The following is a 72089-nucleotide window of genomic DNA, read 5'->3' on the forward strand; positions in this document are numbered from 1 at the left end:
AATATAGATATCAATCAAAATAAAAACTGATTTTTGGGAAAAATCATGCAATTCTGTTATTAAGAAATGAAAAATCTAAACTACATGTAAGAGAAATACTAAGTAAACATATAAAATTTTAGTCATATAGATTACAGTTTTGTCTTAAAACACTGCTATTAATCCATTTATTTTTAATTAATCAGTTTAGACACAGCAAAATAAAGGAAAATTCAGGCCAATATTCTTGACGAACATAGATGCAAAAATCCTTCGTAAAATACTAGCAAACTGAATCCAGCAGCACATCAAAAAGCTCATCCACCACAACCAAACAGACTTTCTCGATGGGATGCGAGGTTGATTCAATATATGCAAATCAACAAATGTGACTCATCACTTAAACAGAACTAAAAACAAAAGCCACATGATCACCTCAATGGGTACAGAAAAGACTTGATAAAATTCAACATCACTTCATGTTGAAAACTCTCAGCAAACTAGGCATTGTAGAGACATACTTCAAGATAATAAAAGCCATCTATGAAAAACCCATGTCCAACATCATACTGAATGGGCAAAAGCTGGAAGCATTCCCCTTGAAAACCAGCATGAGATAAGGATGCGGTATCTCACCAATCCTATTCAACAGAGTTCTGGAAGTCCTAGCTAGAGCAATCAGACAAGAGAAAGGTATAAAGGGCATCCACTTTGGAAAGGAAGAAGTCAAATTATCCTTGTTTGCAGATGACACAATCTTACATATGGGAAAACTTAGACTCCCCCAGAAAACTATTAGAACTGAGAAACAAATTCAGTAAAGTTGCAGATATAAAATCAACATACGAAAATCAGCAGCATTTCTATATGCCAACAGTTAACAATGTGAAAAACAACTCAAAAACATAATCTCATTTATAATAGCTATAAATAAAACTAAATGTCTAGGAATTAACATAGCCAAAGAAGTAAAAGGTCTATACAGTGAAAACCTGAAGCACTGATGAAAGAAATTGAGGGGTATACCAAAAAATGGAAAGATATTCCATGTTCATGGATTGGAAGAATCAATGTTATTAAAATGTCCATACTACCCAAAGCAATCTACAGATGCAATGCATTCCCTATCAAAATACCCATGACATTCTTCACAGAAATACAAAAAACGATCTTGAAATTTATATGAAACCACAAAAAAATGAGGATCGCCAAAACTATCCAGAGGGAAAAAAGAACAAAACTGGAAGAATCACATTACCTGACTTCAAATTATACTACAGAGCTATACTAACCAAAGCATGGTACTGGCATAAGAACAGACATACAGACCAAAGGAACAGAATAGAGAACCCAGAAACAAATCTATGCACCTACACTGTAATGCAGAACTCATTTTCAACAGAGGTGCCAGCAACACACATTGGAGAAATGATGGTTTCTTCAATAAATGATCCTGGGAAAACTGGATATCCAAATTCAGAGGAATGAAACTTGATGGCTATCTCTCATCATATACAAAACTCAAATCAAAATGGATTAAAGACTTAAATCTAAGACCTCAGACTATGCAACTACTACAAGAAAAAGTCAGGGATACCCTCCAGAATGCCGGTCTGGGCAAAAATGTCTTCAGTAATATCCACAAGCACAAGCAACCAAAGCAAAAATGGACAAGTGGGATCACATCAAGTTAAAAAGCTTGTGCACAGTGAAGGAAACAATCAACAAAGTGAAGAGACAACCCACAAAATGGAAGAAAATATTTGCAAATTACCCATCTGACAACAGATTAATAACGAGAATATATAAAGAGCTCCAACAACTTTACAGGAAAAAATCTAATAATCCAAATTAAACATGGGCAAAAGATTTGAATAGACATTTCTCAAAAGAAGACACACGAATGGCAAACAGGGATATAAAAAGGTGCTTAGCATCACTGATGATTATCAGAGAAAAGCAAATAAAAACTACAAAGACACACAATCTCACCCCAACTAAAATGGTTTTTATTCAAAAGACAGGCAATAAATGCTAGCGAGGTTATGGAGAAAACAGAACCCTTGCACACTGTTGGTGAGAATGTAAATTAGTACAACCACTATACAGAACAGATTAGGGGTTCCTCAAAAAACTAAAAATAGGGCTACCAATATGATTCAGCAATCCCACTGCTAGGTATATACCCAAAAGAAAGGAAATTGGTATATCAAAGAGATATCTGCACCCCCAAGTTTGTTGCAGCACTGTTCAGAATAGCCAAAATTTGCAAGCAATCTCAATGTCCACCAACAGATGACTGGATAAAGAAAATGTGGTACATATACACAATGGAGTACTATTCAGCCATAAAGAATGAGATCCAGTCATTTGCAATAATATGGATGGAACTGGAGATCATTATGTTAAGTGAAATAAGTCAAGCACAGAAAGACAAACTTCACATGTTCTCACTTATTTGTGGTTGCTAAAACTCAAAACAATTGAACTCATGCAGATAGAGAGTAGAAGGATGGTTACCAGAGGCTGGGAAGGGTAGCTGGGGGAAGAGGGAGGAGTGGAGATAGTTAATCAGTACCAAAAAATATATAGTTAGAAAGAATGAATAAGATCTAGTATTTGATAGCACAACAGGGTGACTACAGTCAGTAATAATTTAATCATCCATCTTAAAATAATGAAAAGAGTATAATTGTATTGTTTGTAACACAAAGGATAAATGCTTGAGGGGATGGATACCCCATTTTGCACTATGCTATTATTACTTATTGCTTATCTCTATCAAAGTATCTCATGTACCCTAAAAATATATATACCTAATATGTACCCACAAAAATTTTTTAAACAATTTTTTTAAAAAATCCAAATTTACAAAAAGGTTAAAAAAACCCAGAAATTATAAATATAAAATACTTTTTTCTCTTGATTATTTAAAAAGAAAATTGATTCCTTAAAGCAAAAAAAAGAAACATTTTAATTGGAGAGTTACAATGTACTTAAAAGCAAATACATGATAACATTAACTAAAGGATGAAATTAACTTTCAATCCTAAAGTTAAATTATATATAACTTTCTCATGTTTATTTGAAGTATTACAAAAGTATCTCTAAGTAGAAAGGAGTAAGTTAAGCATGCATATTTTAAACCCTAGTGTAATCACTAAATAAACAAATGCAAGAAGTTTTAGCTAAAATGTCAACAGAGGAGATAGGATGGGATACTAAAACACCTATTTCGTTAGGCCCTAAAAGTCCCCCTAAAAATGAAAGGAAGAACAGAACAACAAAAACATGAGAAAAATATAAAAAAAAGCAAGCTTTTAGACTTAAACACAACCATGTCAATAATTATATAAAATGAAAATGAAGCACACTTCAATTAAAAGGTAGAGATTGTTAGATTGGATTTAAAAAATGAGACTCAACATAGGCTCTCTACAACTGCTTAGTTTTACACATAAAGATACAGATAGCTTGAACGTAGCAGGATGAAGGAAGGTTATAACATGCAAACAACAAGTATAAGAATGATAGTGTAGCTACAGTACTTAGTATTGCAATAAAGAAGAGGGAAACATAATGATAATGGAGTCAATCAAGAAAACAACAATCTTAATTGTTCATGTACCTAATAAAAGAGCTTCAAAAGAAATAATGTAAAAACAAACACAACTAAAGGAATAATTAGATAAACCCACAATTATATTTAGACATTTTCACCCCCACTTATTGATTTATAGGACACCCATTAATGATTTATAGGACAAGTTGACAAAAAAATCAGTAAAGATATAGAAGTTGTTAACAATACTATCAATCTCCTTTATCTAATTGATGTGTATAGAATATCACACTTAACAGAGAAGAACAGTCTTCTCAAGAATGTATGTAACATTTACCAAGATAAAAAATGCTGCCCCATTAAAATATAATGTTCAATAAATTTCAAATAATTGAAATCTTGAAAATCAAATCAGAAATCAATATAAATTAGATTCCTACTGAATCCCCGAAGATTTGGAAATCAAACAATACATTTCTAGCTAACCCATAAGCCAAAAAAGAAATCACAAGACAAATTAGAAAATATTTCAAACTAAAAAGCAGTGAAAATACAATACATAAAAATGTGTGTTATGCAGCCAACGGTTAGAGGGAAATTTACAGCTTTTAAATGTTTATATTAGAAAATAAGAAAGGTTTTTAAGTAATGATCTAAGTTCCCACATTTAGAAGCTAGGTAAAGCAGAGCACATTAAGTAGAAAAAAGGAAATAGTAAAGATATTGATGAAATAGAAAACAAATGATAGAGAAAATCAATAAAACCAACCTATTCCAAAATTGACCACACAGTTGGAAGTAAAGCTCTCCTCAGCAAATGTAAAAGAACAGAAATTATAACAAACTGTCTCTCAGACCACAGTGCAATCAAACTAGAACTCAGGATTAAGACACTCACTCAAAACGACTCAACTACATGGAAACTGAACAACCTGCTCCTGAATGACTACTGCGTACATAATAAAATTAAGGCAGAAATAAAGATGTTCTTTGAAACCAACAAGAAAAAAGACACAACATACCAGAATCTCTGGGACACATTCAAAGCAGTGTGTAGAGGGAAATTTATAGCACTAAATGCCCACAAGAGAAAGCAGGAAAGATCCAAAATTGACACCCTAACATCACAATGAAAAGAACTAGAAAAGCAAGAGCAAACACATTCAAAAGCTAGCAGAATGCAAGAAATAACTAAAATCAGAGCAGAACTGAGGGAAATAGAGACACAAAAAACCCTTCAAAAATCAATGAATCCAGGAGCTGGTTTTTTGAAAGGATCAACAAAATGGATAGACCACTAGCAAGACTAATAAAGAAGAAAAGAGAGAAGAATCAAATAGACGCAATAAAAAATGATAAAGGGGATGTCACCACCGATCCCACAGAAATACAAACTACCATCAGAGAATACTACAAACACCTCTATGCAAAAAAACTAGAAAATCTAGAAGAAATGGATAAATTCCTGCACACATACACTCTCCCAAGACTAAACCAGGAAGAAGTTGAATCTCTGAAGAGACCAATAACAGGAGCTGAAATTGTGGCAATAATCAATAGCTTACCAACCAAAAAGAGTCCAGGACCAGATGGATTCACAGCCGAATTCTACCAGAGGTACAAGGAGGAACTGCTACCATTCCTTCTGAAACTATTCCAATCAATAGAAAAAGAGGGAATCCTCCCTAACTCATTTTATGAGGCCAGCATCACCCTGAAACCAAAGCCAGGCAGAGACACAACCAAAAAAGAGAATTTTAGATCAATATCTTTGATGAACATTGATGCAAAAATCCTCAATAAAATACTGCCAAACCCAATCCAGCAGCACATCAAAAAGCTTATCCACCATGATCAAGTGGGCTTCATCCCTGGGATGCAAGGCTGGTTCAATATATGCAAATCAATAAATGTAATCCAGCATATAAACAGAACCAAAGACAAAAACCACATGATTATCTCAATAGATGCAGAAAAGGCCTTTGACAAAATTCAACAACGCTTCATGCTAAAAACTCTTAATAAATTAGGTATTGATGGGACGTATCTCAAAATAATAAGAGCTATCTATGACAAACCCACAGCCAATATCATACTGAATGGGCAAAAACTGGAAGCATTCCCTTTGAAAACTGGCACAAGACAGGGATGCCCTCTCTCACCGCTCCTATTCAACATAGTGTTAGAAATTCTGGCCAGGGCAATTAGGCAGGAGAAGGAAATAAAGGGTATTCAATTAGGAAAAGAGGAAGTCAAATTGTCCCTGTTTGCAGACAACATGATTGTATATCTAGAAAACCCCATTGTCTCAGCCCAAAATCTCCTTAAGCTGATAAGCAACTTCAGAAAAGTCTCAGGATACAAAATCAATGTGTAAAAATCACAAGCATTCTTATACAACAATAACAGACAAACAGAGAGCCAAATCATGAGTGAACTCCCATTCACAATTGCTTCAAAGAGAATAAAATACTTAGGAATCCAACTTACAAGGGACATGAAGGACCTCTTCAAGGAGAACTACAAACCACTGCTCAATGAAATAAAAGAGGATACAAACAAATGGAAGAACATTCCATGCTCATGGGTAGGAAGAATCAATATCGTGAAAATGGCCATACTGCCCAAGGTAATTTATAGATTCAATGCCATCCCCATCAAGCTACCAATGACTTTCTTCACAGATTTGGAAAAAACTACTTTAAAGTTCATATGGAACCAAAAAAGAGCTCGCATCACCAAGTCAATCCTAAGCCAAAAGAACAAAGCTGGAGGCATCACGCTACCTGACTTCAAACTATACTACAAGGCTACAGTAACCAAAACAGCATGGTACTGGTACCAAAACAGAGATATAGATCAATGGAACAGAACAGAGCCCTCAGAAATAATGCCGCATATCTACAACTATCTGATCTTTGACAAACCTGAGAAAAACAAGCAATGGGGAAAGGATTCCCTATTTAATAAATGGTGCTGGGAAAACTAGCTAGCCATATGTAGAAAGCTGAAACTGGATCCCTTCTTTACACCTTATACAAAAATTAATTCAAGATGGATTAAAGACTTAAACGTTAGACCTCAAACCGTAAAAACCCTAGAAGAAAACCTAGACATTACCATTCAGGACATAGGCATGGGCAAGGACTTCATGTCTAAAACACCAAAAGCAATGGCAACAAAAGCCAAAATTGACAAATGGGATCTAATTAAACTAAAGAGCTTCTGCACAGCAAAAGAAACTACCATCAGAGTGAACAGGCAACCTACAAAATGGGAGAAAATTTTTGCAACCTGCTCATCTGATAAAGGGCTACTATCCAGAATCTACAATGAACTCAAACAAATTTACAAGAAAAAAACAAACAACCCCATCAAAAAGTGGGCAAAGGATATGAACAGACACTTCTCAAAAGAAGACATTTATGCAGCCAAAAGACACATGAAAAAATGCTCATCATCACTGGCCGTCAGAGAAGTGCAAATCAAAACCACAATGAGATACCATCTCACACCAGTTAGAATGGCAATCATTAAAAAGTCAGGAAACAACAGGTGCTGGAGAGGATGTGGAGAAATAGGAACACTTTTACACTGTTGGTGGGACTGTAAACTAGTTCAACCATTGTGGAAGTCAGTGTGGCGATTCCTCAGGGATCTAAAACTAGAAATACCATTTGACCCAGCCATCCCATTACCGGGTATATACCCAAAGGACTATAAATCATGCTGCTATAAAGACACATGCACACGTATGTTTATTGTGGCACTATTCACAATAGCAAAGACTTGGAACCAACCCAAATGTCCAACAATGATAGACTGGATTAAGAAAATGTGGCACATATACACCATGGAATACTAAGCAGTCATAAAAAATGATGAGTTCATGTCCTTTGTAGGGACATGGATGAAATTGGAAATCATCATTCTCAGTAAACTATCGCAAGGACAAAAAACCAAACACCACACGTTCTGACTCACAGATGGGAATTGAACAATGAGAACACATGGACACAGGAAGGGGAACATCACACTCTGGGGACTGTTGTGGGGTGTGGGGAGTGGGGAGGGATAGCATTAGGAGATATACCTAATGCTAAATGACAAGTTAATGGGTGCAGCACACCAGCATGGCACATGTATACATATGTAACTAACCTGCACATTGTGCACATGTACCCTAAAACTTAAAGTATAATAATAATAATAATAATAATAATAATAATAAAACCAACAGTTGGTTCTTCAAAGCTATTAATCAAACTGACAAACATCTAGCAAGACTGATCAAGGTGAAAGAAAAAAGCACGCCTTTCCAATATCAGAAATGAAAGAGAATGTATCACTACAGATCCTGCACATAATAAAAAGTATAATAAATAGATGTTAAAAACAACCCTGTGGAATAAGTTGGATGACTTAGATGAAACCGATAAGTTCCTTGAAAACAACTTAACCAAGCAGACAAAAGAAGAAATAGAAAATCTGAATAGCTGTATACCTATTAAAAAAATTGAACTTGTCACCAAAATTTTTTTTACAATGAAGGTAATTATTAGAATTTAAGTGGTAACAGAACTCCACAAGGTTATTGCAGACAAGTTGAGTGGATGAATTTTGGAAACTGAGCAGGATTAAAATGAGTGGTCCCTGGCAAGGTGAGTGTATTGAGTATCTGTCATTTGCCCTTTCTTTCTCCAACTTGTTCTCTGCCCCATAAGATTTTATTCATCACTTTGGGAGGCCGAGGCGGGCAGATCATGAGGTCAGGAGTTCGAGACCAGCCTGGCCAACATGGTGAAACCCCATCTCTATTAAAAATACAAAAATTAGCTGGGCATGGTGGCAGGTGCCTGTAATCCCAGCTACTTGAGAGGCTGAGGCAGGAGAATTGTTCGAACCCGGGAGGTGGAGGTTGCAGTGAGTCGAGATTGCACCACTGAACTCCAGCCTGGGCAAAAAGGCGAGACTCCATCCCAAAAAATAATAAAATGTAATCATAGGTTATGTCAACAGCACTATTGCCCTCTTGCTTTTCATCACTGTCAGACCATGGGAAGTAGTGACAGAAGTCTGAAGAGGAGAGTAAATTAGGGTATTTATTCCAGTGGTTCCTTCCCTGCAGGGCCAAGCCTGGCTGGCTGATCCCTCGAATCTGAGAACACAATTCCTGTCAGCTGGCCCTCTCCACACAGTACTCTCTGCCTCAGGTCCTAGTAACCTTTGCCTTGCCTCACCCCTTGAGGCCTGGAGATAGTAGCAGTACTACCATTTGCTTAACTTTCTGAACTATTCTTTGTCATTTTTTGACATGCTACCCATACCTTTGTAAATAACTCCCTTTATCAAATTCTCTTTGTATTGCCTATTTTTACTATCCTGTACGTTTCTTGACAGAATCCTAATTGATAGAGTTGATAAGAGATTAAGGCTTAATCCAAAGCCATGAATAATTTCCAAAATAATATTTTGGGGTTGCTCTCATGAAGAAAAATAATAAACAATTATAATAATCCACTTTCAAATCACAGGAAGCAAATCAGAAGGGTGAGAGCAGAAGGAGAAAGGCAGGCTTAGCGTATAAGACAGCATGTTGCAGAGGGAGAGTTCCCAAATGTGATCCTTTCAATATCCCTCCTGTTCCAATGCGAAAGGTGTTTGGGGTGCAAAAGACATTGGTATTTGTTGTACCCATAAATGATTAATGTTTCCTGCTGAACCAGCCTGGCCAACTTAGTGAGATCCTGTCTCTACAAGAAAAAATTAAAAATCAGCTGGGAATGGTGGCATGCACCTGCAGTCTCAGCTATTCAGGAGGCTGATGTGGGAGAATTGCTTGAGCCTAGGAATTCGAGGTTATGGAGAACTATGATGGTGCCACTGCATTTCAGCCCGGGTGACAGAGTGAGATCCTGTCTCAAAAAAAAAAAAAAAAAAAAAAAAAAAAAACTTAAAAACTGATGTTATAAAAATAAACTATTTATCATGCTACATAGGATTCCCTAGGTATTTTTGTTTTTTCTCATAGGTCTGGAGATCAATCTTGGATACTGCCAAGAGATAGGAAAAACCAAACTGTTTTTCCCACTCTCACACTCACGTTTCCAATATCAGAAAGCACACCTTTCAACATAGAACACTTCTAACAACAGGTGTCATACTAGGAGAGCAGGGAGTTTCCCCACACACCAAGCAACTCTCCAGCTGGACTCCAGCTGGGTGTCCTACAATTTAACTCAACTCTGATGCTTTTTACCTGGCATTAGATTCCACAGGTGATATGGTTTGGCTGTGTCCCCACCCAAATCTCATCTTGAATGTAGTTCCCATAATCCCGAAGTGTCATGGGAGGCACTGGGTAGGAATGAGAAAATAGGAATAAATAGTTTACCCCCTTGCTGCTGTTCTCATGATAGTGAGTGAGTTCTCCTGAGATCTGACTGTTTTATAAGGGGCTTTCTCCCCTTTTGCTCAGCACTTCTCCTTGCTGCCTCCATGTAAGGAAGGACATGTTTGCTTCCCCTTCTGCAATGACTGTAACCTTCCTGAGGCTTCCCCAGCCATGCTGAACTGTGAGTCAGTGAAACCTCTTTCACTTATAAATTACCCAGTCTCAGGTATGTCTTTATCAGCAGCATGAGAACAGACTCACAAGTCTCACAGTCCCACAAGTGGGCTCAGATTTGTGGGCTCAGTCCCACAAGTCTCACAAAACTGCTCCCACCTCAGAGGCCAACAGCCAGCCCCAGGTTGTGACCTGTGCTTCTGGTCAGCCAACTATAATTCAGGGTTCCCACGACCCACTCCTTGGGTTTTATAATTTGCTAGGGTGGCTCACCAGAACTCAAGGAAAAACATTTCTACTTTTATTATAAAGGATATTGCAAAGGATACAGATGAACAGTCAGATGGAAGAGATACACAGGGCAAGGTATGGGAGAAGGGGCATGGAGCTTCCATGCCTGCTCCAGGACACACCATTTGCCCAGCACCTCCTTGTGTTCAGCAACCTGGGAGTTTGCCAAACCCTGTAGTTCAGAGATTTCTGTGGCAGCTTCATTACGTAGGCATGATCAATTATTAATTCAACCTCCAGCCTCTCTCCCCTTCATGGAGGATGGTGGGTGGGGGTGAAACTTCTGGTCATGGCTTGGTCTTTCTGGTGACCAGCTCTCACCCCAAAGACCACCAAAAATTGCCTCACTGAAACAAGAGACACTCCTATCACCCAGGAAATTCCAAGGGATTAGGAGCTCTATGTCAGGAACCAGGGTCAAAGATCAAATATTAGAACCAAAGATGCACCTAGCACCCCTATCACTCAGGAAATTATAAGAGTTTTAAGAATACTGTGCCAGATACTAGGGGCAGAGACCAAATATATATTTCTTATTATATCACAATATCACAGATACTAATTATATGTAGAAAACTTCATATTAACTCTAGAAGTTAGAAACGTAACAACAGTAAGATCTCAAGAAAAATGAAAGAGACAATAAAGACAAAACCAGAAATTAAGGAATGAGAAAATAGGAACAAAGAGAGTGGAAAAATAAATTCAGGACATGAATAATAAATACGAGTTTGCTCAAGAAAAAAATCAAATAATTACACAAAAGTAAAATTGTGAAAGACAGCATAATCAAAGACACAGAGGATATATAAGGAATTACTCTACTCACATAAATTGAAGATATGGGTGAAATAATTTTTAAAATTTAATTTATCAAGAAAGACTATAGAAGATGTAGAAAACCTGAAAATACCACAATTCTCCGTTGATAAATTTCAGGAAGAGAACAGTGGAGAAGGTGGTAAGAAAAATATAATTATAAGCTATTATTTAATCAGACAAAGGAAAGGCAATTAGAAACTCTAGGAGGAAGAAAAAAAGAAGCTGCACTTCAAGGTTACACAAATAAAATGAACAAAAAGAGAATTTTTAGAAGTTGAGGCTTGTAACATTCTCATTTGTGTGGCATAGGTTTACAACATGGTATTACGTTCCCAAATCTTCAGGTTTAATTAGCTCATTTTGAACAATAGTTTGAAATTAAAACATTACAACTTCTATTTATTGGCTTTCAATTTTCAAGATCCGTGTAAGGGAAAGCACAGAACCCTTAGGTACAAAAAGGACTTTGAGAGAATAAAAGTGTTGCTAGATTGATGAATTTAGAGGGGTGCTAATTACTTCTTCCTACATATTGGGAATTAAAAGATAGTATCTAATATAAATAGCTTAAGAAATAAAAGTTAACAAAACATTGAATTACTTGATTAATAAATTAATTTTTAAAAAATTAACAATGGGAATGTGGGGAGGAAAAGAGCACATGAATGATTTAAATTCTTACTCTTCTGTAACTAGAATGGATATTAAAAATGAATAAATCAAGAAATAGAGATAAGTGCTTATTTTCTTAGAATGATGTGCCAATGATGTTTAAATGTAATAGCTTTCAGGGAGATGAACTAAAGAGGTAAAGGGAGGTAAAAATGACCTAGCCCTTTTGCCCTCCAGTCCCTTCTGCCATCCCAGGATATATGGACAGCACCATCTGTGAGGGATGGGCCTTCACCAGACACCAAACCTGCTGGTACATAGATCTTGGACTTCCTAGCCTCCAGAATTGCAAGAAATAAATTTCTTTTATTTATAAGTTCCTCAGTCTCAGATACTCTATTATAGTAGCGAAATGGACTAAGACAATGGCAAAGATTTTAAAACTGCATATTAGTTGGCAAATATCAAATTATTAATTAGCAATATACAATTATATTGGAGAGCCTACAGAAAAATAAGAATTTTCATACACCAATAATATCAATGCAAATTTTTGGAGGACAGTTTTTGTCAAACTTTAAAAAACATGTGTGACCCAACAATTCCACAATTTTAGGAATGTATATAAAGATAAGTGTGCAAGGAAGTTCACTGTGGTATTGTTTGCAAGTTGAAAGAAACCAAAAAAAAAGAAAAGAACAACAGCAACAGGGGCAAAATAAACCTACGTTGTCTCCAATAGGGGACAGGTTTAATAAATTTCAGTACATTCACCCAATGGCATATTGCCTAGCATTAAAAATAATAAAGAAAATCACTCCGCTAGTACAAACAGCCCATAAAACATTGGTAAATAAAAATGTTTCCAGGCAATTTTGTATAATATTAATCCATTTGTGTAAAAAAATTCTGGAATATTGTAAATATATAGAAAGTATATGGAGACAAAAAATATTATTCAAATTACCAGTAAATCTAACTCTAGGGAAATTGGGGAGGAGACACTTACTTTTTCTAAAGCCATTTTACTGTTATTAAGTTTGAGAAAAGCCAATTCTCAAATAAAATGAAAACACATTTATCATCATTTATGTTTTAAAGAAAGTGCGGCTCTCAAATCCAAGCTCTTATGTATTCATTTTTAAAAAATATTTTTGATCCTGTCTGGGTTCCCTTGCTCACAAACCCAGGTCAGGTACACACTTGAAATCCCTGGGAAATAGGCTCCTGATTAAATGAAAGCCCTTAGGAAATGTTTACAAAGAGGTAGTTCAGGAGACAGAACAGCACTGGAGAAAAATTGGTCCGTTTCCATTTTAGAAGTATGCAGAGATGAGAAAGAACATGTGGCCAGTAACGTGTTCAGCCTTCTCAGTATTCATTGTTTCCTTGCAGGAGGCAATTTTAATTCAGGAGATGGAAACCAGCATAATATAGATCTGTCGTGGCTTCAGCATCAGGAAACAACACACTGATCATGACATCAAACTCCAGAGGAAGCCGGCTAAGGATGTGCTTGTTTTGATGTGACATGTGCCTGCGATGATTAACTCTCATGCTCCCGCAATCTCTCCAGGGCCCCAGACTTGGTCCTTCCTCGCCTGTAAACAGGATCAGGATGCATCCTGGAGTTCAGCCAAGGGCATCTGGCCTTGGGTAAGACGGACTCGACAAAACACATACATTGTTCCTGGCAAGGGAACCACGAGGGAAGGAAAAGGAGAGAAGGAAGGCAGCATGGGACACTGACATCCATCCACGTATGACAAATCACATCAGATGCACTGTGCACATGCAACTCAGAGGGAAAAGACAGGAATAGGCCCATGGAACACATTCACCTTCTACATGATCAACAGCTTCGGGAAAGCAATACAGCCAAGTGCCAAGTGAGAAAAAGGGAAAAGCATGTAAAATGAATGAAATGTTGACTGCAATGGAAGACATTTTAGACTGTTCTTGTTACATAACAAAGAGAGGGAGGGAACGGTGCTGGGAGGAGACATTGGGAGAGACCTGCCAACAGACCTCCAAATGCATATTCAAATGGTGTTTCAAAGCACTTCTTTGGGCTTAAGTCTTTTTACCTATAAGATGGATTTTAATGTTTCCATTAAAAATGGTAACTGTATTGATTAGGTATATGTTTTTAAATTTTATTATTAACAGAAACAAGGTTTTGTTCCAATACCCAGGGTGGAGTCCAGTGGCACAATCACAGCTCACTGAAGCCTCAAACTTCTAGACTCAAGACATCATCCCGTCTCAGCCTCCTGAGTAGCTGGGACTACAGGTGTGTGCCACCATGCCAGACTAGTTTTTAAAAAAAATTCTGTAGAGATGGAGCCTTGATAACTTGTGCAGGCTGATCTCAAACTCCTGGCCTCAAGTGATCTTCCTGCTTTGCCCTCCCAAAGCACTGAGATTATAGGCCTGAGCCACCATGCCTGCTTAATTATCATTTTCCCAGTCACTGGCCAGGCCACTTTGTAAAAAAGAAAAAAAAAAAAGTAGGTCAGTATATTAACAGACATTGTAGGTCAGTCTTGCTTTAAAAAATTATACTTCTAAAAGAAGAAAATTATTGTCATCCTGGAAATTGGTTCCAGAAGAAAAGGGAGAGAAGTTATGGGGGCAAATGACAATTGCCAGAGGCAAGGTGATGTCCCATTTATGTCGGAGAATGAAATATTTGTACTGTGCAATAACAGCCAAAAATTCAATTGGAAAAGGGTAGCCTTTGACATGAGTAACTGGTTTGGCAGACTTTTTCTGAGATTGAGATGACCATGCAGGACAGTATTGGGCATCAGGTAAACACCTCCTTAGATATGTGACAATCAGTGAGATATGGCACTGGGCAGAAATAAAAGTAGCCTCAGAACTTCCTGAGTTCTGTCTATAAAAGCCTAAAAGCATTGCTTAGGTGCCAATCAATCTAATAATGTATATGCTACTTGTACCTTCTTGTACATTTAGTATCATGAGGATTAGTTACTGCTGTAAGTTTAAAAATGTGGTTGTTGGAAGAGAGATTACAGGTAAGGTCTGGCAGTAAGGGGACAGTGGGCAAGAGAGAAACCAGAACACCCACCTTATGACCCTGACCAGTGGGCTTCCTACAACATTCACTTAAGCAAATTATCAGTGATGCAAAACTGAGCCCCTCTTATATGCTACCGTTTATGCAGGGTGAACTTCTAAATCTAGGTTCTCATCTTTCTGTGCCAACAAGTACGTGTGAGTGGAAAATATTCTAAGATATTAGTTTTTATTTTTCTCTCTGAATTTCCCCTTCCCCCTTAATCAGTCTAACAGCAGGCTTTGTGTTTCAGTGCCTCAGGGAGAGATGTGACTGAGCAGAAATAAAAGTAGCCAGCAAAACTTCCTGAATTATATCTTCAAAAGCCTAAGCTCATTAAGGAAGAGAGAGTTTGGAGAAAATAGCATGGAGGTTTGAAAAAAGCAGATGAGAGAGAGGAGTTTTGCCCTTCAACTAACAGAGAGGAATCTCCTGCCAGAGGCAGGGTTGCAGGACTCAGGCCTCTTCTTGGTGTGGCATATTCCCAGAATTGATCCCCAGCTGTCTCTGGGGGATGAGTCAATGGCCACTGAGAGTTCCTGCCTTCAAGAACATTCCTGTGTGTTGAGAGTGGCAGGAGCAGTGGAGATCCCCAGGCCTGAAACGTGATGTTGATGGGGACCACAGAACAGAGTAGCCGGGAGAGTGCACAGAGCATACCCAGCACCCTGATGCCTGATGCTTGGCCGTGGGCGATTCTGCAGCATTGGCATGACATCCGTCAGAGTGGTGACAAAGACTCTCTCCTTGACCAAACTCTAGTCAGGCCCCTCTGAGCCCTCTTCTCCACTAGACCTCAACTTCAGCCTATAAAAACTACAGAAACTACAAAAACTACTCTCAATATAAATGATTTTGTCCATAGCCCCTGGTGCGCACACACACACACACACACACACACACACACACACACACTGACACGCTAGCATAGTTTCTAACAACTCAAGCTCATGTCCCTAGAATGACAGCTCTACCTCCTTTAAATTCCTGCCTGGGAAAGCTCAAGGCTGCCAAAAGAACTGACTGCTTCTCCAACACCTGAAGATGTGCTGGTGTTGTCTCCCCATCTCCCAGTCTCTGTAGGAGGTTAGGAGCCTACTTTCCATAAGTGCCAGTTAAGAAAGCCAAATGACCTAATAGCATTGACAGATTTGCCTTCCTGCTTTTTGAGAATTTCCACTTCCCTGATTCTACTCAAGTCCCCACTGTTCCCGTGTCCTACTTTCTCATTCTCCCCTTAAGAACACCACACCCAATCCCATTACTGGGTATATACCCAAAGGATTATAAATCATCCTACTATAAAGACACATGCACATGTATGTTTATTGCAGCACTGTTCACAATAGCAAAGACTTGGAACCAACCCCAATGCCCATCAATGTTAGACTGGATAAAGAAAAGATGGCACATACACACCATGGAATACTATGCAGCCATAAAAAAGAATGAGTTCAGGTCCTTTGCAGGGACATGGATGAAGCTGGAAACCATTGTTCTCAGCAAACTAACACAGGAACAGAAAACCAAATACCGCATGTTCTCACTCGTAAGTGGAGGTGAACAATGAGAACATATGGGCACAGGGAGGGGAACATCACACACTGGGGCCTGTCAGGGGGTGGGAGGCAAGGGGAGGGATAGCATTAGGAGAAATACCTAATGTAGATGATGGGTTGATACATGCAGCAAACCACCATGGCACATGTATACCTATGTAACAAACCTGCACATTCTGCACATGTACCCCATAACTTAAAGTATAATAAAAATAAAAAATAAAAAAAACTAAAAGAGTATTGTTTGTAACACAAAGAAAGAATAAATGCTTAAGGTGATGGAGACCCTTACTTACCCTGATGTGATTATTATGCATTGTATTCCTATATCAAAATAGCTTATGTATCCCATAAATATATACACCTGTGTACCCACAAAAATTAAAAATTAAAATAATTAGAAGCTAAAAAAAAAACCCCATTACCTCTACAAGAATCAAAGTTGAGCTTAGTTCACACTGGGCGCTCTTCCTTATTTTAATAGTTATTACTGATTAAAATCTGTCCTTACCGCTTCAACTAGTGCCTGGGTTTTATTACTTTTGACAGAGGTGACACCAAACATGACTGAGGTAAAGTGGATTCAATCTCCTACCAGATTCCCATCAATTTAGCCACACAAAAAGAATCAGATGTGAAATTAGGTTGATTTTTAGAAAATAAGTACCTGTGTTATTCTTTGGCACACCTGATCCTGTAGACTGAGACTCATACCCCACAACTGATATGCTAAGAACATGAGTACTAATGTTACCATTCAGGTTGTGGAAATGCAATAAGAAGACAATTGGATAGAGAGAAATTATACTATGTGAAGCAAACTGAATTCAAAGATGACTTTTATATGAGCTGTACCAGTGGTCCCCAGCATCACTGATAAATAATGGCAGCCGAAAACATCCATCAATGATAGCAGAGAAATTAATGATCCATTAAATCAGCATGTGCAGTCTACCTTTGGAGAAAACTTTCATTCTGATGAATGGGATCCATACCATTAATATGAGCCTCTTACAGGTCCTAGGATAAGAGATATTTTGCTGGTGTTTAAATATTGTATTTTGATGGTGGTCAGGTTGTCTGATAACTGTGAATTCCTTAGGGCTTTCAGGACATGTAAAAAATGCTGAAACACATATTTAAATGTATATCTTGTTATATCCTAAGATCTTGGACAATTAGGAGGGCTGCTTGGGAAACTCTTTTTAAATATTCTCAATGCTCTTCCTCTGCAGAAAGAACCCCCAGGTTCTTCAAGGACAATAAGAAAAAGAGGATTTGCTTCTGTGGCCTTTCTGCCCAACAGACAGGAGAACATTTTAGAACTTAAAGCAGACATGATTTAACAACATTATGAAATTTGATTATGGAAGGAAAAGCTGGGTTTCTACTCCATCCCTTGAAATCCAGCCTTTTCACACATGCATTCTAGCTTTCCTAAACAATTCAAAGTGAAACTTCTTTTTTTTTTTTTTTTTTTTAGTCCATTACTGGTCAGTGGAAGGACTGAATCATTCTGAGACACAGAGTCAGGTCAGTTCACTTTGTAAAAGTGAACTGTCTTTTACAAAGATGATTAAGAGATACTTATCATGTATTTGTCAAGTTTCTTTACGCTTCAGAGCCCAATTCAGCCCAAGCCTATCTTGATCAATATAGTTCTTAAAAAATAGATCCAACATTGATATGGTTTGGCTCTGTGACCCCACCCAAATCTCATGTCCAGTTGTAGTTCCCAACGTTGAGGAAGGGGCCTTGTGGGAGGTGACTAGATCATGGGAGCAGATTTCCCCCTTGCTGTTCTCATGACAGTGAGTTCATTCTTATGAAATTTGATTGCTTGAAAGTGTGTAGTACTTCCTTTACCCTTTCTCTCTGCCACTCCACTATGTGAAGAAGGTGCTTGCTTCCCCTTCGCCTTCTGCCATGTCTAAAAGTTTCCTGAGGACTCCCCAGCCATGCTTCCTGTACAGCCTGTGGAACTGTGAGTCAATTAAACCTCTTTTTTTCATAAAGTACCCAGTCTCAGGTAGTTCTTTATAGCAGTGTGAGAATGGACTAATACAAACATTTAAAATGTTTATTTTAAACATCTAGATTTATGACTTTGAAAAAAAAATCAGGAGATCCAACAAAAGGAAGTAGCAGCCCATCATTCCTAGATGGAACGCATGACTTCTAATTTACTACAGACCAGGACACTTCCTAATGCTCTCCAGCCATGACACAAAGCCACTCCCTCAAAGTCATTATTGGCTAGGCCCCTTGCACATGAGGTTTACCTGGTGTGGTAGTATCTCCCCCAAGAATAGGCCAGCACTCAGGAACTACTTCCTCCCCACAAATGGACTCTGCTTTAATCTACTTCATAGTCCCAATACAGATAATAAAAAAGGGTCTTTATAGCTGCCTTAAGAAAATGAGACACACATGAGGAGAGAGTTATTTAAAAATTGTTTTTGAGCTTTAGGTTGGCTTAGCTTTCCTGGAATGTCTAATTTAGCTCAGGAAGTGCCTCCAACATTTTTAAGAATATCAAGGACAGAAAAGCTCAACTCAGCCATTTCCAGGGCTCTACATATCCCTCAGGCTCCTTACAGGGTTAAGGGAGACTGCACTATCCCAATAGGACCCCAGGAGACCTGTCATCCTGCCATTGAGTTACCACTTGTTCCCTGGCTGATAAGAAACTGCATTGAAGTACTAGTAGAATTTTCAGAGTCCTAAAGAACTGGGAGAGTATTCCCCTCGACTCTGTAACACATCAGTGAGAGGGGTGGGTATAAATAGAGTTTGGAGTTCTAAAGACCTTGATTGAAAACTGACTCGGCACTTTTAGTTGGGTGACCTTGGGGAAGTCATTCTTTTTGAACATTGGTTTAAATTATTTTGTAGTGTGGTAGAGGAAAGGGAGAGACAAATTAAACAAATGAGTAAGATTTCTGAGCTTCAGTTTCCCCAAATCAATAAAATAATATACATATTACAGAACTCTTGTGAATTCAAATGCATCTATAAAGTGCCTAGAATACAGCCTAAATCACAACTCAGTAAATTATAGTTCTTATTTATGTTATATACTTTAATTCCTGAATGAATGTAGAAACATGAATTCTGTAACTTCTTGAAGTCTGATATGGTTAGGCTTTGTGTCCCCACCCAAATCTCATCTTGAATTATATTCCCTATAATCCCTACATGTCAAGGGAGAGACCAGGTAGAGATAGTTGGATTATGGGGGCAGTTTCCCCCATGCTGTTCTTGTGATAGTGATTGAGTTCTCACGAGATCTGATGGTTTTATAAGGGGCTCTTCCATGATTGTAAGTTTCCTGAGGCCTCCCCAGTCATGCTGAACTGTGAATCAATTAAACCTCTTTCCTTTATAAATTACCCAGTCTCAGGCAGTTCTTCATAGCAGTTTGAAAACAGACTAATACAAAGTCCCATCCAAGTTCCCGGCTTACTATCTGTCTAGGTCAGAAAACATCTGACCTTATACTTCTTTTCTTCTTCATATAAACTGAGAATCATTCATTTAATCAGTGAATTTATAGCACTCATTAAACCAAAAGCACAGTTGGGAATATAATATTGAGCATAGAAAGGATAATCAGACAGGGATCTGTAATAAATACACCTATTCCTCTATTCCTTCCTTAAAACCTTTAATTCATTACTGAAATCTTGGTAACTAATTAAAAATTCATTAAATAAAATCTTCTATTTGACAGTAAAAATAATACGGTCCATCTCAACATAATATTTCCAAATAAGTATCACAGATAGAAAAATAGATCAACTGAAGAATGTTTGAAGATTTATATAACTAATAAACAATTATTTAGAAGTAAATAAAAGAAGTTTGTGAATAAAATGTAATAGCATGTAGGTTTATTATGCTCACCAAATAACACACACATACAGAGAGAGCAAGAAGAGAAAGAATGAGAGAGATAGAGAGACTTGATGGTGAAGGAAAAGTCATTTTTGTGGAAGGCATATTTTTTCTCCTATATCATTTTCTTCTCTAGTTTTTCAATGTTTGCAAGGGCTTTTAGTCATGTTGTATCCAAAATGCCTTCAAAATAAAGTTATAGTATTAGAAAAACACAAAAGTACTTCAAAATATGTGGAAACAGTACATGTAAACAACATATCAAAATATCTTAAAAGAGGTTACCTCTTCATCCTTCTCAGTTAGTGTACACAGGCAACATAGAACATTTGGTTATGTGGTATGCAATTCAAATTTGTTCCATGTGATATTCTCTGATTAGAAATTACTGTGTTGAGTGTGTCTTTCTTAACTAATTTTATTTTATTAGTTATACTAATAAAATAATAATTATTTTTAATAAATTAAAAATAAATAAAAATAATTAGTGATACTAATAAAATTAGAAATACTAATTTTATTGTGTATTTTGTAAATTTTTGATTAATAAGTTCTTATGCCATGAAAAGAAGTTGTCTTAAAACTGGCATCATTTTCCAAGTCATTATGGCAAACAATTAACCAAATAGGTATGGGGGGAAAGTCAGTAGAGCAGCAGAAGCAATATATCATTCCAGTCTGCTTCTTAATGGCATTCTCCCCTCTCCTATGCACAGGGCAGAGAGATCCGGAGCTGCATCCCCTGGTTATACTGCCCACCAAGGCTGAGCCAGGGAAAGCAGCCCCACTGAGGCCCATGACATCTGGATTCTTCGTCTCGTCAAATGTCAACACCCTCGTAAATGTAAAACGCACTCCAATTCTTTTCATTGATTGCAGGACAAGAAAGTTCCTCTGAGATTAAGACTGAGAAAGGTCTTAAAAGCCAAGACTCCAAATGGCATCAGGAAACCCAGGCTCTTCGAAATATGCAGTGAAAAATGAAACCCTTGCAAGATGAGACATTTGATAAAGAAGAAAACATCAAATTTTCTTGAAGCTTTCCTCTCACTGTAACTCTGCCTCCTTGGATTGAAGCTACAGAGAAGAATGCAGCCTGCAGGTGCTCATGCCTGAGTATCATCTCCTCTTCTCCACCTGCTGAGCTATGTCTAAATAGACATCCTCTACCTTTGGCCCAAAACTTTCTGTTCCTGAATAGAAAGAACATTCTTGTCATATCAAGAGTTCTGGGATATTCTGGGAGCAGTTTAGAGCTTTCAATCAGTATAAAGTTTCTTTTCTCATGAAAAGATCTTGCCACAGGGGATGAGAAACAAGCTATTGAGCATCTAATATATGTGTATACCATGCTAATCAATTGTACATACTTCAGTCTATTTAATTAACAGAACCACCCTCCAAGGAAGTCTTATCCCCCTCAATTAAGTAGATTAAAAATAAACGTCTTGGAGAAGATAAGGTGATTGAGCTTGTAAGAGAGCCACGCCTTTTGCACTAAACTACACAGACCTAATCCCTGTACATATATCTGCCTTCCATTCCCAAGATCTCTTGGTAGGGTCTTCCAGAGATCTTCTAGGAATGTACTTAATAACTGGTTCTTCCATTATTTTTCCACCATTGAACTTGAAGAAGATGTGACTGGGGAATAAAGGCAAAGCCAAGCATGAGAAGGTAGATCTGAAACAGGAATGTTAGACATGGAATACAAGAGGGAGAGCAAGAGTAAGCAAGATAGATAATCCTGTAATCCTTCACATGGGAGGAAAGGTTGTAGTAACAACTCCATTCTAACAAGCACAGATAGTACACAGGTTGTTTTTCATTAAACTTGTGAGAGAAAGAGACACATCTCTAGATATATTATTGGAGTGGTCAAAAATGTCTTCATGAACACAGAACTGAAAGCCTAACACATTCATGCCTAGGCCAAAGAATGTCTAGATGAGATGGCCACTGTGAGATAAACTGCAGTCTTCCACAGTGGACTATGTTTGTCCTTTATTTAAAAAAAAAAAGAATCTAATATGGGTGGTTTTATTTTCCTGTACTTATCCTTACTGACATTTTTACAACAGGTTTTATGTGGTTATCTGCTTATTTATAATATACACATGAATAATTCACTTCCTCAATGCATCTACATTCCTTAAAAAGCCACATGTACTATTACTACATTAGTCATCGGTTTTTCATGGTTGATAAAGCCACTAACAATGATGAGTTCTGATGAGATAGAATCACCTGTGCCACAATTTCCCCAAATGTTTCTCAGTAAAGCACATTCACCATATACAGATTGTAGTAACAGACTTAGAGCAAAATAATATTGCAACTGTTACGTTTTCCAAGGAACTGAATAATTGTTTTACCTAAGTAAATGAATAACATTGCCTAGTCCTGGAGATTAAAATTTCCCAAATTCATTCTGACTCAAAACGGGCAAATATGTATATAAAAATAAATTTAAAATGTGCACATATTCATTACAGTCTTTAAAAATTGCACTGGGTAGAAGCAGGACATGAAGTGTGGCCCAGTAGTCTAGATTTCCATTTATTTAGGAGAGGGTTTGCCGTGATCTAGCATGAGAGCCACAACCTAACAAAACCAGATCTGTTAGAATGCCTTGGCACAAGCTTTGTCTAGCTATTGGTAAAGCCAAAACATCTCAATTTCAGCTTTTCCCATTCAAACATTACCTTTAATTAGGTTTGTTAAAGGCAAGAGTTAACTACATTGTTTTAAATGTAGAAGACTAAGGCTACAACCTATGTCGTGTGGACCCCCAGAGAAAGAGTTTAGGTCATTTTGTTGTTGCTGTTGTCCTTAACGACATGCCAACTGTCAGATCCCAAGGCTGTGAGATGCTCTCCAAGGGAGGGAGAGGGAGGTGAGGTGGTGGGGACTGAATAGTGGGCCAATGAAAACCAAACCAAGTGCCATGTTCGCACCTAGACTGGGGCCAATTCTATGGGTGTTGGAGGAGGGATCGATAGAAACAAGAGAAAAAATAAAACTCCACCTTCTTCAGACCACTGAAAGTTAAAAGCTTGTAACACTGTCACCCCATGGAAGTCAACGGATAGTGGACCTTCAGATGGTTTTGCTGAAAGGAGATGATGAGGAAGTAAAACTAATAGTGAAGACATAAGACACCATGCTTGTTTTTGTCTCTCTCCTGTCAGACCCAAGGAGAACAGGACCAAAGCCCTGAGGAAAGCAGTCAAACAATGCTTCCACTGAAAAGAGAGAAGGATTCTTCTCCTACAAGGTAGTCTATTTTTATTCATCATTTACATACTTAGAGTTTATTGATTTAAGTTAAAATATACAATGAATCCTTCATTTGAAGGCACACTAATTGGTCAGTATTCACTGTTTAAAATTTTTTCATCTTTTTCTAGTAATTTTTTATTGTGGTAGAATTGCATAACATTACAATGACATTGTTGCCACTTAAAAGGATGCAGTCCAGAAGAATTAAGTACATTCACGTTGTTGTATAAACATCACCACTATCTATGTCCAGAACTTTTCATCTTTCTAAACTGAAACCCTATGCCTACTGAACAATAACTTCACATTTCCCTCTGCTCCCAGCCCCTACCAACATTTATTCTACTTTCTGTTCCTATAAAATTGGACTACCCTATGTACCTCACATATGTAGAATCATACAGTATTTGTCCTTTATGTCTGTCTAATTTCACTTAGCATAATGTCTTCAACATTCATCCATGTTGTAGCATGTGTCAGAATTTCATTCCTTTATAGAGCTGAATAATAGGAGTATTCTCTTTCCTATAAAAATATATCTTTACCATTTATCTGTTCTCTGGCCTTGAATATGTCAATAAATCTATCTTAGCCTCAGTTTCTTCACCTGAAAAATGGAGAAAATAAATTACCTACCTCACTAGGCCTTTGTTAAGGATTAAATTAAGTAATTCGTGTTAATCATTAGCATAGTACTTAAAAATACATAAGGGCTCATTAAGAGGCAGCATTTATTGTTGATGTTGTTATGGTTGTTGTTACCATTGTTATTATTAGCTTAGAAGTTGTCACAAGTTTTGTTTGTTTGTTGTTTTTTATTTTATTTTATTTTATTATACTTTAAGTTTTAGGGTACACGTGCACAATGTGCAGGTTTGTTACATATGTATACATGTGCCATGTTGGTGTACTGCACCCATTAACTCATCATTTAGCATTAGGTATCTCTCCTAATGCTATCCCTCCCCCCTCCCCCCACCCCACAACAGTCTCGGGAATGTGATGTACCCCTTCCTGTGTCCATGTGTTCTCATTGTTCAATTCCCACCTATGAGTGAGAACATGCAGTATACTATGCAGCCATAAAAAATGATGAGTTCATGTCCTTTGTAGGGACATGGATGAAACTGGAAATCATCATTCTCAGCAAACTATCGCAAGGACAAAGTCACAAGTTTTTTAAAGCAAGAATATCTATAACACTGCAGAATTTTGCAAACTCTTTTAGGAAAACCATTGGCTTCCTAATGGTCAAATGTAGCTGTGCATTTGGAACACCACATAAATTGGTAGACTTTTGAGCCTAGAAATTTTCCTAAGACATGGTGACAATATTAGATGATCACGAACAAAGTTAAACGGCCTCATGGAAGTTCCATTAAACACCTATAAATATGCAAGAAAAAATAAACTTCCTGAAAGAATGAAAGAGCTACAATGAAATGTTTCCAGTTCCTGAGTAGAGGCAGGTGAATCAGGTAAGAATGAAGTTGATTGTGCATGTCTGCCTCCATCTTTGAATCATGAGGTAATTGGGTGTATTCATGATAGGAATTTTTCTTTCTCCAGCCAAAACCAAGCTGGTAATTACAAGTGCCCAAAACCACAATCTGGACACAGCCTGTGACACAATCTGGACACAGCCAGGTCTGAGATCAGACTTGGAAAGGCCCTTCCCTCCATCTGAAAAATGCCTTTGCTAGTCAGAAGAAGCTAACAGGGAGAACACCACCACATTCCCTGATCCTCCATGGGATCCTCAAGACCAGGGGCACCATGGGGGTCCTTGATTACATTGTTCAGGAAACCAATGAGGGAACGTCTTGGCTTCTTTATAGAAACTACATAATATAGAAGAAAAAAGCAAAACACAGCCAACAAACAAAAATGCTGATAAGTCCTTTTGAAGGACAATACACAAAAGCTCAGTTGAAGCTTTCACACATAGACATGCATTTTTCATTTTTCTTCTTGGAGATGAATTTCTATGTGTCTACCTTATTTGTACTTGGGCTCCAAAATCATGTATCCTTTCCTCTTGCTGTAGGCAGTTACATGGTGTCTTAGACTACTTGGGCTGTTATAACAAAAATACAATAAACTGGGTGGCTTCAACAACAAACATTTATTTCTCACAGTTATGGAGGCTAGAAAGTCCAAGATCAAGGCACAGGCAGACTCCATGTCCAGTTGAAGGCCTATTTCCTCGTTCATAGATGGCTGTCTTCTAACTGTGTCCACACTTGGCAGAAAGGTGAAGGAGCTCTCTGGGGTCTCTTTTATAAGAGCACTAATTCCAATCATGAGGGCTCTATCTTCATGGCTTCATCACTTTCCTATCAAGAGTCCCTACCTCCTGATGCCATCACCTTGAGCGTTAGGATTTTGTCATATAAATTTGGGGGCACACAAACATTTGATCCATAACAGGTGGCATACTATTTGAAAGTAGAGCTGTATTTATCTAAATATTATTTGGTGGACAGATCAGAGAGGGAGTATCATACCTAGAACCCTGGCCCACAGAAGTTTTTTCCAAAGGTTTATGTAAAAGCTCTGAAGTGAAAAATTCCAAAAATGGTTTAAACAATAGTCACTTGATTTCAGACAGTATGCAGATTTTCAACATGAATAACTTGAAGCTTCCATTCTGACATATTGGTTAAGCTATCCATCTCACTGTCTTAGGCTTAAGCAGCATCCCCTTGCCAGTTGTCATTCCTGTGACTGCTAGCTCCAAAAGGAAAAGGCAGGAGATGAGGATTCTGATCTAAGGGTGAAAGAATTATGCAAAGTTTCTTGCCTCAAAGGACACAGGAATTTTGTAATTCTTTTGAACACTTATACCAAATGTCGAATTTCCCCAAAGCTGGATGAAGAAGGAAGGGAAAAGAACTGACATTTATTTGAGCTAATACCCTGTCATGCATTATGCCAAGCAGTATGCATGGCAATTTTGTTGATAAATTAGAGGAATTGACAAATCAGAGAAATAAAGTAGCTTTCTCAAGATTACACAGTCAGTAACCCCAGGTCTGTTTCCCTTGAAATCCTCTCTATATTCCATTATACCCTAAAGCTTCATCCCTATAGCTTTTCTGAATGTCAGATATAGAAACGTCTCTATTTGTCTCAGATCTCTTAGGTAAGACATTGCCTTACTAAATATATGGCCTCATTCGGATGTGCCAGGAGGCTGCCAAGGCAGCTGGAATAGTTAGAGTGAGGGCAGCCATATTTCCTTGATCACACCGAAACCCGCTCAACCAGACATCTCAGAGTGGGAAACAACATCCTGATTTCTGAAAAATAGTCAATGGTGGCACAAGATAAAGGCAAACATTTGGGTTGGCACCAGCCATTAATATGATTCCTGATGGGCAGGGCCATCTGACTGTGGGAGGGGTTACTTTCTCAATCACTTGTAGGGTGATGGCACAATAAGAGTGAGTGACATGTAGCTCGATTATATTTGCCTCCCTTCATGCCCACGTGAATGCACTGGTCTTTTGTTTGGCATTAGTACAAATCCTCTGTCTCCCCCATAACTCCTAGGTATCAATCATGAAGTTAATAGAAGTGGGATCCTCCAAAAGACACCTTGGCTTTCCCCACAGTCATCCACCTGTTCCACCTGTTTCAACAGGTGTACTCACTGCAAGCACAGAAGACATCTAAGGACTTTAGAAGTGAGGTAGCCTCCCAGGACACCAAGACACCTCCCCCAAGAAATGACTCCATTTGTACATTTTCATATAATGTTCTTTCTACAAGAGGATCTTTGTAATTTACTAGACCCTTTTCTTTCTCAAAATACATGAGGATACCAGAGGAATTATCTTCTAACCTTCATTTTGACCCTTTCACCTACAAACTTGATTGGATCTGCCTAATCTCTGAGGAACTTGCTAAGCTCTGGTTGTCAATTTATATGGCCAGATTGACAGAAAGTATGAAAGTCCTGTGGAACTATGTTTACTTTCACACATGAGCCAGTGAGGTAAGCCAGTTCATCTGGTGATGCATTGATGGCTCTTCTTGGTCCCCAACCATGCATGCAATAATACACATGGTTTCTATTCACTTTCAACTGACTCGAGTCATCAAATTAAAACATATTCAGTGAATATAGTTCAAAGAAATGAGATAATGTTAATGAAATAAAAACATTCAGAATAACTTTTTTCTTTGTCACCACGTTGGCTTAATTAGACAGGAATTGGTCCTACTTTGATTTTGTAAATGAGGAATTTAAGAAACAGCAGTAATAATAATTACTGCAATATTTTCAACCTTTCTACGTCGTAAATTCTCAGCACTGTAGTTATTTGCATTCAGCCCTCACCTAAGGTTTTCTCAGATGCCTGTGGTTTAGATACCCCCACAGTAGGGATACCTTCCATTAAACTTAACTCACATCTAAAGCCTTTCCAACTTTAGATGAGTAGTGAAAAGCTGCCTTTAGCCTGTCATTGAAGTACCTTCTACTACCAGGGCAAGATTTTAAGTGAGGGTCTTGATAAGAGCATTCCTCTCTGAGATGATCACTCTAAGACTTGGAGTAGGAAAGGAAATGAAATCCCAAGTTGCCTTATCCACCTCCTACCCCTCCTCTTGGCTCATCATAGTAGACTTCTATCTCCCCCAATTTTTTTACACACATGAACAGGGTCTGTAAACATAAGTTGTCACCTCCTACATTCCTTTGACAATCACCATTTCCTCTAGGAAAAACTCTTCCTGCTCCACCCAGGTAGGGTTAGGTGAGCCTCCTCTATACCCTAACAGCAGCCTGCATGTATTTCTATTATGTCATTTGTTAAACTACCATGAGTTTGTTTTTTATAAATTATAAGAAGCTTTTCATTAATATCGATAAATGTGCATATATTATGGGCTTTATACCTTTGATGATACCATGTTCTTCTATTATGTGGTGGTTTAGAGATTCATAAAATTCATTCTTACCTATTTAAATTTGTCAAGAAATGTGCCCTTGGTTGACGGTGGGTAAAGAGGTTGCAAACTTGGTATCAGTAAGGCATAAAATCTGGTTTGTTCTGACCGCTGTATTATATTTCTGCTGTTGAATAACAAATTATGCAAACAATGCAAACTTGAAACGATAGCCACTTATTATTGCACAGAATTCCAGGTAAGCTTAGCTAATTCTTCACTCAGAGTCTCACACTCAAGATATCAGCCAGCTGCCATTCCCATCTGAGTCTTGGGGACTTCTTCCAAGCTCATTGGTTGTTGGCAGAATTCATTTTCTTCTTACCCTTTCCAAGTGGGTTCTCCATCTTCAAGCCAGCAATGGTAGTTTGAATTATTCTTACACTTCAAATCTCTCTGACTCCCTCGTCTGCTGCCAGCCAGAGAAAAATCTCTGCTTTTAAAAGCATGATTAGTTTTGCCTACCTGGACAATTTCCATTTCACCCTAATATGGGCATAATATCAAGTTCAGGGGCCTTGGAAGTCATCTTAAAATTATGCCTTTTACAACCATGACTCTGGCACTTTTGATCAAATATTTCTGCATTCTTCATCTTTTTGTCTATAACAAGGATATGATTTTCTACCAGGGATGTTTAGAATTGAGAAATGCAAGCTGAAGTGGTCCTGAAGTAGTCAGAGAATCACTGAACCAAATGGAATCAATCCCACAGTCTTGACTTCAGAGGAAAGTGTATGCTAACCAAATGAGCAAACCAGTCATCTCTACTGGGAAAGTAATAATAGAGGTGGCCCTGATTTCAGAAGCAGAGTGAGATGCCAATGACTCCACTAAAATATTTCATTGTCCCAATAAAGTAAGGTTGTGACCACCATCTGAGTTGCTGCTGTCAAAGCACAACTTCAGTTATACTGTGCAGACTAGAATTTCTGAGCTCAATATTATTAAGCTGATTTTCTGATTATAATGGAGTCCAATTTCAGCTATTTCTCTGTGCAGTTCCTATTTATGTTTATAAAATTATATCAATCATAATCACTGTGATAATATTGTCAGTGCTTTCTAACTTACATATTTAGCTTATAAGTTAACAAAATCTTTAACAAACCAGCCACAAAAGTTAGCTTTATGAACCAGACTTATAGAGAATATAAAGAGACATGAAACCCATAGGAAAAGGAAATTCATCTCCTAAATAGTCACGATTATTTAGGAAAGATTTATTCCTTTTCAGTAAGTCCCTTGAAAGAGGAGACTATCTGTGTCTTACCATTTTGCCCCCAACAAACTGCCTAATTTCATATCTCGAACCTAGTAGGTGCTCAAGAAATACTTGCTGAATAATGAATGAACATTTGTTAGAAAACTTTAGTAGGAAGGATTTTAATAGTAAAACCTTGAAACTAATCTAAGTGTCTAAAACTGGAGAACAATTTAATAATGTTTTAACAGCCTCCAAAATTATGTTGAGGAAGAATAAGATATATCATAACATAAAAATTGTGATACAAATTATAGATGAAAAATTTAGATTACTAACAAGAATGTATAAAATATTCCATTAATTATATATACATATATACACATATTTTACTATTTTATATATCAAAAGATATACAGCATTATACTATGTTGGTTATCTCTGGGGATCAGATTACAGGTTGTTTTTATTTGCTTCCTTGAGATTTTTTTCTGTAATATCTGAATTTTATTCCTTTCTTTCCAAATTTGGGGAAAAAATTAAGGTTTCTGAAAATTAAAAAAAATAGTTAATATATCAAGTTTGGATTGCAAACCAGAGCTTTCAGCAGAACATAGTTGAGTCTTTGCCATAGACACCACCTCATTTCCTTCCTTTCTGTGGCATTCATTCCACTATCATGCATTTTTTCCCAAATGAGATGACAAAATGGAAAGACCATTTCTACACCAAGCATTGAGCCATAGGAATGTAGAATGTCAGTCAGGGCATCTGCAGATCAGGAAATCATGTCACAGAAAACAGGACCCGTTAAGATCTAAGTTTATGCCATTTGCTGATCAGTTACCATATTTCAAAAATTATACACACTGTAATCCCCTCTCTCTGTTCTGCAGGCCCTTTGAAGAAGAAGGCATTTTTAGCAAATGTCCTTTAAATGGAGAAAAGAGGCAGATCAATTTACTCCAAACTACTTCAGATTAGATCTTAGTCAGAATGCCTCCCCAGAGTGGAAGCTCTTCTCCAGAAGTACCTTTCCTGTTGGATTCAGGTTCAGGGTTGGAACCCACAGACCCAGAATGATAGGCTATCAGCAAAGAAAAGCATGTCATTAGCATCCAGCAACCCTCAGTTTGTCCTTGTCTCCTTCATCTTCCTTCAAACTTCTATTTTTTTCTTAGATTTCCCTGAAACTCTTTTAAAAATTCCTTTTGAAACAAGTGGGTGCCTGACTCATTGCCTATTTCCTCTGTTTTCCACCCAAGTGGTAAACAATGGGCTCTATTCAAATGTGGACCGTCTGTGAGCTGGGAACCTGCGTGCAGACAAAGCTCCTTGTCCCAGGGCAGACTGCCAGACCCATGCTCTCCTCCACTCACCTCCTAGGCTGTTTAATAAGGGCCACTTGGCAAAATGCAACATATTGTCATGGTCCTGTGACCTTGTAGTTCTCTGTCTCCTTTCCCTTCAGCCCGAAAGAATGTTTCTCTAAATTCTCAAGTCAACGCATTTGAGAACAGCCTTTCAAAAGATACTTGTAGGAATAACAGAAGGTAGTTCAGGCCCCAGTCAAAAGGACTGTCTGGTTTTATTTATAATAATTTTAATGCCTCTGTCCTAACTCCTCCAAAGTTATTAATATTTTGTCTGTAGATGGTGGTTGCCAGGAAAGAGAATCTTGCAAAGTCAAGGGCATGACAAAGCTGAGAAATAGAGAAGGCTAGCCTAAGACTTTGGGAAGAAAATAGTGAAGGAAAAAAATAGTAGGAATCAGACTATGGAACAGGAAGAACGGGACAAAGTTTCAAGTTCAAAGTGAGCAGGTAAGACAAAAATAAGTGAACTTAAATGACAGAGTAGTCTTCAGGGGAAAAAGAGAGAGAGAGAAGAGACTAGAGAACACATTTGCTTCAAGTGCTTGAGGAAAGCACACCTCCAGTGTGTAGAGGAATCACAGGAGGAGATTTTGCATATGGTGTCCAAACTCCCTTCCCAAGAATTTATGTTCCCTGAAGAACACTGCCAACTTCCCCCCCTTCATCTTAAAATGGTAAGAAAGAGAGTTAAAGAGAAGGTAAGGGTAACAAATAAATAATTACGATATTCCAGTTATATTAGATATGTGTGCATTTTAAAATAACTTCAACAACCATATGAAATTGTGGCTCTTATTCCTATTTTTTTACAGATGAGAAAATTGTAGCTTATGGAGTTTAAATAATTTGCTCACAGTCACAGAATTAGCGCTAGAATTTAAAATCAAGTGGTATGACTAAAAAACCATGAGAAAATTCATTCCTTCTTTTACAAAACAAGTCACTCTCTACTGACAATCAAACCCAAGTCCTCTAGATTCTCCATAATATTATTTACATCTATCCTCTTCTATCCAGCCCTACTGTCCCTCCCTCATAGCTTACCAAGTTTTCCCCAAAAGCCTCCTGACCTCCCTTCTGTGTCCCCCCATTCTTTTCCTTTCTTCTTTCCTTTTCCTTCCTCTCTCAACATGTATCTCATCAATTCCAACCTGCTTAAAACCCTTCAGTGACTTCCCACTGACCTAAGATTAAGTCAATGCCCTCAAATATGGCACTGCTTACCCATTGGTCTGCATATTATATTCTCTCTCCATCACCTTCTATGTTCCAACCACATTGGACTTCTTTAATATCCTCAAAACTACAAGTCATATACCAGGGAAGGGCTTTTACACAGGCTGTTTATTCACTGTGGAACACTCCCTCCTCCTCTTCTCTTAGCTCAGCCATTCTCAAACTTTTGGGGCTCGGCCCCTTTGTGCTCTCAAATCTTCTGAAGAACCCCAAAGACCTTTTCATTTTAAAAAAGGTAGATTATATCATTATATCATGTTGCAAATTAGAACCAATACATTTTTAAATATTTAATTCATTTTATAACAACATAGTAAACTGATTATACCTTAACATAAATAACATTTTATGAAAACATAGCCACGTTTTCCAAAACCAAAAATACGTGAGTGAGACTAGTAGCGCTGTTATGCATTGTTTGCAAATCTTACCAATATCTGGCTTACTAAAGGATAAATGGATTCTCATGTCTGCTTCTGCATTCAATCTGTTGTGAAATCTATGTTCTGCAGCTTCTGTAAAACTCCACTGTACACTTGTAATGCAATAAGAATGAAAAGGCAAATGACTTCTTAGTATTATAGGAAAACAGTCTTAACTCCTCCCTAAAAGTGTCTTAGGCAGAGACATCCAGGAAACCCAAGGTATACATTAGGAACTCTTAATTATCCCTTATGTCTTGTCTTAAAGTTAAAATTTGCAAGGATGTCTTTCCTGACCTCAAAGAATAGGTCTGAGTCCTCTTGTTATATGTTTCTATAACATTCTTACCTCTCTGTCAAAACACTCACCGTACCTATAATTTATTCAATAATTTGCATAAAGACAGGGACCATGCCAACTTTGTTCATAGTGAGTCTCCAGTGCTCAGCACACAGCAAGGACTCAGAAAATCTTTGTGGGAGGAAGCAGGAAATAGAAGGGGGAGAGCAAGGAAGTAAGGCCTCAGACTCAATGATACAACTCCCTGACAATCGCTCCATTCCTTCAGCAGGATGTACACAGAGATATAACTTTCTACAGCAGCCACTGCAGCTCTGGGCTCCATTTCCCTTTGAAATTGGATGGGAGAAAGGGGCAGGTAACAGACTGGAGTGAGGAGACTGAGGAGAAACTGTAGAGAATAATACTTAGGAGTACATGTGCTGGATTCTCTCATTAAGGTAATCATTCAATATTTACTAAGCAGCTACAATTTGCCAGGCATTCTTCTGGGCACCTGGGACACATCAGTGAACAAAACAGAGAAAAGGTTCTGGCCTCAAGCGGTTTACAGGCAGACCTGAACTCAACCACACATCCCTCCACTTGAGTTGGCCTGGATTGTTTGTTTAATCTTCTTGTGCCTTATTTCTCTCATCAGTAAAATGTGAACAAGCCTTGAGAGTTTCCAGGTGAGAACTAAATGAAAGAATATCTTTAATGTACCCAATAGAATCAGGCACCTGGTAGGTGCCTAATAAATGGAAATCTTTCTGCTGACAACTCTTATTCCAAAATTGATTTTTTTTTCATGTACAGAAACTATTCGATAGATTAGAATCCAGTCACTCACAGGTTATCACTTGGGTAGTTGTCGGGGAGGGGGAGTGGTGTATTTAGGGTCTTCTCAGGATTCGGGGGGCTGGCTGCAGTGTCATTTTCCTATAGAGAAGCATCACCTCTGGCTTCCTCTCTTCTTCACAAGCCACCTGGATATGTTTACATTGAACTATGCAAGGTACTATTGTAGTCTTAAGCTATGCAGTATTTCAAAACAGACTTTCCTGAGGACTCTTACAAAAATAATTATGCCACGAGTGTCAGACTATTTGAAAGAAGATATTCATAGCCAACTGTTTGTAAGGGACCACCTCCTTACATGGGTTTATTGTGTATCATAGGGTTGCTGGGGTTTTCCAACTTCACCCTCTGAGTTTGGTTTGGCCTTTCTGAGAAAGCTACACTGCCTTTGAAGTAGGACTACCAGGAGAGAGGGGGAAAAAAAAAGTGTAGGGCTCTTTGACTTTTCATTTCCCTTTCCATCTACTTACTCTTTGTGCCTTCTCCAGTTAGTACCACACTAGAGAAATGTTAGGTAGAGGAAGAGGAAGAAAGAAAAAAGGACAATCTTATCAGTTGATTTTGCTATGTGTTACCAGTCTGGTAAAAACATTTGAAGTTAGAAAGTATTCAAACATGAATAAAGTTTGGGAATTACTTGTATGGATTTAATTTCCTCAGAATACCCTCATTGTTCCTTCGCAGGAAATATTCATGAGTCAACTATCCAGAATCATAGTTATTATTCAAGCGGTGTGGGTTTAAAAGGAGATTTGATGCCATGGCAAACCTCACTGACTTAGACTGTTCTTCAAGTTAAAGAGCAGGATGATATCTGAAGTGACTGAAACACATATGGCTTCAGTGTGTCAAGAAGACCTGAAAGATCCCACATGGAAGTGAAATTCATTACTGGCAAGCACGGTGGCAGGAGACCCCAGAGGGCTGAGCCGCAAAGAATTTGCAGAGCCTTATGGCTAACTCCATGGCCTAGTTTGATCTTGAAGTTATTGTCTTGGATAATCCTCTCAAATCTGTTCCTGCACTTAACAGCCACTCATCACATGACGGAGCTCCCTCTCAGGTTCCTTTACATCGCCCTGTCAGAAATGACTTTCAGGGAACAGACATCACATCAAATCATCCAACAGATGTCCCTTTCAAATAAGTTGGAGCAGAACCAACTATATGGAGAAGTCATAAACAAAGAAACAGACAACTCAGTGATTTCCAGCGGATTGACATTACTCTTTACACAGAAACCTCAGTCTCCTGGGTGGAAGAACATGAGTTCAACAGAGCGTGTGTGCACTGTACTGGCTGACTCTTGCCGTGCTCAGGCTCATGCTGCTGACAGGGGATAAAGGGGACATTTTGGAGTCCAAATCTTGCATCATTTCATTGAAGTGTTCAATGTCACGGCTCTAAGAAGTAACCCATTTTAATAACTGGCATCAAAGGATTTAGGAGAGAGAAACCCAGTATCCAGACCCATTTCCGTCAGTGACTCTCTCCTCGTATTGGGAGGATTGGCCAGAATCGTCTGATTCCTGTTTCTGATTTCCTTCCTCACTGGCATCAGAGGATTGCACTATAGGAAAACTAATATCTAACTGAGCTCCAAGTGCTAAATAACAGCATCTCATGTTCATTCCGGGCCACCAAGAGGTTCAGGGTGACCAAGTCACAAACTATAAATTTGAACATTTGATGATTTTTGCAGGAGACTGGGTGAACAAAGGAAAACCCGAGAGATATATAAAGGTGGAAACTAGGATTTCTCATTTGAATTATTTAACATGCCTCACTCTAATGGTTATAAATATAAAGGAAATGCAGGTTCTTCAAGAAGGTGAAATGAAGTTACTGAATTTAAGTTTTTTTTTTTTTAAACCTACTTTAGAATAGGAAACATGCTTACTAATATTTACAAGGCACTACAAGGCACCAGCCAAAAAGCCTGATTTATTGGCAGGATATTTTTGTTGTTGTTGTTTCTATTGTCCATATAGGCAGGCAATTAATACTTTTTAGAAAATTAAGTTGCCAACTCAACACTGCCTACTTTTGAATTTTTATTCTAGCAACAGCCCATAATTTATTGGAAATTCCTTATGTGCCGGGCACTACGCTAGACATTGGGAGTATGAAAATTAATATGGTAAAGATCCTGGCTTTAAAGAGTCTTTAACATTATTTCAGCAGTTTTATTACAGGTGTATATGTTGGAATTGACAGAACACTTAGCTCAAAGCAAGGGTTCAAGCATGACTTTGCAGAGTAGATTTCAGCTGAGCTTAAAGGATGTGAGGATAAGTATACACATTTTTTAAATTACCCAGAATGTAGTGCCTACAGAAATGCCTGAGCCTCAGTTGCTTCTAAGAGTCCAACTTCAGAACTTGTATCTTGCTAGATTGAGCTCATTGCTTAATTTCTAGCCAACATAGCCCATCTCTCTCAGCTGAATACTAAGCTCATCAACTTCTCCTTTGATCTAGGTCTTGAATAGAATGTTGAACATGACGGAGCTGAAGGCAGAAACCATAGAAACTTCTATCCAGAGTTACACTCGTCTCTTAATAGCTGCCTACTGTTGCAATCAGAATTAACTCACTTCTTGCCCAATTATGACAGTTCACTCATCTTCTACTCAAGGGAGACTTTAAGAATTGTTGAAGTTGAACTTCTCAAGTTCTTATAATTAGTGACACTGTTCATGCAATGGCTCAGTATTTCTTGATTTCTTGGAACCAGCAAAAGTCACAAACTGAATCCTCAAATTGGAATTCGTAAGTGACTAACTTGTAGCATAACTTTATTATACTAGGAAAGATGGGGCAAGGGACAGAAAAATATCTGTAGCATCCTATATGTTCAAATATAAGCACTTTATGTATATTTAGTCATTCAAACTCCAAATACACATTAAGAAGCAGTCATCAATATTCCACTCTCTAATTCTACAATTTCTAACTTTTTATATTCCACATATAAGTGAGATCATATGGTATTTGTCGCTCTGTGCCTGACTTATCTTACTTAACATAATGTCCTTAGGTTCATCCCTGTTTGAAAATGGCAGAATTGCCTGTTTTTTTTTTTTTTTAAGGCTAAATAGTATCCTATTTTGTATATTCAGCACATTTTTAAAAATCTGTTCATCAGCTGATGGACACTTAGGTTGATTCCTTATCTTGGCTCTTGTGAATAATGCTGCAATGAACACAGGAGTGCAAACATCCCTTTGAAATACTGATTTAAATATCTTTGGGTATAAACCCAGAATTGGCTGTGGGGAGTTAGACAGGGAAAATGTCCACATTGCTCTACGGATACAAAGTTTCAGTTAGGAGGAATAATTCTGGTGTTCTATTGCACAGCACAGTGTCTATAGTTAATAGTAATGTATTATATATTTCAAAATAGCTTAAAAAAAGAGAATTTTAATGTTCTTACCGCAACAAAATAATTGTTTCAGAAAATGAATAAGCTAATTAGCCTGATTTGCTCATTCCACAGTGTATACACGTATCAAAAAGTCACATTGTACCCCATAAATATACAAAATTATTTGTCAATTACAATAAAACTTTTTTTTAAAAAGTAATTATCAAGGTCTCCATTTGACTGATAAAACTTAGATTAAATCTGAGCTAGAACTCAGCGAATATTGCACCAAATGTTCTTCCCATTATGCTCCTCCCTCTTCCTCGCTAAGATTGTGCCCCTTCTCCTCCCTAACTCGCCACAAGTTCCCATCACCCTTCACTAGTTTTCAAACCAAGGAAAACATCATTCAATGAATGATAATACTTGACCAAGAACTTTTAAAGAGTTTTGAGTTAAAGAAAATGTGACTTGGGTTAAAGTCACATTTTAAACTTGTGATTTGTGTTAAAGAAAATGAAACCCCTAAATGATTTTTCTTGAATAGGCATTCAAAAAAAATTGACCTTTTAATCACTTAATCCTCACACATCTATATGCTATGGACTGAATTGTGCTCCCCAAAATTCATATTTGAAGCCCTAACCACTTCCCCACAATGTAACTGTATTTGGAGATAGGGCTTTTATTTAGAGATGGAACATTGAACCTAATTAAGGTTAAATGAGGTCATTGTCATTAGGGTGAGACCCTAATCCAATCGTGGGTTTATTAAAAGAAGAGACTGATTCTCTCTCTCTCTCTGCCTCTCTGCCTCTCTCTGTCAGGTGAGGACACAGTAAAAGGAAGTAATCTGGGAGCCAGTAAGAGGGCCCTCACTAGAATCTGATCATGCTGGAATCCTGATGTTGGACTTCCAGCCTCCAGAACAATGAGAAATAGATTTATGTCATTTAAGCTACTCAGTATTTTGTTAAGGCAACTTCAGCAGACTAATACACTATATAATCTATGGACCCCCTCCAGGAATGCCATTTGGACCATTTTACAAGAAGAGTATATGAGATTCAAAGGGGTCATTAGGACATATGATGAGGAAAGTTGGTTATTCCAGGGTTTTACTTACTAAATTCCAGTACATAGTTTGAGCCACTGTGGTACACAGTACATTTTCCCACAGGAATGCCATAGCCTGCTATTCCAACAGGATCAGGGAATCAAAAGTGGGCAAATTCAGGGGGTGCAACTGTACTATATGGGACAGATGGGCATGACTCTGCGGTTAGCGGGTGCAGCACCATCTGTTGCGGACACACAAGTGCTTCTTGCTCTCCCTGGGAAAACTCAGATGTTTCCATAACAGGTGTGTTTGCTTCCCCCATGTAGCTTTCCCAGACACGTCACACACAGCACTTTCACTGAGTTACCCTTTCTACTCAGGCAAAGTAAGTAGAGAAATGAGACCTCTGCCTTGATAATTTAATTTAGAGGGAAAAAAGTTGCGACTTGGTTGCTTCTGAGGTGCTTGAATGTACTTTTGGCAGAGAGTGGGGAAATAGAAAAAATACCAAATACTGAAGACAGCATGTTTCTTAAACCGTGAATAATTGTTGAATTCTTTATTTTTATAAATTCCAGGGTACATGTGCAGGATGTGCAAGTTTGTTACACGGGTAAACGTGTGCCATGGTGCTTTGCATCTATCAACCTCTCACCTAGGTATTAAGCTCTGCATGCATTAGCTATTTATCCCAATGTTCTCCCTCTTTCCCTCCTTTGTGTGTGGTTCTTGAGTAATAGAATCAGGACAGGATAATGTGCATTATGCTTCCTGAACAATCGATCAGTAGGCTGAGAGGCTTGAAAGGTAAGGCAATATGGTGCCAATGAGCTTATTATTATACTCAATATGTTGAGTTATTGAGCATTTAATTATTAAAAATGAATTATTAAACACACAATGAACTCAAATGTAACTACTAAATTCACAATCTTAGATTGTCTTTAACCTACTGTCCCCATGCATTCTACCAAAAATTTTTAGTATCTAACTTTTTCATGAATCCAGTGAAAAATACTGACAAAATTGAACTTTAAGGCACACCATTTTTTTCTGGTATATAACTGACCTGTGGTTAATTAGAAAATTTGGACATGTTTGTCTTTCAATCGTCGTGTATAAGAATATAATCTTCCACAAATACTGAATTTAAAATACTCTACGTGTCCAGAACTCTTTTCTAGAGAGTAGCATAGAATGGTGGAAAGTCATATGTAACCCTAAAAGGAAAGCCTCCATGTAATTACCTCTAACTATAAAATTGCATACAAAGAGAACCAGTCTACCAAGTATAATTAAAAGCAGTTCAAATTTTAATTATTTTTAACAAGTAATGACAAACACAGAGAAATATACCCTTACTGCAGTAAAAAAAGGTGTCTTGAGGTTATATTTCCAATTATTGCACTGGTATTCCACCTATGAATTTATCTATTACTCTATCATGTGACCCCAAAATCTCATCTTTCACAGATGTAGCAATTTTTCATTTATAAAATAATTTATAATAATGTTCTAAGATGAGGATTATCTGTGTAATTGTGTAATCATCTATCTAGCTGCCCAGAGAATTTTCTGTTCAAGAACATGCACCTCCTTTCTTAAATAAAACTTATTCGAAGATCCTGATACCGAAGCCTAGCAGAGACACAACCAAAAAAGAGAATTTTAGACCAATATCCTTGATGAACATTGATGCAAAAATCCTCAATAAAATACTGGCAAACCCAATCCAGCAGCACATCAAAAAGCTTATCCACCATGATCAAGTGGGCTTCATCCCTGGGATGCAAGGCTGGTTCAATATATGCAAATCAATAAATGTAATCCAGCATATAAACAGAACCAAAGACAAAAACCACATGATTATCTCAATAGATGCAGAAAAGGCCTTTGACAAAATTCAACAACCCTTCATGCTAAAAACTCTCAATAAATTAGGTATTGATGGGACGTATCTCAAAATAATAAGAGCTATCTATGACAAACCCACAGCCAATATCATACTGAATGGGCAAAAACTGGAAGCATTCCCTTTGAAAACTGGCACTAGACAGGGATGCCCTCTCTCACCACTCCTATTCAACCTAGTGCTGGAAGTTCTGGCCAGGGCAATCAGGCAGGAGAAGGAAATAAAGGGTATTCAATTAGGGAAAGAGGAAGTCAAATTGTTCCTGTTTGCAGATGACATGATTGTATATCCAGAAAACCCCATTGTCTCAGCCCAAAATCTCCTTAAGCTGATAAGCAACTTCAGCAAAGTCTCAGGATACAAAATCAACGTACAACAATCACAAGCATTCTTATACACCAATAACAGACAAACAGAGAGCCAAATCATAAGTGAACTCCCATTCACAACTGCTTCAAAGCAAATAAAATACCTAGCAATCCAACTTACAAGAGACGTAAAGGACCTCTTCAAGGAGAACTACAAACCACTGCTCAATGAAATAAAAGAGGATACAAACAAATGGAAGAACATTCCATGCTCATGGGTAGGAAGAATCAATATCGTGAAAATGGCCATACTGCCCAAGGTAATTTATACATTCAATGCCATCCCCATCAAGCTACCAATGACTTTCTTCACAGAATTGGAAAAATCTACTTTAAAGTTCATATAGAACCAAAAAACAGCCTGCATTTCCAAGTCAATCCTAAGCCAAAAGAACAAAGCTGGAGGCATCACGCTACCTGACTTCAAACTATATTACAAGGCTACAATAACCAAAACAGCCTGATACTGGTACCAAAACAGAGATATAGATCAATGGAACAGAACAGAGCCCTCAGAAATAACGCCGCATATCTACAGCTATCTGATCTTTGATAAACCTGAGAAAAACAAGCAATGGGGAAAGGATTCCCTATTTAATAAACGGTGCTGGGAAAACTGGCTAGCCATATGTAGAAAGCTGAAAATGGATCCCTTCCTTACACCTTATACAAAAATTAATTCAAGATGGATTAAAGACTTAAACGTTAGACTTAAAACCATAAAAACCCTAGAAGAAAACCTAGGCATTACCATTCAGGACATAGGCATGGACAAGGACTTCATGTCTAAAACACTAAAAGCAGTGGCAAACAAAAGCCAAAATTGACAAATGGGATCTAATTAAACTAAAGAGCTTCTGCACAGCAAAAGAAACTACCATCAGAGTGAATAGGCAACCTACAAAATGGGAGAAAATTTTCGCAACCTACTCATCTGACAAAGGGCTAATATCCAGAATCTACAATGAACTCAAACAAATTTACAAGAAAAAAACAAACAACCCCATCAAAAAGTGTGTGAAGGACATGAACAGACAATTCTCAAAAGAAGACATTTATGCACCCAAAAAACACATGAAAAAATGCTCATCATCACTGGCCATCAGAGAAATGCAAATCAAAACCACAATGAGATACCACCTCACACCAGTTAGAATGGCAATCATTAAAAAGTCAGGAAACAACAGGTGTTGGTGAGGATGTGGAGAAATAGGAACACTTTTACACTGTTGGTGGGACTGTAAACTAGTTCAACCATTGTGGAAGTCAGTGTGGCGATTCCTCAGGGATCTAGAACTAGAAATACCATTTGACCCAGCCATCCCATTATTGGGTATATACCCAAAGGATTATAAATCATGCTGCTATAAAGACACATGCCCACGTATGTTTATTGTGGCACTATTCACAATAGCAAAGACTTGGAACCAACCCAAATGTCCAACAATGATAGACTGGATTAAGAAAATGTGGCACATATACACCATGGAATACTATGCATCCATTAAAAATGATGAGTTCATGTCCTTTGTAGAGACATGGATGAAACTGGAAATCATCATTCTCAGTAAACTATCACAAGAACAAAAAACCAAACACCGCATATTCTCACTCATAGGTGGGAATTGAACAATGAGAACACATGGACACAGGAAGGGGAACATCACACTCTGGGGACTGTTGTGGGGTAGGGGGAGGGGGGAGGGATAGCATTGGGAGATATACCTAATGCTAGATGACGAGTTGGTGGGTGCAGTGCACCAGCATGGCACATGTATACATATGTAACTAACCTGCACATTGTGCACATGTACCCTAAAACTTAAAGTATAATAATAATAATAATAATAATAATAATAAAAGAAAATGTGGCACATATACACCATGGAATACTATGCAGCCATAAAAAATGATGAGTTCATGTCCTTTGTAGGGACATGGATGAAATTGGAAATCATCATTCTCAGTAAACTATCACAAGGACAAGAAACCAAACACCGCATGTTCTCACTCATAGGTGGGAATTGAACAATGAGAATACATGGACACAGGAAGGGGAACATCACACTCTGGGGACTGTTGTGGAGTGGGGTGAGGGGGGAGGGATAGCATTAGAAGATATACCTAATGCTAAATGACGAGTTAATGGGTGCAGCACACCAGTATGGCACATGTATACATATGTAACTAACCTGCACATTGTGCACATGTACCCTAAAACTTAAAGTATAATAAAATACAATAAAATAAAACAAAATAAAAAAAGATCTCTCCTCTAGATAGAATGAGTTGACATTTCCTCTTTACAAACTTGCTAAAAGTAGCACCCCAGGCACTTGTCACTTAAATGAGATAGGTATTTAACCAAGACGATAAAATATTAAAACTGAAAAATTGTATGTGTCAGCCACACATAAGATCCTGGGGGCAACCCACAGATTATTGGGTCCCCTCAGGATCTATGGCTCCTAACCTGGTGGGCCCTACTAGTTTCTGGAAGGTGGAGGAGAGCTGTCCTTAGAATTGTGGAGAACTTATCACTATCTACACCTACCTTGTTTATCTGTTTGTTCATATGTATATGGCCTGCCTCATCCACCACTAGATTGTAAACTTGAAAGTAGGGACATGCTGTCTTTTCAGCCTTGTAGTTATAGCTCCCAGAACAGTGATTGGAACAGAGTAGATATTATAAAAGTGTTTTGAATAATTAAGTGAATGAATAAATGAATCCATGCTGCTTAAAATATACCCTTCCCCTTTGTTCCACCTTCCTGTGTGGACAGGTGCAGGGATCCCTCCAATGACAAACAACTGAGCAAAGAGTTATGGAATCAGACATCAAAAACAAACATAAAAGAATGACATATCTTCCAAGGAATAGGATTCTTGAGAAACATGTCTCTCCTATCCAAAGGGTGCAATTAGGAAATTTCCATGATTATGAAAAGAAATGTACTGGCCATTCTTTAAACTCAAAATGACTAATGCCTGGTGTGTGCATGTGTGCGTGCGTGTGTGTGTGTGTTTATGGGAAGCAGTTGGGGAAAAGCATTTAAATTGGCTCTTAGAGATGCTTTTTAAGACAAGAATGTAAGATAATTATAAACCAAATTTTTCCCCATAATAAATGAGTTATAGTCAATAGTAGACAAGCAAATACCTACTGACTAGGAATTATATGCTGAATAATGAATTCATCTGCTAAGGCTATTGTTATAAAATATCACACACTGGGTAGCTTAAACAACTTAAATTTATTTTTTCACAGTTCTGGATGCTAGAAGTCCAAGATCAAGGTGCTGGAAAATTTGGCGTCTATATTGAGGCTTGCAGACACCTGCCTCCTCTCTGTGTCCTCACATGAACTTTTCTCTTTCTATGCAGAGAGAGACAGAGAGAGAGAGAAGGAGAGGAGAGAAGGGGGAGGGGAGAGAGAGAGACAGTTTACTGGTGCCCCTTCCTCTTCTTATAAAGACATCATTCCTATCATATTAAGCCCTACTCTTATAACCTCATTTAACCTTAATCACCTTCTTAAAGCTCCTGTCTGTATATACAGTCACAATGGGGGTTAGGGTCCCAAATATGAATGGGGGAGGGCACAATCCAGTTCACAATAGATGATAAAGGAGAGAATATAAATGAGACACTGATTTTCTCAAAAATGTTTCAATCTAGAGGTGGGTTGGGGAGTGGAAACCAATGCTGCCCTTGCAGAACTTTAACACCTGACCTGATAGGAGTTCCAAGAGAGATGTGAAAAACAATTGCCCTGAGACTGCCAAAGGAAAAGCTAATGAATTTGATTTAAAATTATTGAGAAAAGCTATGTAAAGGAAATATTAGAAAATCCCACAAATATGAGACTCCATAATAGCTTTCTTCTGAGGCAGATTTCAAAAATAGCAATCTGGAAGAATTTAACAATAGGGGAATGGAATGAAACCTCTGAAAGAAAACAAGATAAGATCTATGAAAAACAAAGCTTTAAAATACTAGAAAAAAATCCCTCTTTGAGAGAACTCAGTAATTGGATATATGTGAAGGTAGCTGCTTTCTGATTTATTATAAATGTCTGGTTCACAGACCGCAGCAGCAAGGTCTTATCCACAAAGAAATAAGTCTAAACAAAAATTGACAGTATGTATCTCAAAATAATAAGAGCTATTTATGACAAACCCACAGCGAATATCACACTGAATGGGCAAACCTGGAAGCATTCCCATGGAAAACCAGCACAAGACAAGGATACCCTCTCTCACCACTCCTATTCAACAGAGTGTTGGAAGTTCAGGCCAGGGCAATCAGGCAAGAGAAAGAAATAAAGGGTATACAGTTAGGAAAAGAGGAAGTCAAATTGTGCCTGTTTGCAAATGACATGATTATACATTTGCAAAACCCCATCGTCTCAGCCCAAAATCTCCTTAAGCTGATAAGCAACTTCAGCAAAGTCTCAGGATACAAAATCAATGTGCAAAAATCACAAGCATTCTTATACACCAATAACAGACAGAGAGCCAAATCACGAGTGAACTCCCACTCACAATTGCTACAAAGAGAATAAAATACCTAGGAATCCAACTTACAAGGGATGTGAAGGACCTCTTCAAGGAGAACTACAAACCACTGCTCAACGAAATAAAAGAGGACACAAACAAATGGAAGAACATTCCATGCTCATGGATAGGAATAATCAATGTCGTGAAAATGGCCATACTGCCCAAGGTAATTCATAGATTTAATGCCATCCCTATCAAGCTACCAATGACTTTCTTCACAGAATCAGAAAAAACTACTTTAAAGTTCATATGGAACCAATAAACAGTCTGCATTGCCAAGACAATCCTAAGCAAAAATAACAAAGCTGGAGGCTTCATGATACCTGACTTCAAACTATACTACAAGGCTACAGTAACCAAAACAAACAGCATGGTACTGGTACCAAAACAGATATATACACCAAAGGAACAGAACAGAGGCCTCAGAAATACCACCACACAACTACAACCATCTGATCTTTGACAAACCTCCCAAAAACAAGCAATAGGGAAAGGATTCCCTATTTAATAAATGATGCTTGGAAAACTGGCTAGCCATATGTAGAAAGCTGAAACTGGATCCCTTCCTTATACCTTATACAAAAATTAATTCAAGATGGATTAAAGACTTAAATGTTAGACCTAAAACCATAAAAACCCTAGAAGAGAACCTAGGCAATACCATTCAGGACATAGGCATGGGCAAGGACTTCATGTCTAAAACACCAAAAGCAATGGCAACAAAAGCCAAAATTGACAAATGGGATCTAATTAAACTAAAGACCTTCTGCACGGCAAAAGAAACTATCATCAGAGTGAACAGGCAACCTACAGAATGGGAGAACATTTCTGCAATCTACCCATCTGACAAAGGGCTAATATCCAGAATCTACAAAGAACTTAAACAGATTTACAACCCCATCAAAAAGTGGGCAAAGGATATGACAGACATTTCTCAAAAGAAGACATTTATGCAGCCAACAGACACATGAAAAAATGCTCATCATCACTGGCCATCAGAGAAATGCAAATCAAAACCACAATGAGATACCATCTCATGCCAGTTAGAACGGCGATCATTAGTCAGGAAACCACAGATGCTGGAGAGGATGTGGAGAAATAGGAACGCTTTTACACTGTTGGTGGGAGTGTAAATTAGTTCAACCATTGTGAAAGACAGTGTGGTGATTCCTCAAGGATCCAGAACTAGAAATACCATTTGACCCAGCCATCCCATTACTGGGTATATACCTAAAGGATTTTAAATCATGCTGCTATAAAGACACATGCACACGTATGTTTACTGCAGCACTATTCACAATAGCAAAGAAATGGAACCAACCCAAATACCCATCAATGACAGAATGGATTAAGAAAATGTGGAACATATACACCATGGAATACTATGCAGCCATAAAAAAGGATGAGTTCGTGTCCTTTGCAGGGACAAAGATGAAGCTGGAAACCATCAGTCTCAGCAAACTGTCACAAGGACAGAAAACCACACACCTCATGTTCTCACTCATTGGTGGGAATTAAAAAAATGAGAACACTTGGACACAGGGCGGGGAACATCACACACTGGGACCTGTCGGGAGTTGGGGGACTTGGGGAGGGATAGCATCAGGACAAATACCTAATGTAAATGACGAGTTGATGGGTGCAGCAAACCAACATGGCACATGTATACCTATGTAACAAACCTGAACGTTGTGCACATGTACCCTAGAATTTAAGTATATATATATATGTGTATATATAAGTATATATATATATGTGTATATATATGTATATATATACACACACACACACACCCACATATACACACATATGTGTGTATATATGTGTGTATATATATATACATATGTGTGTGTATATATATACATATATGTATGTGTATATATATACTTATATAATTGACAAAATATCTACATATCTATGTCTATACTCACATATTTACCAACATGCAAGCATTTTAGAAGTCCCTTGATTCTAATTTATTAATCTGAACAAGTGGACATTTTTTAATAGATGAATAACTTCTACTGATAAAACCACATTCATCTATGATTAAAGAACAAAAAGCCCCTTTTCCTAGTTTATGTTTTCTTATGTAGAGGGATACAAACTCCTGTTAATAATGTGCTGCTACAGAGAGCCTTCTTTCTAGGATATCTAAGACCTGGGATTTCTCTAATCATGGGTGTTCCTACCTAGGCTTGACCTGCATTTAGGGAAACAAACCGGCAGTTTTATGTTAACAAATATAATGTCAATCTGTCTGTCTTCAAATATATTTTTAGCTAATCAGCAGGACTTCCGCAGGACATATCACTTTCAAAAGAATGGCCTGCATCTGATTCCAATTTGAAATCTTGTATTTTGCAGTGAAATCACTCCAGCAGTATCCTTCAAAGCCCATTTCCTACCATGTTGCCATTCCCTGTTTGCCTGTGACCCCTCTACTAGACTGCAGCCTCTTCGATGACAGCCCTTGCCTTGTCCACTGCCATATCCCTGGCACCTCGCATAGGCAGTCTCCCCTTGAAGGTTTTCAGCCTAGGTCATGAGTGTTCCTAATAGCCATTTTCCAAAGTTATTCATGCTTTTGTTTGGAAAACTTTCCAGTCTAGCACCTGGACTGGAAACCTTCACATAAAAAGTATGTTCTTATGCAAAAAAAAAGCAAGTTGATTATAATATTTTAAATTGAATGCATCTGTTAACTAAATGGTAACAATAGACAAATAGACAACTGAATGCATCTCTTATAATTTGGTATGGCTTAGCAACTAAAGCTTCTGCCAATGAAACGTATGCAGAACAGTGAATGCAACTTCCAAGAAGTTCCTTAAAAAGAGGAGTTGCTTTACCAACCCACCTGCCTCCTTCCAGCTAGCTGGAATGTGGACCTGATGGCTGGAGTTCCTGTAGCCATTTTGGATGATGAAGTTCTTTGAGTAAGAAAGCCATGTCCAGTGAAACAACAAGATAGAAGAACCCTGGATCCCTGATGCAAAGAATCACTGACTACCTTTCCCACCTCCAATTCAGACTCCTTTCATGTGACAAAATAACTGCTCTCTTGTGTAAATGGCATTATTTTGCTTTATTTTGACAATCATGGCCAAATCTAATCCGTAATCTTAGCGTCTGAGAGAGCAGTTTATCAGTCCAGCATCTCTCAGGAGATATTAGATAATTTATAATGGTTTCATAAGGGCCTTTGGGGAGGAATTTATTTTAGTGCTAGGCAAAATGTTATTCATGGACCAGTGACAATCCACAAGCTATTTGTTGTGGGTCTGTGACAAGATAATTATGAAATTTGACAGTAAGCGTTTAGATGCTTTTATAGCAATTTCACACTTATCGCTGAAACAGCGTGAGTTGTCACCCTTTCCTAGTGAGTCACATGTAATGCAAGCTGCCTACTAGTCATGTACAATAGGATTGCATGAAGTGTGACTTTTAAGGATACTTTTGTCAGCTGTTACCCAAAAGTGTTTAAAAATCAGAAAAAGTATAAATGTATATGAGATATGTAACTTTTTGCTTACAGCAATTTTAATTTTAATCAAGTCTGTCTGAAATCTACTTTTATTGTCATTAGCTATATTAGAGAACTGAAATTCATATTATTAATGGTAATCCCAATTTACAGATAGAAAACAAGCTTCACTAAACTATTTTGTTAAGAAAAGACCGGCCTATACTGATTGTTCTTGTTAATTAAATGATAACAATAGACAAGATTCTAAAAAAATGGAAACTATGAAGCTGTACTAGTTTTACTTAGGTACTAAAAGCCCCACAAAGAACTCACTTTAGGCTGAATTCCTTACAAGCTATAAGGGTGTCCAGTCAATCCCAGCATAGCGTAGCAATGTTATCATTATCTAGTGGGGGTTCCATTTAAAGAAATGTTTCACTCACTGGAGGGATGGGGAGGTCTGGGGTGGTGGGTGGGGGTATGATTTGCATTCATTGTGGGGCTCTTAGTACCTAAGAAGTATGATCTTTCATGCACTGAATGCAGTTTTGTAGCCATATTTGGTACTTACGTGCTAAAATAACAGTGTGTTATTTGAAGAGATGCATTTACTAATGAATCAATGAAAACATTAAAACCTAAGGCATGTTGACCTCCAAATTATAAAAGTAATTCAAAACCAAAAGAATCATTTAGAAAATAAAGAGTATTGCATTAAAACGCCACCAGAAACAAATGTGCTTAGTGGGCTTCCTACAAAAGAACACTTTGAATTGCTAAATCTAAAGACCCACATACATTTGTTGAAATATTAATAAAGGACTGAATCAAAGATGCTGGATTGGAAACACTAAAAGAATGTCACGAGGCAAGGTAGCACAACTGCCATTTTCCAGTGGCACCATAGCACAATGTTATGCAGGCCAATAATAACAAGCAAATATTTTTTTAAAATACAGCTAACAATGTAATTTTCATGGCAACTAGACAGGTGTATAAGTATTGCTAAAATGTCAATCCCTTTAACATATGTGCAAACTGAACATGACAGTAACATAAAGAATTTGTTTTCTAAGTTTCATTTCCAACAACACAACCAGGTCTAAATTACATAGAACCATGATGGAATAATCAACGAATGTGACGTAGAGTTTAAATTTTGGGATTATGTTCAGATGGCATAGCTACAATAGCAGAAAAGTATTCTGGAATTGCTACACCACAATATAAACCAATGAATTGCTTCCTTATCAAGAAAGTCTTGTTACAAAACAAAAATGTTAGCAGGACTAAAAGGTGTATTTAGTGCAATTGTAAATTACCTACAAGCTAATGCACTAAATTTGATATTACTCTTTTTATTTGTAATGATATGGAAGCTGCTTATACACAACTACTGGGATATGAGTTATCAAGGAGAAAGGTTTTATCAGTAATATATGAGCTATTCAACAACCCTATTGTGTTCCAGACAAGATAAGAAACAAGCCCCAACATTCCAAAGATATGAATTAGACAGTCTGTCATGCTTATTTCTTTGGTAACGTTGATTTTTTTTAAAGATCTTAATACTTCCATGCAAATAAAGAATGTGACATGTTTTCAATGGCAGATAAGATTAAAGTGCGAAAAGCTAGAAGCCTGGACAAACAGAGTTTCTAAAGAGTGCTGAAAGTCCTGTAAGTTAATAATAAATAATAATGAAGTAGGTGATGATCTTGAAATTATATACCTGCCAGGATATTGCCCTATACCTTAGAAATTTTATAAACAGTTTTAAATTTAACTTTCCATTATAAGAATATTTTACATCTGCCAGGATATTGCCCTATATCTTAGAAATTCTGTAGAAAGTTTTAAATGTAACTTTCCATCATAAGAATATTTTACATCTGCCAGGATATTGCCCTATACCTTAGAAATTTTGTAGAAAGTTTTAAATTTAACTTTTCATCATAAGAATATTTTACAAATAGGAAATTCATAAATCCAAAATCCCTTTCTTTCATTAAAAGTAAAGTTAATTGTAACTTTAAAGGATAAATTGTTCAAATATGCTACTGGTGAAGGATCAAAGGTGAGTTTTGGAAATACTGAATCACTTGCTTCATTTCTACAAAAAGTTAAAAATGAATATCCTCAGTTTACTGAAGTTACTTTGGTATTTATTCTCTTTCATGTCAAGGTAACTCTGTGAGACTGGACTCAAGCCACTGTAAATGTTACTTAACGAAACAGAAACATCTTCCACATGAGTGGTGTCATTGCCACTCCAGCTATGCTACAAAAACCGACAAGCGAGAAGCATGCTTATACATTGCATTGGTTCAACCATTGTGGAAGACAGTGTGGTGATTCCTCAAGGATCTAGAACTAGAAATACCATTTGACCCAGCCATCCCATTACTGGGTATATACCCAAAGGATTATAAATCATACTGCTATAAAGACACATGCACACGTATGTTTATTGCAGCACTATTCACAATAGCAAAGACTTGGAACCAACCCAAATGTCCATCAGTGATAGACTGGATTAAGAAAATGTGGCACATATACACAATGGAATACTATGCAGTCATAAAAAATGATGAGTTCACGTGCTTTGTAGGAACATGGATGAAGCTGGAAACCATCATTCTCAGCAAACTATCGCAAGGACAGAAAACCAAACGCCGCATGTTCTCACTCATAGGTGGGAAATGAACAACGAGAACACCTGGACACAGGAAGGGGAACATGACACACCGGGGCCTGTCACTGGGTGAGGGGAAGGGGGAGGGATAGCATTAGGAGATATACCTAATGCCAATGACGAGTTAATGGGTACAGCACACCAACATGGCACATGTATACATAGGTAACAAACCTGCACATTGTGCACATGTACCCTAGAACTTAAAGTATAATTTTAAAAAAAAGAACCTTAAATATTGATATACATTGTGTTCATTAAAAGTATGTCTATGGGTATTTAACATGATATATTCCTATTTTACTCATAGTTTCCTTAGTTTATAATTGCAGAGAGAAAAAGGGCTATTAGTACGAAAGTGATCCTCTATAGTTACATTATATTTGTATACATCAAATGCACCATGTTTTTAAATATTTTCTTTTTCCTATGCTTATTCCGATCATGTTTGTTAAAATGAATTTTGTGTCTATAAAATCTAATAATAAAATCTGCCTTGTATCTCATATGTCTTCTATCCCTTTTATTTTTGTAGGAATTAGTGCATATTGCATTTTACAAAAGCACAGATCTGGGATGGATTGGAAAGCAACAAACAAACTGCTCCTTCTCCACAGATGATCTGAGAAGCACATACATTATTTATCTGCCTTTAGATCATTTCTAAGCTATCCTAAAATCAGGATTCTACTTTTCCCAAATTACCCCTGCCCCACCCTACCTTGACTCCTTGCCTACCTGAGGAACATCACCCATCAAATCAAGATGAAGTAAATGCAGGCTGTTCTTGTGACTCTTCAAGGTCAAAGAGCCAAATGCTCACAGAGGCTGGGCTGGGAGAGCACATGGGTGCAGGAACAAGCAGCGTGCAGGGGTACCTCTGCTTCAGATCAACTGGCCCAAGCAGGAGCATGGCCTGGGTTGCCAGATCCCTCACAGTTTTTCAAGAGAAACCAGAAACCCAGATTTTTACAGGGAACTACACTCATTTAAAAATGTGAAGAAGTAATTCAGATTTTTGCAAGCCACAAGGCCAGCTAAAGAAAATGCCTGTGTGGGCTAAAATTGGCCCAGGAATCCCACCTGGGGACTGCTGGGGCTCCACATGCTACTGATAGAAAAAGTGATATCAGCAAATGCAAAGGATTTCTTTCAAGCACAGCCTGCAGGTGGATTTTGGCAGTTTCCTATCAGCGTTTTTCCATCTATGGAAAACAGCTGCTGGTGTGAGCCAATGCTTCAGGAGCACTCCTCCTGCCTCTGTCTAGCCTGAGGCAACCCCACAATCAGTCTCAGATACCAACATGAGCATGAAACAGACTCCACAAAGGAGCTGTTCAACAAGGGGTCCCATGATTTCAGGGCCACTAGTCCAGAAAAGGATATTCAGTCACGGTGCAAAACAAGAGGGTATATGAGGACCTCTTTGAAGGGAGCTGAGAGTGAGTATCCTGATCCCACCAGCAGGAAGGAGGTGAGGTGCCACCCTTTCCTTCAATCCTAGTTGGGAGAGGGATTTCCCATGGGAAACGTTAGAGAATTTCATATATGTTTCTTCCGCTGGGGGCTGTGGAGGACTGGTGCTTTGTTCACACATGAGACAGCTGAGCTGCCTGATAGATTTGGCCATGCTGGGATTAGCCTGTACTCCCAGTTGGGCAGGGCAAGGGATGCACCAGTGTTTCCTGCCAGTGTGCCCATCATCATTCTCAGAAACAGGAGGAGACCAATGTACATTCATTGTCCAGGAGGAGCATGTGACTTTGCCACCTGAAGTTTACGAAAGAGTTTACAGTGCTGTATAACTGCTGAATGGCATTGTTCTTCCACAGGGCTTTCATGAACAAAATGAAAGATAAGAATTCCCTCTCTGCCTTCGAGGGCCCTTCCCAGCCCCTTCTTCTTTTGTCTGTCTCATCCACAAACTAAAAAGTATCTTCCCTGAGATCCTGAGATGGCCTTTCCCTTTAAGCCTCATTATTATTCACCTTCTATGGCAAGAACTCACTTTAGGCTGAATCCCCTACAAGCTATGAGAGTGTCCAGTCAAACCCAGCACAGTGTAGCATTGATATCATTATCTAGTGGTGGTTTCATTTAAAGAAATGTTTCATTCACTGGAGGGATGGGGAGGTCTGGGGTGGTGGGTGGGGGTATGATGTGCATTCACTGTGGGGCTCTTAGTACCTAAAACAAGTGGCTTGTGTTTCTGTGCTGGACTCTGCTTTTTCTCCCCACCCCACCCAGTAGCTCCCGATTCTGTATCCACAAGATCTTTAAAACCCAATGCAAGTCAAACAATAGAACCCTCAATTTAGAAACTGTAACTCTGGATTCAGGGAGCTAAGCCAACATTCAAACCCTCCCTGACTTTTCACAGCACTTACTGCTTGTGTCATGGGTTTGGCACTTGATTATATTCAATTTAGCACATAATTATATCCCTACTCTCTCGTGTTTTTCTTTCATTGCTTGTAAGTGTTCAGTTTATTTGTCCCAATCATACAGTAAGCCCCTGGACAGCAGAGACCACTTTTCACCCTTCACCAGAGATCCACATACTTAGCAGTGTTGGGCCCAGAGCAGATAGGCAATAAACACCAGCTGAGCTGAACAGAGTGGAACAAGCCACCAGCTCCACCTTCCAACCTGCCATTGATGGGGAGAAAAGGCAAAACCACCTGAGCATTCAGCTTGCCACTGCCTTTCCCTGCTGGAAAGTCATAAGCTTCTTCCCCGGGCTTCTTATGGGAAAGGCATGATCTTCTTGAGACTTCAGCGTAGGCACATCCTCGGGGAGCACTTTCTAATGGGAAGTGTGAGTCTGGGTGGATAGTGCCCATGACTCATTGTAAAGTCTATGTGGGAGCCTGGGCGGCTATAGTCTCATATGAAAAGTATTTCTGCTCCATCCTGCTCCTTCCCACGCTCAACCTTCCTGAGCCACCCTGTTGCCATAAGCATCTGTACAGTGCCGCAAGCCTCACTACTGTCATCCTTGGACCATCAGCATCACCAGAGGGCCTATTAGAAAGGCAGGATGTTGGGTGACATCTCAGACCTAATGAGTTAAGACCTTTTTAACAAGACCTCCAGGTGTGTCCTATGCATGGTAAAATTTGAGAAGCCCTTCCCTGAAGAGGACCTTGTCAGGCATCCTCCCTGAGGAGACAGGTTTTTTGAGCTGTCTCCAGAATAATCTGGAGAGCTGTCCTGGATATAAATGATGCTTTCTTCCTCAGGGGGAGGAGAAGCTCCACAAAGGAGCAACAACACAAATTGTCTCCAACCCACAGATAGGCACAGAGCTCAAAAGAAATTAAGTCAAGCCAAATGGCAAGCAGGATGCTGTTAGTATGAGTGGTAATAGATAGCTCCCTATGTCCTGTTCTGTCATTCTGTCTGTTGCTGTACATGCTCCAGGACATCCTGCCCTTAGCAAAACATGCTGGAATGGGTTTACAGTGGGTCCGAGGACATATTCTAGTGAAAGACCAAAGCCTTGCCTGTCCTCTAGGCACAGTCGTTATCTCCCTGGACAAATGTGTACAAGTCACTATAGTGGGTCCACTTTCCCGGCATGAGCTCTGAACCTCAGGTTTGGTCCAAGCTATTGCAGTCTACTACTATGCAGTTAGTTCTTCCCGTCCCTCCACCCAGGCACAGTCTGTTCAGGTTTCAAGGCCCAATTCAAATCCTGCTTCCTCCACAGCATCTTCCTGGTCATTCCAAATACACGGGGACATCCTCCAAGACACTGGTGTTTAATAATTTCATGGAGATTTTTTCAACAGGCTATAAATTCCCAGAATGGGGAGACTTGCATCTGACATTATGTTCCATACCTTGTCCACTCCCCTGATTATAGAGACATAATATTCAGTATATGAGTAAAAGTCCTTAAACACTCAGTTTGAACTGTCATGAGGATCTAGCAAATCTGCTTTCAGAAAGGACCTGGGGAAGCCCCTCAGCCTGGTGATCTTTCTCCTGCTTCCTGAAAACCCAGCACTCTTCATACCTATCCTATCCTGGCTTGGCTGTAGACTGAGTGGATGGTCTTTCCTCCAGAGGAACTTCTATGAGAGTCCAACAGACACCCAGATTCCAGAATCATATGGAGAAACCAGGTGACTGGGCTAAGAGGGGACCCTCAGTGTGACAATGGCAAGAGATGTTTATCCAGAGGACCAGGCCAAGCAATTCCATCTAGTTTTCTGTGACTCTTGGGTAGTACTGAGCTATTATATCATGATGGGAATGACAGGAAGAACAGGGAGAAAAACAATATTAATTATAGCAGGCTGAGATTATTCTACATAGCAAACCACAGTTCTGTCCTCTACTGGAAAATTAGCTGTACTTCATGGTTGCCCCAGCTGAGGTGCTGTGGCTAAAAGAAGACTGTCTGAGAAAATGATGAAAGGCACAGTCTGACCTTTGCTCCTTGGAATGTTATTATTGTCCAAATAAACAATGCACATGTTATCAGAGCATCTTTTCCACCAGGTCAGTAGATGTTCTTCCTATGCCTATGCTATTACCCCTAAAGTGGACTAAGGTGGCAATGCATGGACCAGATCTGAGAATACAATTACTGAATACCCTTAAACACTAGTCAACCGAATATTGTAAGCAGAGGTGGAAATGACAACTGTGATTCTTCACTGTCATTACTGGCATGAAGAAGGTCCAGTCTCCTTCTCAGGACCACTGAAGTTCACAGGTCTAGGGAATACTGCTTGTATTGCAGTCTCAGGAATTCTACCCCATGGCATTTCCAGTGTGCAGCCTGCCTGTCATTTGCAGCTGCCCCAATCCTTCTATTTCCAATTGTAATTTATTCTTTCCAATGAATATAGAAACATGCCTGACAAACTTATGCACTATGAGAAAACTTAAAGCAGGGACTGAGTCTTGGAAAAAAGTTAAATGTTTTTCTTTTAAATAGATCTGAATATAATATCTTCCAGCATCACACATCCTAAAATAACTGTGATTCTTTTCTTTAAAAAGCAAACAAACAATATGCCCCCCCAATTAAAAGAAAATTCTAAAATAGAATTGCCAAAATTCTGGATGACACATTCTTCCCTTTTACCTCTCTCATGCTGGGAAATTCTTTCTGCTTGCTAACCCCCGAATACCATCCTCGATTAGAAATATAGGAGAACTCCATCGAGCACTGTGTTTCAAGTTCTCAACCAATATCTGGGGCTCTCAGACTGCCTGCTAGGCACCTTGCTAGGCACCAGATCCATAAAACTGGTTCTCACTTCTCTACCCATTTCTCCTTAAAAAGAAAAAAACTCAAAAGGTGGTTTGTGGAGGTTTGGGGTCCAACAACTATTTATGCAAAATATTTGCTGATTTTCACCAGCTTTCTATCCAGGGCCTAAAGGAAGCTGAAACAGCTTAGAGGCTGAAGAAATGAACCACAGAGCTTGAAATAGAGGCAATCAAGTCATCTCAAACAGCGGGACTAGGAAATCTAAGTCAAGTCTGAAGAGAAAGGTAGTGAAAGACTTACCACTTTTCTTTTTCTTTTTCAAAAGAAGTCAATGGCCATTCAGTGTTTAAATGAGAACAAAGACTACAGGGGGGAAAAATTAAGGTAAATATTTGTAATAATGTGTCATTGCATTTTACATAATGGGCCAGCAGTCTTTGAAATGTGACGACATTCATATCTACAGTTTTATTTGTTTTTTCTTATTTGCTCTCCTGAGGCAAGTCTCTTTTAGGCTGTCAGCCACCAAAGCAGCTAGCAAATACAAGGACACTGAAAGGCATTCTGCCAACACGACCTCAGAAGTATTTACAGACTGCAATGGAGACCATGATATAATTCAGTTTCTGCATGGCTATACTCTTTGCCAATTAATATTCTAATGTATCCCTTGAGGATGTGGTAAATGTTGGTTTAAGATAAAACAGCAAAGACAAATATTAGTGTGCCACATAAAGGTATTACTTGCCATGAGAGCATTGTTTCTTAGTACAGACTACCTGGATTGCACAACCAGAGATTCTGGTCTCACTGGACCAGAGTGTACAGCCTGGGTACCAGGATTTTCAAATAGCCTCGTCCACCTAGTGATTCTAATGAGCAGCTATGATTGAGAAACACTGTACTGGTCAATTACCAGAATGTTTTGTATTCTATTTGGAACATAACTAAAATTTGACCTGATGAACTCGTGCAAAATATTAAGAGCTGAACCTGCAGAGGCCGGATGCAGTGGCTCATGCCTGTAATCTCACCACGTTGGGAGGCTGAGGCAGGCAGATCGCTTGAACCCAGGGGTTCAAGACCAGCCTAGGCTACATGGTGAAACTTCACCTCTATTAAAAATACAAAAATTAGCCAGGCATGGTGATATGCGCCTGTAGTCCCAGCTACTCAGGAGGCTAAGGTGGGAGAATGGCTTGAGCCTCCAGAGGCAAAGGTTGCAGTGAGCTATGATTGTGCCACTGTACTCCAGTTTGGGTGACAGAATGAGACCCTGTCTCAAAAACAAACAAACAAAAAAGGCTGAACCTGCAGAGAAATAGGGAGAGGACTATGGAAATATTATAGAAAGATAAATAGCTGAAGAAGTAATGTCACCGCCACACACCCTAACCTGATATTTGGGGAAAAGAGACGAAACACACAAGTAACAAAAACAAAAGGTGAAGCTTGGTTAGTCCAATCCTTGATGCCCAGAAAAAAATCTTACAGGAGACCAGAAGATAAGGGGCCAACAAAAGCTGAGCAGAAGTTCAGTGAAAATCAGTAAGGTCTTTAGGCTAGTCTACTTCTGCCTCATTTTCCTGAGGCAGCAGTGGGAAGCAGCTGGCCCTCCTGCCCCTCTCCCCAGCCCCTCCAGGCCTGCGTGCTATCCTTGGGGACCCTAGGCCTCTGCTGGGATTTCCCTCTGCTGTGGGGATTTCCATGCTGGCCTAGAGGCCCGTGGCAAGTAGCCCAGTTGCTAGAGCCTGGAGGCAGGTGAGCAGGGTGGTAGAAGGTGAGGGAGTGATGTCAGAGAAGCCTCCCAACAGACAGCATCAGCTTCCTGATGCTCAGAAGACCCCTTGTTTCTTCCATCTCTTCAGAGCCAGGGCCATCAGGTGGCCCATAAACTCCTTTTTCACATGCAAGCTGAGAAGGCTGTGAGCCAGCCACATGGCAGGGGGTTGAGAGGCCATCACCCTGCGTGTTCACCACCTCTCCTCGCTGCTGCTGGAAGGAAAGGGCTTTGCTTCCAGTTAAGGGAACATGAGGTCCTCGTAAAGGTTTCAGAGAGTTGGAGCAGAGATGGAGGGGCTGATAACTTGTCTCTGTCCCTAATATCAGATAGAAACAAAGAGCAAGGAATACAACACTTACTATTTAACATTTAATTTAGGATGGCACCAATTTCCATTAAGTGAAGCATCAAGGAAAAATGCTGATATTGATAGTCTTCTAGGATCCTTAATCATTCTCATAATTTTTTAAAAATCTAAACATTTTCTGAGCTAGATATGGTAGTAATTATAATTTTTGTAGTATATATCATGTATATTACAAAAAGATACATATAAATACGTAAAAAATATAATGATATATTTTCTGTAAATTCTTTATCCTAGTATTTAATTCCCATGACACAATAATTATGCATATTATTAAACCTGTTTCATCGTTGAGTCATTTGGTTAAAATAACTGTATTCGGGGATGTTTAATCCTTACAGCTCCTTGAACCAAAAGCCTGGAAGTTTAGTTACAGGTTTACCAATCACAGGGAAAACTGTTCCTAGTAGCTTTCTCATGCTATCATAGCCTTTGTCTTTTTCTGCCTCTCCTTTGTCAAAATATATCTGTCAGAGAAAGATTTCTCACCACGATAATCAGTAAATCTCCCCAAGAAACGACTGTAAAATTGGATAACATTGTCAAAAATAATAATTTTAGGCCTTTGAAAACTAAGCAAAGACAAGAAAATAAGCAAACAAACCAACTGAGAAGGATTTACCCATTAAATAAAAGACAGATAGACTTTGGGCCTCCATGGTATTCTTCTTGCCTGGGGCTGCTCCCATCATCTCTCCAGCTCAAGGGTCTTGGTAGTTCTACCAGGGCAGGGCTGGTCATGAAAACCAGCAGCTTCACTCCTAGCAGGGCTCACTCGTGTCTAGTGGGACTGTCAGTAAAATAATAAGGCTAGTAACACACACGCCTCATAGTCTGAGGTTGCTCTCACAGATCGGGGGCATTTCAGGCTGGCAGACTAGCCAGACATTTAGCAAAGAGATCCTAGAAATGAGAGCACTGCAGAAAGCCTAGATAAGACCCCAGGCAGACGGGGATGCGATGCTACACACACGCTCACGGGACACCCAGAAGGGCCCAGTTGAAAGTAAAACCCAGGGAAGACTTGCAAACTGTCTGAACTTGGAACATGCTCCTGTTACCACATCAGCAGAAGGTGGAAGCTCTGCTGGCTTGAGGTGTTTGAGCACAACATCCGACCAGTCTTTGGGTGACCACTAAACTACGAGATGCAGGGGAATCCCGTGGGAACCCAGGCTGGTAAAATGAAAATAAGAATTAAAAAAAGAAAAAAGAAAAAAATAGCTGTCTGACATCAGTGGGGAAACCAGTGGTCCAGTGAGATCAGTGGGGAAACAAGTTGCAGAATAAGTCTAGGCAACTTACTAAAACAAGAGCAGCAGCAACAACAAAATGACAACCTTTGGGGGAAAAGTAAGAATCCAGAATTTTGACATCATCTATTTGCTAAAATGACTGGTTTTCAACAAAATATCATGAGATAGGCAAAGAAATAAGATGGTATGACCTATATTCAGGAAAAATATCAGTCAACAGAAACTGTCTTGGAGCAGGCCCTAATGTTGAATTTAGCACATGAAGAAACAATCCGAAATGAAGCAAAAAAAAAAAAAATGACTGAAGAAAATACTGAGCAGAGCACTAGAGGCCTATGAGAAAACAGCAAGCTGTCATTGGCTCTGTACTCGGTCTCAGAACAAAGTGATAGGAAAAAAATCAAAAGTCTGTGGGAATAACGGCCACACATTGTAAGCACATAACAACACATTCTGAAAAGAAAGAATATCCTAAAAACAGACAAATAAACAATATGTACAAGTATAACAATAAAAAAAATGGCTGACTTTTCAGGAAAACAGTGCGGCCTCATTTCAAAACACACACACACACACACACACACACAAGGTCTGTCAACCTAGAGTTCTCTATATCCAGAAAAAGAACATATATCTAGTAATAATATCCTTCAAAGCAAAGATGAAATGAAGACATATTCATATCAACTAAAGCTGAGAAGAATCCTTTGCCAGTAGACCTACGTTGTGAGAAATGCTAAAAAAAAAAACAAAAAACAAAAAACAAAAAAAAAACAGGTTTTCATGCTGAAATCATACTAGTCTGAAACTTGATAACTTAGTTCTACAGGAAAGCTTAAAAAGTGCCTGAAATGGTAAAGAAGTAGATAAATACGTAATACTATTTTTTCCTAATATCTTTGAAAAAACAGATTTAAAGTTAAAATAAAAGCCTTGTAATTAGGGGTTTGTAATCTATATAGTAGCAAATTATACGACGGTAATAGCAAAAAAGACTGGGAAGGCAAATGGTATTATACTGTTGTTAAGCCTCTTACATTACACATAAAGTTCAAGACATACTATACTAAGAGATATATAGACAGTGATATAGTTTGGATCTGCGTCCCCACCCAATTCTCATGTTGAATTGTAATCCCCAATGTTGGAGGTAGGGCCTGGTGGGAGGTGATTGGATCATGGAGGCAGTTTCTCATGAATAGTTTAACACCATACCCCTTGGCAATGTTCTTATGATAGTGAGTGAGTTCTCGTGAGATCTGGTTGTTTAAAAGTGTGTGGCACCCCCCACCTTGGTCCTTCTCCTGCCATGTAATACACCTGCTCCTGCTTTGCCTTCTGCCATGAGTCAAAGCTCCCTGAAGCCTCCCCAGAAGCAGACACTGCCTTGCTTCCTATACAGCCTGCAGAACTGGGGGCCAATTAAACTTCTTTATAAATTACCCAGGCTCAGGTATTTCTTTATAGCAGTGTGAGAACAAATTAATACAGACTAATAGTGTATTAGTCTGTTTTCACACTGCTATAAAGAAATATCCTGAGACTGGGTAATATATGAAGGAAAGAGGTTTGATTAACTCATAGTTGCACATGGCTGGAGAGACCTCAGGAAACTTACAATCATGTCAGAAGGCAAAGCAGAAGCAAGGACCTTCTTCACAGGGCCGCAGGAGAGAGAATAGTGATGAGCGAAGAAGGAAGACCCCTTTATAAAACCATCAGATCTCGTGAGAACTCATTCACTATCATGAGAACAGCATGGGGAAACTGCCCCCATGATCCAATCAACCCCCACCAGATCTCTCCCTAGACACATAGGGATTATGGGGATTACAATTCAAGATGACATTTCGGTGAGGACACAGCCAAACCATATCAGATGGATGGATGGATGGAGATAGATAGATAGATAGATAGATAGATAGATAGATAGATAGATAGATAGATAGATGGACCCCTAGGATCAACTACTGGAGAATAAAGCAAAGGGTAAAAATAAAAAGTCAAGGAACGATATAAAATAGAATACTAGGCCGAGGCGCGAGGATCACGAGGTCAGGAGATATGGTGAAACCCCATCTCTACTAAAAATACAAAAAAAAAAAGTAGCCGGGCGTGATGGCGGGCGCCTGTAGTCCCAGCTACTCAGGAGGCTGAGGCAGGAGAATGGCATGAACCCGGGAGGCGGAGCTTGCAGTGAGCCAAGATCACACCACTGCACTCCAGCCTGGGCAACAGAGCAAGACTCCATCTCAAAGAAAAAAAAATAGAACACTAAAAATACATATGTTTCACAAAGCATATGTATTTGGGCAATATAAAGAATTCTTGCAATTAAGTAGTTTTTAAACAAAACAAATAACCCAATAAAAATGGGCAAAAGATTTGGACAGACATTTCACAAAAGAAGATATAAGAATGCTCAACACTGTGAGTAATCAGGAAAATAAAAGTTAAAGCTACAATGAGATACCACTATACACCCACTAGAATGGTTAAAATTAAAAAGCCTAAAAATGCCAAATGTTACTTACGATCTTGCAATTCCTCTCCTTGGTGTTCACCCAAAAGAAATGAAAACATATGTCCACCAAGTAACTTGTACAAGATTGTTCTTTGCAGCTTTATTCACAATAGCCAAAAACTAAAAGCAACATGATGTCCATTAAAAGGAAAATGGATAAACAAATTGTGGTATATTTATACAATGCAAAATGAGTCAACCAAAGCAGAAAAAATGAATTAACTACCGATACATGTGATAACTTGGATGAATCTCAAAGATAATACATTGAGGGCAGAGGTGCAATGGGGAAGCCAGACACAAGAGTCCATTTATGTCAATTTCAAGAGCAGGCAAAGACTGTATCAAAACATCTCATGCCCCTCATAAATACATACAGCTACTATGTACCCACAAAAATTTTAGAAATTAAAAAGTTAACAATATATAAATAAAAAGAATAGGCAAACAGGCAAAGCTAATTTGTCAGGATATCGAAACAGAGATTAACTTTTTTGGGAGGGAGTGGGGAACTGACTGGGAAAAAGCATGAGGGAATTTTCTAGGGTGATGTAAAGTTCTGTGTAAATGTTCTGTGTAACTGGGATCATCAAAATTTGAGAAATGTGCATTTTACTATAATTACATTTAGGTAATGTAATTTAATAAACTTCAATAAAAATACGCCTCAAACCCCACATTCTTCCTTTTTTTTTCTTCATTTCATTGACTGTGACTTCCCTTCAAAGCTACTGAAGAAAGGGAGGCATAGAGTCGTTACCACAAGTTCAGCTCAGCTCCCAACTCTGAACATTCTTTTCAGTTCTTGACTATGGTCATCCCCCAACTCCTGAAGTAGGAGGATTTTCCAAGCATAAAAGAATGACCAGGTTTAGATTTAGACCAGATTTTCTAGAACCTAAGAAATAAAATAAGCATATGTACTTTGCTAAACTACCTGCCTATCTGATAACCTGATTTTAGTATCTGATGTAGAACTTGGAAGCCATAAATTTGAAAATCCCAAATTGCAAATTAACAAATTGAGCATTTATTTGAGGAACAAGTATCATGTTTATGAGCAGCACCCACAGAGTTTGGAAGAGGTTTACCCACTAATAGCCATCCTAACTTACGTTTAAAAAAGTTCATAAACCTCTAGTCAGCTATAGAACATGGGATCATGGGGGCTGCACAGTGACTAAAAGGGATTTTAAAACTATAAATATGGCCAGGCACAGTGGCTCATGCCTGTAATCCCAACACTTTGGGAGGGTGAGGCGGGTGGATCACCTGAGGTCAGGAGTTCGAGACCAGCCTCACCAACATGGTAAAACCCGTCTCTACTAAAGATACAAAAATTAGCCAGGTGTGGTGGCGTGTGCCTGTAATCTCAGCTACTTGGAAGGTTGAGGCACGAGAGTCACTTGAACCCAGGAGGCCGAGGTTGCAGTGAACTGAGATCGTGCCATTGCAACTGCAGCCCGGGTGACGGAACGAGACTCTGTTAAAAAAAAAAAAAAAAAACTATATCCGAATTATTAAAAATTTAACCAATTAGTCAAAATAAAGTTTGTGAAAGAATTGAGCCAATCATTGTTGCCAATGAGCTAAGGACTCAGGGATCAGGACAGATGGAACAAAAATGTGAACACATTTGTAGTCATATTTAGATAAGAAAATCATTCTTAATCCATATGATAAAAGTATCCTTTTATCTTTTCTAATTATCATTCTATAGATATTAATGTGAGAATACTCTCCAACTCCTTTAAAAAACCTGTTGCTCAAAATGTTCCTCACTTAAAGGAACTGGTAATGATAAGTGGGAAATTACACATACTACTGGTGTAGCTGGTGGAGCCATTGACATCTCACCTCTGTGAGTTGTTTAGAGATAAAATTCGTTTCTTTCATAGCAAGGGGCATTCTAAGGATTCTTGGTGAGGTGGTTTTGTTTTATTCCCTGGAATATGGAGAATAGCTGTGGCAGATATCCAGGGGTTGTTTTCTCCAGCATGTTCTAACATACTTTAACTTTTTTTTTTTTTAATTATACTTTAAGTTCTAGGGTACATGTGCACAACGTGCAGGTTTGTTACATATGTATACATGTGCCATGTTGGTGTGCTGCACCCATTAACTCGTCATTTACATTAGGTATATTTCCTAATGCTATCCCTCCCCACCCCCCTCACCCCACAACAGGCCCCAGTATGTGATGTTCCACTTCCTGTGTCCAAGTGTTCTCATTGTTCAATTCCCACCTATGCGTGAGAACATGCAGTGTTTGTTTTTTTGTCCTTGCAATAGTTTGCTGAGAATGATGGTTTCCAGCTTCATCCATGTCCCTACAAGGGACATGAACTCATCATTTTTTATGGCGGCATAGTATTCCATTGTGTATATGTGCCACGTTTTCTTAATCCAGTCTATCATTGTTGGACATTTGGGTTGGTTCCAAGTCTTTGCTATTGTGAATAGTGCTGCAATAAACATACGTGTGCATGTGTCTTTATAGTACTATGATTTGTAATCCTTTGGGTATATACCCAGTAATGGGATGGCTGGGTCAAATGGTATTTCTAGTTCTAGATCTCTGAGGAATTGCCACACTGTCCTCCACAATGGTTGAACTAGTTTACAGTCCCACCAACAGTGTAAAAGTGTTCCTATTTCTCCACATCTTCTCCAGAACCTGTTGTTTCCTGACTTTTTAATGATCACCATTCTAACTGGTGTGAGATGGTATCATGCTACCTGACTTCAAACTACACTACAAGGCTACAGTAACCAAAACAGCATGGTACAGGTACCAAAACAGAGATTCAGACCAATGGAACAGAACAGAGCCTTCAGAAATAATACCACACATCTACAACTATCTGATCTTTGACAAACCTGACAAAAGCAAGAAATGGGGAAAGGATTCCCTATTTAACAAATGGTGCTGGGAAAACTGGCTAGCCATATGTAGAAAGCTGAAACTGGATCCCTTCCTTACACCTTATACAAACATTAATTCAAGATGGATTAAGGACTTAAATGTTAGACCTAAAACCACAAAAACCCTAGAAGAAAACCTAGGCAATACCATTCAGGACATAGGCATGGGCAAGGACTTCATGTCTAAAACACCAAAACCAATGGCAACAAAAGCCAAAATTGACAAATGGGATCTAATTAAACTAAAGAGCTTCTGCACGGCAATATAAATTACCATCAGAGTGAGCAGGCAACCTACAGAATGGGAGAAAAATTTTGCAATCTACTCATCCGACAAAGGGCTAACATCCGGAATCTACAAAGAACTCAAACAAATTTACAAGAAAAAACAAACAACCCCATCAACAAGTGGGTGAAGAATATGAACAGACACTTTAACTGTTTTGAAAGAATATGTGGTAAATCAGGATCCCCAGGGGACAGACTCTGAGGCTCTGAGATTGCATGTAAAAGCTTTATGAAGAACTGCTTTTAGGATTGGGCCAAGAGAGGTTGGACTATGATGCATGCACAGCAGGGGCCCCAGCCATCCTACAGGAAGCCCTGGGGCTGTGGTGGCCCCCAGAGTTGTGCTGCCTTGATGCACGCAGGACAGCCATTTGGTGTGGGAAGACCTTGGGGATGGGACATGACCTTGGGCAAGGCAGCACTGATGGCCGAGGCCAGTTCTTGGAGGAGAATCAGCTGGGAGCCATCCACTGCCACACTCCCACAGATATAGGAATGAGTACCTCATTCTTGACATGGGACTTGAGTGGATCACCACCACTTCCATGCCACAGTTTCAGAGATTCTGAACCTTTCCTTGAGACTGGCCAATGACTACATAGCCACAGCAGCTGATGTACATTAATACCAAAGTTAACCTAAACTATCATTTGTTTCTGTTCTTGCTACTATTTTCAGCTTGCCTGTGACTCTCTGGAACATTTGAATTTCTACTCCCTAAAGTATGTCTATCATGTCTATCTTTTTACATGGATCATTGGTGCTGTTTAGAATGGATCTGAAGGGCAATCCCATATCTGTGGGAGAATATTTTTCCATATCCAGAGAGAATCCCCACCCACCTTGCTCCTTCTAGCCTGATATTGCTCGGTTTAGGAGAAGACTTCCTAAAGTTGAGAAACTGTGATCTCAGAGTTTGGATTTTAAATTAAATCTCTGTTTGTTGATACAGCTGAGAGTGATTTTGTGTGTGTGGTGGTAGAGGGTTAGATTTACTGCCATTATGGGCAAAATATACTGGTTTCTGCTTCTGCACTGAAATTTAACAACTACATCTTTCCATATTACTGAAGCCATGGACTGATGTGTGGCCTGTGGAATGAAGCCTGTGAAGGTGGTTAACTGGATTCTTAGGCAAAGGGTGATCAGAACAGCCTGTCTATCTCTGGTATGCAAGGGTGGTGCCCAAACAAAAAGGCAGAGGATCATTTTGTCCCAGAAAACAGCTGCTTTGGCATTTCTGTGGTTAGATATTTGGGGGAGAGTTGATAAAGTGGGGAAGATATAAAGGATAATGTGAATAACCAAAGAAAGAAGAAGATTCTTTGAGAGAGAGAGAGAAAGAATACAAGAGGTACATTTTTCTTCTTCTTTATCAATAATAACTAGATAAATTTTAACTCAAATGAAGAAGAAAGGAGGTGGCATGGAATGATTACTCCCTCATCATCACAACCTCTGCCCCATGTGTAAGCTAAGCTTGATGATGAGATATGATGATGACATGATGATAACCTCTTAAAATTTGCAAATCTCTGCTGAAAACTTGAAGTTAAAGCATCAGGTTTAGCAGAAAAAGTATAGTACCTACAGTGAGAGTAACTGTTTCAAGTCACATCATGGCCATTTAATAGCTGCTTAGTTTTGGCTCCATCATTAATCTCCTCAAGACTTATATATATATGAAATGCAGCACAGACAGTTGATATACAAAATAATAAACATGAATGACAGCGTTTTGTACTCTATAAGGGGATACACAAATTTAATGCCAGATTTTGTCAAAGCCAATGCATTTTTGTGGTTACTTCTCTGAATCAAGATGTAAACAACCCAAATCTTTCCTTCTTTTTATTTAGCTTTGTTGCACACCAATTGAAGAGACACTTTAAATATTTTCACCCCTGAGTTGGTGAGATAATACTTCTTCTTCCCTAAGACACTAAGCAGTGATGGACTGGTAAATTTTAAATTTTATAAAAAGCAGGCATTTACCAAATTCAAGTTGTTCTGACATTTTATGGCAATAAAACTAAACCTCCTTTGCATAAAAATTTGCATTCATTTTTAAAAACTGTCTTAATATTCCTAATGATGACTCCATGGCAATACAAAATATCATCCAACTAAATTGCTTTTGAATCACCAAATAAAGATAAAAGAGAACAACTTTTGTTACTGTGACAAATGTACTTGGTGTATTCAACTCTTTCAGAACTAGTCATTACTTGATATGGGAACTTAGTTAACCCAAAGATCCCTTACTGCATGAGAACCCTAGGATTTTGTTGGAGCCACTCATCTCTAGTAAAGAAAGGAATCCAAACAGGTAGATAGATAGGCATTTTCACTGGCTTTTCAGCTGGACTTTTTCCTCCACTGACTATCACCTCTGGCAGGTAGTCACTTCTTTGCGTTCACAAGTGTGTGGGCACACATTTTCCATACGCCATTTTGCTTCTTTGCTTACGCTTTCAGTATTTCTCCCTGATCCAGAATATAGTACTCAAGTGTTGATATAGCTGAGTGGTTAACCCAGAAAACTTTTCTAATCCTCCTCCTCTTCCCTTGATTCTTGCGTTATTTTTGGAAAACCTTTAAGGAGACTGTGCCTCTACAAAGATAACAGCCAGATGATGAATATACACACACACAAAACAGAGGGAAACAAAAATCTTGCTCACATACTTCACGTAAAACAAGAATGACATCTGGATACCATAAGGCGGATATCTCATTTTCTGGTAAAAACTGTCTCCTGGTTTTTCTGTTATGGAAGCATAAAGCAAGAGATGCTTTTAAAAAGCCATCTATACTCCAGAGCAACTCTGTCCTCTCTAGGTCTCTGCCTAGCCTGCTTTAACTGAAATGTTAACAAGTACTGAAAGTTTAGTATACCCACTGTTGAAAATTCAGAGTAGTAGTCAATAATCACTAATCAGGATCACTAATAATCACAAAAGGATGCTTCTTTCCATACGGAATAGGTTCTAAGAAACGTTTTCAAGCTCTACAAATGATACTCAGAATTAAAAAAAAAAGTAACTCCAAGATTCTAAGTAATCTGAAAAATCTATCTATATAATAGGACAAAATCTGACAGAAGCCTTTTCTCCCTCCCAGGGCTCTGTTCATTTTTGGTCACTGCATATGTCTTGTGATGTCTGAGAATTTGAGGTGTCATCCTGAGACAGCGATCTGCATCTGATTTTGCACATAGGAAACTGACTTGATGCAGATCACATATTTTGCTGTTAGGTCAGGTCTGAGAAAGAAACTCTGGACTTATTCCACTTGTATTTAATGCCTCTGGGAAGTGAGTATTCTCAGCAATAAGGTCTTTCATGCTTTTGGGCTTAAGTATTGCCCCCATTTGAAATACTTCCCCTCCTCCAATTCTCAACCTGTTGAAATATTTTGAATCTTACTGAAATACCACCTCCTCTCTAGAGTGCTTCCTTACTCCCTACAATTAGAATGAATGGATCCTGCTTCTGCATGTTCTGTAACATATTTTTGTCTATTTTGCACCTATCTATCCTTTTTATCATTGTTAACTTCATATCTGTGATTCCTTTTCTCCAGCAGAAATTCATAAAGTTTCTCAATGCTCCACATACACAGGACAGATGGAAGTAGGACTGGGCTTGAACCATATTATTTTGCCTCTGATATCTAAGTTATGTTTTGTTCAAGAAGATTTAAAAACTCCTGATCTAGGACTTCTCATTTCATATCCAGAATTTCCCAGAGAAACACATTTTCCATGTCTCCTGACCTTTTTTTTTTTCATGCTGTAATGAGGACATTGCAGAGACCAAAAATATAAATCCCTGTTTTTGAGAGCTGGTCATAGCTCAGAAAATCAAACAATGATTCTTCTATACACCTCAAAAAGGCAAAGGTAAGACGCTAGCCCAGAAGAACAGTGAGCTAAAAGTGTTCATTCGATTCTGGTTCCCTGGCTATGATGGAGAAAAGTGTCCTCCACCCTGCATCTCCTCCAGTGAACTTATCCTACAAATGTTGAGCAGACTCTTACCCCACAATCAGCTCTTCACAAAAGCAGACTCCAATCCAACTAGCAGAAACACTGTGCAGAGGATAAACACATGAAAAACATTTAAGTGATTTATCATATCATGAACTTCAAAAAGTATAGTCTATGCCAAACAGAGTAGAAAAAGGAGCGGAGACCAATCTGTCACCACATCCTTCTCCCCTCATGTCCCCAAGATTCTCGTTTTTCTCAGAACTTTTCTCAAACAACTAATTGGTTTGTATTTCTAGAAGCGAAGAATGTAAACAAACACTTTAATGGAATTGATTCATGAGACTGGTTATTCTTATCTGTGTGGTTGCTGGCCTTGAAATCATCTTCTTAAGGGCAAGGAATGACTCTAGAATACAGTATCAGAGCAGAAAATCAAATATGAGATGACCAAATTCACGTGGGCTCCCCTAAAGATAAAATACATGATTTTTCTCATAATCACTGTAGCACTATGGAAAAAATACCAGCAACTTTTATAGTTTTAGCTCAACTCTTAACCTTCAGTGATCCTGTCCTCTAGATAAAAGTGACCGGGTGGCTAATTTGATAACAGTAAGACAGTTTTAGGACTATTTCTAGGCAGAAAACAAGGACTGTATTTTCCAAATCTTCCCATCCATCCCAATTTTCCAGAATAACTGAGAAAGGCAGGCAATGAGTCAATTTTTGAGACTATTCAGGAAAAATCCTGATATCATGCACTGTTTAAAATTACTCAAATACCAGTAACAGGTAGCCCTGGGCAAGGACCCATGGAAAAGGCCAAGAGACATAGGTTCTTTTGTTAGCTGCCTGCACAGGCTGTCTTCCGAACAGGACAAGGCATATAGCCAGGTAATGCTGGCTCTACTGTGCCCAGGTGCAACATGCCCTAGAAAAAGGGCTCTAAAAATATCCAAGAGTCATATCACTACTAAAGGTGATTAGTGTGCAAAGTATCCGAACTATATTTATTTAGGATTCTATGGAGGGCTCACAATTGGAGTGGCATGACTCATTATACTTCCTGTGGCTTCTCTGCCATTTCCACCCTCCTTCACAGGCTTAAACATCTGTCGGGACACTGCTAGAGAGACATGAAAATGCAGTACTACTTTTAATAGATTCTTGTTCAGGGAGAAATCTGTTACCCTATAAACTTTGTTAATGTTATATTTTTCTGAAATCCTAGAGAATACATGAAAAGCAAGTTTCACTTTGTTACCTGTTTATTTTGTTAGAAGTATTTGCAATTATTGAAAGGATAAAGGTCCCTTCCCCTTTAAGAAGTCAGGTGGTAACATAACAGTTGCACCTTTCATCCAAGCAAATCATTCAGGAGAGAATGACTTATGGACAGTATACAGGGCACACAACATTATGTTCTGAATATCCCTTTAGAGGGCAATTCAGTGCCAGGAAAGAAGAAAACAAGGGGCTACAGAAATGTGAGGTTTCAGAGGGCAAAGGGATGGATTAAAGGGAAAAATCTTGTATTTATAATTTCCACCAAGTAACAGGAGAAATTAATACCTATTTTCTAAACAGTAGTTTACCACAAGATAAAAATTATTGTGGCAGAAATTAATTTAGAAAATACTCATAGTATATTATGTATAAATCCATGTATATAATAGCCATAGTAAAACTAAAGTGAAGATCAACATAGATCAGTGAAGCCACAGATTACTTCTTTTATTAATGCTTTACACAACCCCCACTCCCAAGCACCCTTTAAACATTTATCTTACTGGATGATGAGTCCATGATTAATTGGCAGTAAGAGCAACAAATATATTTACTATAGTAAAAAAAGTCATTGATAAATATAGAACATTTTACATCTTCACCCTGTGGAGAATTAGTTGCACATGCATGTTTATAGCAGCACAATTCGCAAATGCAAAAAATGTGGAACCAACCCAAATGCCCATCAATCAATGAGTGGATAAAGAAACTGTGATATACATATGTGTATATACGTATACATATATACACATATATATACATCTATATACACATATATACATATATATACACATATATATAAATACACACACACACACACACACACACACAAGGGAATACTACTCAGCCATAAAGAGGAACGAATTAATGGCATTCACAGCAACCTGGATGGAATTGGAGAGCATCTAAGTGAAGTAACTCAGGAATGGAAAACCAAACACCTTACGTTCTTACTCATAAGTGGGAGCTAAGCTATGAGGATGCAAAGGCATAAGAATGAAACAATGG

At 38.5% G+C, this 72089-nt stretch overlaps 1 protein-coding gene across 1 annotated transcript; it reads left to right on the forward strand.

Moving 5' to 3' along the window:
• Positions 1–34861: 34861 nt before the first annotated feature.
• LOC100981651 (chromosome 15 C15orf54 homolog) lies at positions 34862–35401 on the forward strand. The gene has a single exon (XM_034938506.3). The coding sequence runs from the start codon at positions 34862–34864 to the stop codon at positions 35330–35332; it is 471 nt and encodes a 156-aa protein (XP_034794397.1). The 3' UTR covers positions 35333–35401.
• Positions 35402–72089: the final 36688 nt, after the last annotated feature.

The sequence above is a fragment of the Pan paniscus genome, chromosome 16 (assembly GCF_029289425.2).
Source record: "Pan paniscus chromosome 16, NHGRI_mPanPan1-v2.0_pri, whole genome shotgun sequence".
Lineage (NCBI taxonomy): Eukaryota > Metazoa > Chordata > Mammalia > Primates > Hominidae > Pan > Pan paniscus.

Excerpts from the sequence above, each read along its gene's own strand:
- LOC100981651 (XM_034938506.3), top strand. The coding sequence starts at position 34,862 with ATGGAAGTGAAATTCATTACTGGCAAGCACGGTGGCAGGAGACCCCAG.